Genomic DNA, 72,089 nt, shown 5'->3' with positions numbered 1-72,089 from the left:
ATACGTATCTTCCACTGATTGAAACAGTGCTGGAAGTCTTCTTGTTTGAGGGTCTTCAACAGGCTTGAAGAAAAATGTTGTTCCTTTCAGGTCGCTTATGATTTTTGTCAACAAGTAAAAATCACAGGGAGCTAAATCGGGCAAATAGGGAGGATGGAACAGGAATGTTTTTGTGAGTCAAAAACTGCTTTATGAAAAAAGCATTATACGGGATAGCATTGTCTTGGTGAAGCACCCCCCCCCACCTCTCGACCTGGACGTTGGACGTCTTCCACATTTTCTTGTCCTTCCTTGAAATGTTTGTGCCACTCAAAAACCTGTGTGCGAGACAAACTGTTTTTATCATTTCATAAGTTTTTTGGGCTGTTTGGTTCCATTTCACGAGAAATTTGATGTTGATTCGCTGAGCGACTTTTTCACCCGACATTATTACGGCAACTCGTGTAGCGATCGTTTTGCAAATACTGACTGGGTTCTTCACAGGATATACCTAGCCAGTCGGCAGTTTGAGAAGGTGTGTAAGAGGGGATATACAGTGGTGCTTGAAAGTTTGTGAACTCTTTAGAATTTTCTATATTTCTGCATAAATACGACCTCAAACATCATCAGATTTACACTCAAGTCCTAAAAGTAGATAAAGAGAAACCAGCTAAACAAATGAGACAAAATATTATACTTGGTCATTTATTTATTGAGGAAAAGGATCAAATATTACATATTTGGCAAAAGTATGTGAACCTCTAGGATTAGCAGTTAGTTTGAAGGTGAAATTAAAGTGAGCGCTCTATGCTCTAATAAATATTTATGTTTTCCTCACTTTAAGTTCCCAATAAAAGAAGACGTATTATGTCTTGTGATAAAGGTGCTATGTTGTGCCTGACCCGGCACAGACTGACGCAGAGACACGTGTAAAATCAACAGGCTTTTATTTCGCTCTTTAGTCATGGGACATGTCTTCCCCGTGTCACACAGCCCAACACAGTCCCAAGAGCACTTGAACAGTACACAAACATTTGTCCTCTCCACCTTGGCACCACCACTACCACCACCACCACCCTCCTCCTCCTCCTCCTCCTCCTCCTCCTCCTCTCAGGTAACCTCATCCTCTTCCTCCCGATTCTGGCTCCTGAGTATTGGCTGCAGGCTCTTTTTGTAGACCTCCAGGTCTCCAGTGCTCCAGGTGGTAATTGGCCTAATTAGGCTGCACTTCCGGGTGTGGCTGCATTCCAGCCCACAGAGGCTCGTTACGCCATGAAGCTCCTCCGGGTGGTGGCCATGGAGCCCAACAGGTCTGAGTCCTGAAGTCCCACACCTGTGGCCCCGATGTAACCCAGGAGGGCTGCCACCAAGCGTTCCTGGGGACTAGAGTGCATCCCATGGCTGCTACCCCGGATCTAGTGTTGAAGCAGCGCCCCGCCGGCATGGGACCCGCTGCCCGTCACCGCTATATCTTATTGAAGAATTTCATCCCGAAGGCCTATCAACAGAAGAAATGAGTACACGGGCAATCCTAGCACAGAGAAATGATGGCGTCAAGCAAATTGACGTGAAAATTGTCGATCGGTTACACAGCAAATTGATTAAATGCTCATCAATAGACTCTGCTGAAACAGTTGGTGGTGATGGTGCAGAAAATGAAAACGTCAACTTACAATATCCTGTAGAATATCTACAACCATTAACACCGTCTGGTCTTCCACGGGCTGAATTACTGCAGAAAGAAGAATGTATCATAATGATATTGCGTAATTTTTGCCTGAGTGATGGGCTAAGCAATAGGACAAGATTAGTTGTATTCAAAACTGGTTGAACAATTCTGACATGTAAAGTTTTAACAGACAACAAGATAAGGTAATGTAGTACATCTTCAGTGGATATCATTAGACACCAAAGGAGATCTTGATATGCCATTCGTATTAAAACGTTTACAGTTTCCTGTTAGATTAGCTATTGCTGTGACAATTAACAAATCACAGGGACAAACACTGGAAAAAGTGGGCTTATTTATTAGAGAGAAAGAAACGAAATTCACTCACGGGCAGTCATATATTGTGTTGTCACGATGAAAGTCCAAACACGGAATCAAAATTCAATGCAATATTGACGAAAAGTTAATTAAAAAAATTGTTTTTACAGTAAAACCATCCATCCATCCATCCTCTTCCGCTTATGCTTAAGCAGAGAGGCCCAGACTTCCCTCTCCCCGGCCACTTCTTCCAGCTCTTCCGGGAGAATCCCAAGGCGTTCCCAGGCCAGCCGGGAGACATAGTCCCTCCAGCGTGTCCTGGGTCTTCCCCGGGCCTCCTCCCGTTGATCGCACTCCAGAACACCTCACCAGGGAGGTGTCCAGGAGGCATCCTGATCAGATGCCCGAGCAACCTCATCTGACTCCTCTCGATATAGAGGAGCAGCGGCTCTACTCTGAGCCCCTCCCGGATGACTGAGCTTCTCACCCTATCTTTAAGGGAAAGCCCAGACACCCTGCGGAGGAAACTCATTTCAGCCGCTTGTATTCGCGATCTCGTTCTTTCAGTCACTACCCATAGCTCATGACCATAGGTGAGGGTAGGAGCGTAGATCGACTGGTAAATTGAGAGCTTTGCCTTACGGCTCAGCTCCTTTTTCACCACGACAGACCGATGCAGAGCCCGCATCACTGCGGACGCCGCACCGATCCGCCTGTCGATCTCACGCTCCATTCTTCCCTCACTCGTGAACAAGACAAGATACTTGAACTCCTCCACTTGGGGCAGGATCTCTCCCCAACCCTGAAAGGGCACTCCACCCTTTCCCGCTGAGGACCATGCTCTCGGATTTGGAGGTGCTGATTCTCATCCCAGCCGCTTCACACTCAGCTGCGAACCGATCCAGAGAGAGCTGAAGATTACGGCCTGATGAAGCAAACAGGACAACATCATCTGCAAAAAGCAGTGACCCAATCCTGAGTCCACCAAACCGGACCCCTTCAACGCCCTGGCTGCACCTAAAAATTCTGTCCATAAAAGTTATGAACAGAATCGGTGACAAAGGGCAGCCCTGGTGGAGTCAAACTCTCACTGGAAACGGGCTCGACTTACTGCCGGCAATGCGGACCAAGCTCTGACACCGGTTGTACAGAGACCGAACAGCTCTTATCAGGGGTCCGTACCCCATACTCCCGGCACCCCACAGGATTCCCCGAGGGACACGGTCAATGCCTTTCCAAGTCCACAAAACACATGTAGACCGGTCGGGCAAACTCCCATGCACCCTCCAGGACTCTGCTAAGAGTGAAGAGCTGGTCCATTGTTCTGCCACCAGGACGGAAACCACACTGTTTCTCCTGAATCCAAGGTTCGACTCTCCGACGGACCCTCCTCTCCAGAACCCCCGAATAAACTTTTCCAGGGAGGCTGAGGAGTGTGATCCCTTTATAGTTGGAACACACCCTCCGGTCCCCCTTTTTAAAGAGGGGGACCACCACCCCGGTCTGGGACTGGGACCCGCTCTGGGACTGAAGTCACCGAGGTGGTCAAAAACTCCTTGGTGGCAGGCCCCGGGGTGGATGAGATACCGAGTTCCTTAACACTAGAATTACCAGAGCCTACTTAAAAACTCGTAATTCCGTCCCACCTTAAACTGCTTCTTAAATCCCTTCACACCTCTCCGACAGCACCCTTTGTCTTCTAAATGTGCTGATAAAGAGAAGCTCGGAGCAGCCGGCTATTCCATCCCCCCACCAATTTAGAACGTGCACGAACTTCTCCCAGTTCATGCCTTGATTGAGTATCTGGGAGTGAAGTGGAGTTTTAGAGTGGAAATAATAGATCGTTGTTTGGAACACACGCATTTCATGTCTGTTCCGTTTCTACAGTAATCTGTGTCAACACATTGTTAAAACAGAAACGTTTTTTTATATTCTAGTAGTAGATGACAAAATGGAGGCATAAACTATATAATGTATGAAGCCTGAAGTCCAAATAGCAAAGAAACATTTTCACAAGAATAACACAGTTGCACTTTTATTCAAAAATATAACTGCAGAAACAAAAAGCCGCCTAAACATGTGACATTGACACCACTTTATTGTAACTGCCTCTGTGGCTCAATAGACTCAGCCCCTGCTTGGGAATCAAAAGGTCACGAGTTCGATCCTGCGCCCCTCCGTTTTGAGAAGTAAACTGCTCTTAGTCTTACTGTTTTAAAATAAAAGCATACATTTGATTTCAGTATGTAACAGCCGTGCAATTTATGATCCTTGTAAAGGCTAGCTTTTTTTTTTTTTTTATTCACTTTTCATTCTCTCAGTCGCGTTCAAATTCAATCCATACAACCCCATCTGACACGGCTGTTTTCACTAAAGACGCGCTATAGCTCTGCAGTGTACCACGATGCATACTAACGCCAAACACCCTCAACCTAAAGTCCCCGGGTTCTGACACACAAACGCTGGCGAAGCTGCCTTCTTCATATCTCACCGTCACTTGCTTTTCTTTTTATTCAGTTTTATTGAGTGTTCCTGCCAGTCCCCGCATGTTGCTGTATGCTTTTTCTTTTGTACTCCAGGACATGCAGAGGAAAGAATAGTAAAGACCAGTAACTTCGGCGCTATATGCAATCATCAGACACTCCCCATCTGCCCGTGTCGTTCAAACACAGGAACATATATTGGTGTAAAAGTATAACAAAAGTGCACTTTTTCCATCGCCTTTTCCTGTAAGAAGCAATGTACACACTTCTCTCTATGCTGTGGTTTCTATTACACACCTGAAAGAAAGAGACAATACATGTGAAAATATCCAGCATACAGCAACATGCGGGACTGGCAGGAACACTCAATAAAACTGAATAAAAAAATCAAGTGACGGTGAGATACGAAGAAGACAGCTTCGCCAGCGTCTGTGTGTCAGAACCGGTTGGGGTGGGGGGGGCGTTAGTATGCATCGTGGTACAACGCAGAGCTATAGCGCCTGTATTCTGTTTCTTTTGTACCCAGGGCACGCAGAGGAGAGAATAGTAAAGAGCAGTAAGTTCGGCGCTATATGCAATCATCAGACACTCCCCATCTGCCCGTTGTTTTGTTATACTTTTCAATACTTTTTATACTGCTCAAACGGGCATGCTCAAAAATACACGTAATGCCACGAAAAGTGCACGCAGACACTTCATTTCGCAAACAAAACAAGTGCACTTTTATTCAAAACTACCTGTATAACCGAAGAAAAAAGAAAGCAAGTTACAGTAGGCGATTGATACGACACCTTGCATGGTGCAATGCTAAGAAGTGCAGATTTTCATTCCGTGCTAGCCTTTACAAGGATCATAAATTGCACCGGCTGTTACATACTGAAATCAAATGTATGCTTTTATTTTAAAACAGTAAGACTAAGAGCAGTTTACTTCTCAAAACGGAGGGGCGCAGGATCAAACTCGTGACCTTTTGATTCCCAAGCGGGGGCTGAGTCTATTGAGCCACGGAGGCAGTTACAATAAAGTGGTATCAATGTCACATGTTTAGGCGGCTTTTTGTTTCTGCAGTTATATTTTGAATAAAAGCGCAATTGTGTTATTCTTGTGAAAATGTTTCTTTGCTATTTGGACTTCAGGCTTTATACATTATATAGTTTATGCCTCCATTTTGTCATCTACTACTAGAATATAAAAAAAGTTTCTGTTTTAACAATGTGTTGACACAGATTACTGTAGAAACGGAACAGACATGAAATGCGTGTGTTCCAAACAACGATCTATTATTTCCACTCTAAAACTCCACTTCACTCCCAGATACTCAATCAAGGCATGAACTGGGAGAAGTTCGTGCACGTTCTAAATTGGTGGGGGGATGGAATAGCCGGCTGCTCCGAGCTTCTCTTTATCAGCACATTTAGAAGACAAAGGGTGCTGTCGGAGAGGTGTGAAGGGATTTAAGAAGCAGTTTAAGGTGGGACGGAATTACGAGTTTTTTCGTAGGCTCTGGTAATTCTAGTGTTAAGGAACTCCGGGCGTATCTCATCCACCCCCGGGGCCCTGCCACCAAGGAGTTTTTTGACCACCTCGGTGACTTCAGTCCCAGAGATGGGAGAGCCCACCTCAGAGTCCCCAGGCTCTGCTTCCTCATTGGAAGGCATGTTAGTGGGATTGAGGAGGTCTTCGAAGTACTCCCCCCACCGACCCACAACGTCCCGAGTCGAGGTCAGCAGCGCACCATCCCCACCATATACGGTGTTGACACTGCACTGCTTCCCCCTCCTGAGACGCCGGATGGTGGACCAGAATCTCCTCGAAGCCGTCCGAAAGTCGTTCTCCATGGCCTCTCAAACTCCTCCCATGCCCGAGTTTTGCCTTAGCAACAACCGGCCGCGTTCGCTTGGCCTGCCGGTACCTATCAGCTGCCTCCAGAGACCCACAGGACAAAAAAGTCCTTTAGGACTCCTTCTTCAGCTTGACAGCATCCCTCACCGCCGGTGTCCACCAATGGGTTCGGGGATTGCCGCCACGACAGGCACCGACCACCTTGCGGCCACAGCTCCGGTCAGCCGCCTCAACATTAGAGGCACGGAACATGGCCCATTCGGACTCAATGTCCCCTACCTCCCTCGGGACGTGGTTGAAGTTCTGCCGGAGGTGGGAGTCGAAGCTACTTCTGACAGGGGATTCTGCCAGCCGTTCCCAGCAGACCCTCATAACACGTTTGGGCCTACCAGGTCTGACCGGCATCTTCCAACACCATCTAAGCCAACTCACCACCAGGTGGTGATCAGTTGACAGCTCCACCCCTCTCTTCACCCGAGTGTCCAAGACATATGGCCGCAAGTCCGACGACACAACCACAAAGTCGATCATCAAACTGAGGCCTAGGGTGTCCTGGTGCCAAGTGCACATATGAACACCCTTATGCTTGAACATGGTGTTCGTTATGGACAGTCCATGACGAGCACAGAAGTCCAATAACAAAACACCGCTCGGGTTCAGATCAGGGGGGGCCATTCCTCCCAATCACGCCCTTCCAGGTCTCACTGTCATTGCCCACGTGAGCATTGAAGTCTCCCAGCAAAACGAGGGAATCCCCAGAAGGTATGCCCTCTAGCAACCCCTCCAGAGACTCCAAAAACTGTAAGTTTTAAAAGTATTTACATGTTAATTTCAAAGCCAAACAGAAAGAAAACGTATAACGCGATGAATACCTCTAACGCAACATGAAACATAATTTTCTTTCAATTTATTTTACTATGGTTAATTACTCGCTGTAACGTAAAATGGTTAGTTCTGTTATGCATATGTAACAATTCTCATTAAAATAACAATCTGTTTAAATTTTACATACGCGAGCGGCAGATCCGCAATGTGGCAAGTGCGTAGCGTCCACCCTGGGGTTGGTGAGCGAAGTAAGCAGGGGGAAAGGCCCCAAGTAATATTACAAATTTGAATAGTGAATAAACGTCCATTAGTCACTTTATTACTAAAATTAGCTTATAAACATCTCAAGATCATTTGGCGTTTGGTTTTTGAGTCGTTGCTGATACAGTATCATTACTTATCTGAAGTGTGCATCAAAACCACAATTCCTTCCAATGTGGTTGAACAGCAGTTAGTGATCAGTGAATGGCGCAGGGTGATTGGGGCTCATGAAAGCAAAGACTAAAGCCCGAACTAGCAGTGAAAATGTAATTTGATTAGAAATAATAAAAATAAAAATTATGGTGAAAATGAATAAAAAAGGCAATAACGCCAAAGTAACTAAAACAAAATAGAATTAATGGTAAAATCCTAACAGTTTTAGTTTTTCTCTTCAGTTCATACTTTTGATTTCTTGAGAGACTCCGGCCTACTAAAAAGGGCCTTGAATTAAATACATCCTACTGTGTTTGAGATCCGACACTCTTTCATTGTATGTTTTCAGAAATACACATCAAGCCTTTCCTCGTAAACCTAATTAACACACAAACTAAACTGAAACTAGGTGGGCTCTTAGACCACTAGAGTGAGGAGAGACATTCAACTTTGGTGCAATCGTGAATAAGTTACATACAAGCTGTACTGTTTAAAAAATAAGGTGGAAATGTAAGAACATAAGCAATGGCTGCACTTTCACTTTATACTCCATCCGAGCCCTTGATGCAGCAAACTGTGTATGTCCGCCCTGTTGCCGTCACACTTTCATCTCCTAAAAGCACATCATGATGATTCATGTCAAGTGTATCAGGGAGGTATGGGGATGAGAAGGATGGAGATGGTCCATGACGATGCCACTCTCCAACGCTGGGTGTAATTTCTTCATCACATCCTGGCCATGAACCTTCATCTCCAGATTTTGAGGGACTATCCATAGGTGTCAGGATTGGGAGGGTCTGCTAAGTCACTACTGGAAGAGTCATACGGACAGATGTGATTGTTCTCAGGTGTGACTTTTGGGTGATCCTGTATTGCTGTCTCAGGCACATCTCTTAAACTACGGGTTATCTTCTTGAGATGATGTTTGAAAGGATCAGAACAAGATTTCTGATTGAGTCTGAGCAACTTCTCTACTGAAGACATTGTAAAAATGCATGCTGTTGCAGCAAAGACTATGCTTTTTATCTCCACCAAGTAAATGACAGCATCTGCTATTGATTGATTACACCTGACTGATTTGCACACCTCACTCCCCTCTGATTAATGCCAGGCAGAGCGCTGGAATTTATTAACCACATGAGCCCTTTTCACAGCAGCCATTTTGACATGAAATGGTATGGCAAGCACAGGTATCACTAATGGCATTAATAAAGCCCCCCGTTCAATTTCAGTGTAGCATAACTGGAACCTTAATTAATGTCATTACGTACACCAGGTGCTTGTAACACCATATCATGTCAACATGGCTGCTATGAAAAAAGGCCCATTAGTGATATGAAACCATGTGATGTTACATGTAAGTAATGGTAGCTCAGCAACAACTCAAAAACCAAAGTCAAACTTTTCTGGAGATGTTCTTGACATTTTCAGCTAATTTTAGTAAAAAAAAATGAGCAATTTAAAATATAGTTTTCTTTACTAATCTATTTTTGCTATTGTAATCCATCATAATACAGTAATCCCTCCTCGATCGCGGGGGTTGCGTTCCAGACCCCCCCACGATAGGTGAAAATCCGCAAAGTAGAAATTGTATGTTTGTATGGTTATTTTTATATATTTTAAGCCCTCATAAACTCTCCCATACTGTTTATAAATATCCCCCGCACAGTTATACAGCATAATCCCTTTGTATTCTCTTAGATATTAGGTAAGATTCATTGAAATTATGTATATAAACACACAGTTTATATACAGTAAAACCTAAATATTATTTTAAAGATATCGAGCATCTCCGATATCACATATGTTACATCCATTACGATAGACATGCCACCAGCAATAAATTCGTACAATGCAAGAAAAATAGTATACAGTAAATGTGTGTACAGTGACACTAAACGTACGTACATGTACTAAGTACTGTAAGTAGAAAATTAATTATGGTTACTCACCGACAATGACACGATGACTTGTCCGATAACAATGAGTTTAGTTTTACTGCACAACAAAGGAGAGCGTTACAGCCCTTAAAGGAGCCACTTCACGCGATTGTGTAGCACTGCCGTTGTTCTTCTTCTGGCAGTCTTCAATTCAAATCCCTAAAGCAGATTCCATCCACCCTACTGCTTTTTTACATCCACTTACAACTCGTTTTGCACCCTGGTTAAAAGGACACTGTGGCCATAGATCTTATATTCTTTTCCTACTTTTTAAATAAAAAGAATTGTAGCCTCATTGATGCCGTAATGGCATCCTACAGCAGTGTAGTGTTTCCCTTCCTTCAACATATCCAAAACTTTTACCTTTTCGGTAATCGTTAACATCTTCCATTGGTGCTTGGGCACGGCCCCTGAAGCAGTAGCAGTAGCAGATCGTTTTGGAGCCATAATGAAGGGCTTGACTACGCACAAAGATGAACACAAAAGAGCACAAAAGTTAACTCTTTACACAGCAAAATACGTTGATGCTGAATGAGCGAGATGAGCCTTCCTGGTTAACGCAGCGCAATCGAATTCGGTGCTCAGTCGCTGAATTAGTCAGCACACAGGAACTTAACTGTGTGCTCTGATTGGTTAGCTTCTTATCCATCCACCAATAGCGTCCCTTGTATGAAATCAACCGGGCAAACCAACTGAAGAAGCATGTACAGGAAGTAAAAAGACCCATTGTCCGCAGAACCTGCAAAGCAGCGAAAAATCTGCGTTATATATTTAGATATGCTTACATATAAAATCCGCAATAGAGTGAAGCCGCGATATAGCGAGGGATTACTGTATATGTTGTTTTTTTTTTGACTATTCTTGATCTAATCACCATATACTTTTAGCCATGTTCCTGAGTGATATGTTTATTCATCTTGCCTGAAGAAGAGGCCTGTGTTGCCTATATTGTAATCTTTTTCGTTAGCCAATAAAATGGGTCATTTTGCTTGACTTCTCACTACAAATGATAGGAGAATGCTGATTATGACTTACATATAAAATCCGTGATAGAGTGAAGCCACAAAATTTGAAGTGCGATATAGCGAGGGATTACTGTACAGTAATTTTTCATTTTGGGGATAGAAAACTATTTCCACAAAATATAGAGCTGGAAAAGAGCTTTAAAATAACACAAGAACTATTTCTGTGCAACTTATATTTAGGGAGTGTGATCGATAGGGGGCGCCCTCGCTCCCTTGAACCCCTGTCCACTACTCCAGACACCAGGTAAAAGTCCTCAAATCGACTTTATTTTTCTTCCACAGTGTACAAAGCACACTCTCCTCCACAATACTCATATAAATCACTAATACTAATCACAAATACACAAATAACCAATCCTCCAGCTCCCAGACGCGTTGCCACCCTTCCACCCAGCTCAGCTCATTGTCTGTGAGTTCCCACAGTCCTTTTATACCTCCTGACCCGAAAGTGTTTCTGCCCAATAGTCCACAAGTCCTTAGTCCTTCCGGGTCAGGGTAAATAGTCCCTTTCTTCAACCCGGAAGTCCGTCGCTCTTCCTGTGACGAACCTCCGGGTCACAGGGCACGAAGAAGCCCTCGGTCCTCCCTGCAGCTCCCTCCTGTAGCCCCCACGGCATCCAGCAGGGCTTTGCATAAAAACTCCAATGTCCATGATGCCCTGCTGGTCTTCTGGGGACCTCCACGCTGCTAGGAGGGCTCCTCCTGGCGGTTTGGGGGTATTGGCAGGGATAAATGGCCGGCCATCCATCACAGGAGATATAACCAAAGTTGTAATATCCACTTTCGCCGAATAGAGTCAAACATTGATAGCTAAAATCTTCCTTATTATTGATTCAAATCACATGGGATTTCAGTTCCATGGACTACTCATAAGACCAAATCCGCAGGCCAAGTTTCATTAAAATCTGTGGCGATGAGGTCTGATTTGACCTGCGTTTACCCATAAGTGAATATTTAACAAAATAAAATAAATTCAATAAAGGCAAAACATCAAATAAACAATTGTAGTGTTTTCAATAAACTTAACAGAGTAAAGAGAATTTACAGATCACTCCTTTTTGTTTTTATTAGCTTTGGTCGTGAGACATGGAGGCTATCCAGTGACCTGAGATGAAGACTGGACTCCTTCATGTGTGTCTCTTCAGAGAATCCTTGTGTCCTGCTGGTTTCACTTTGTGTTGCTCAGGGAGCCCCGAATGAGGCACATGCCCTGCATTGTGAGAGAGTGTCATTTAGGGCACTATGGCCATGTAGCATGATTCCCTGAGGGTGATCCAGCTCATTGTTTAGGACTTAAGTGACTGGACCAGGCCAAGGGGACCCCCACATCCACACCTGGCTGTGACAGATAGAAGGTAATTTCCAGAGGGTGGTAGTGGTCCATGCATCTTGCCTGGGGGGTTGCCAACTGGGATATCTAAGCTGTTTCGTCATGTGGTGGGTGTACCAGTGCACGCTCCCCAACCTGACCTGACCTGACCTGTCCCAACTCATGTGAATTTTCTGCAGGATGCAGCAGACATGCATTTCTTAGCAATTCATTTTTTGCCAGGTAGGACAGACAGGCATCCTGACTAGGTGGGTGACAGAGTTCAGGATGCCATAAAGGAAAGACCTCTGGACTGGAGACCCAACCCGGCTAGAACACCCAGCAATCTTCATTCCAGCTGGAATCACTCTGGCTGACACATTTCGAGGAAGAACCTCTTCTTCTGGGTAAAGAAAACTTAAAAATGAAAGAGAATATGAATATATACATCAAATACCACAAACCAGAGGCACTGAACTACCTATTAAAGTAGATCTATCATCACTCAACTGACCAAAAATGAAAGCCGGATGAACATTAAGAACAGTGATTATAAATTGACTATAACCAAATGTATAAGCACTTAAGGAGAAACTACTTAACAAGAGGTGAAGCTTCCCTCACCAGTATATAAAAAATCCATCCATCCATCTATTTTCCAACCCGCTGAATCCGAACACAGGGTCACGGGGTATATAAAAAATAAACACTGAAAAAATCTCGACGGAGGGGCTTGTAACTATCTGAAAGGAAAACCAAACACAATCCAATTTAAAAGCCAGCATTTGATTCAGAGTGAAATTAATGAAAATCCAGTTTACCTTACACAATCCGTACACTTAGGAGAATATCACAGAAAACACGCCCAGTCAGGTGACTCATTCAGACCAATGGGATGTCAAGACTTTAATTGAAAAATCCAATGTGCTTCCCTGTGTAACAGTAAGTTATCAAAGTTCCCCTGTGTGGTGTTCCTGCTGTGTGCAGTAGAGGGCAGTAGGCATGGAGGAGTGGGGGAGAAGGGTGGAGAGGATCGTAGAGTGTTGGGTTGGAGTTGAGCATTAAAAAGAGGATTGTGATAAAGAAGACTACGTGCTGTTTTTACTGTCATAATACACAACATATTGGCGACGAGGATGTCTTTACTATCCCTGCAGCAGCCAGCACCTTTCCTTCCACACCCGGGTGAGCCTACAGTTACTTTCACTGCTTGGCTACGCATTTTTGAGAATTACATGCTTGCCGCTAATCAGGTCGATCTACCCGACGCGAGAAAACGTGCTTTGCTTATTCGTTGTCTCGGAGCAGAAGGACAATGTATTTTTTACACATTACCATCTGAAGACAATACATACAACACTGCGGTAGCGGTTCTAAAAAAGTTTTTTGTGCCGAAAGTTAATGCTGTCGCTGAGCGTTACAAGTTCCGCCAGCGCAGCCAAAGGGCTGGCGAGTCAATCGAGCAATATGTTGCAGCTTTACGAGAACTGGTGGTTACTTGTGGGTTTGGAGAACTGACGGATGAAATGATACGGGATCAGGTTGTGGAAAAGACTAGTTCTTCTCGTATCAGAGAAAGGCTACTTCTGGAGTCGGATTTAACTTTGTCGAAAACAATTACAATTGCAAGTCAGATTGAATACGCCATGGCTGAGGCCAAAACACTTAGCCAAGGGCTGCTGCTAGTGTGCACGCTGTTCTTACAACGCAAAAAGTGGACAAAACGCCGCTGCACAAAAGCAGTATAGTAAGACGTAGAGCGCCAGCACAACTGACCAGACAGTTAACTGACATGCAGAAAAAGACGTGTTTTAGGTGTGGATCAGCGCAACACACAGCGAATCATGCAGGGTGTTCTGCTAAAGAGTGCCGTAAATGTAAAAAGCATGGTCATTTTGCGAAGGTTTGTCGCAGTGCAAGATATACAGATGTCCATGAAGTAACAACTCCTGAAGTTACGGTGCTGCATGTAGAAAACAATATTAATACCTCAGATAAGATCCTGTGCACTGTCTCCATCACTACTGTATCAAATAGAGAAGTGATTCCAATTAGCTTGATGCCTGATACTGGTTCAGCTGTTTCGATTTTACCTGAAGCAGTTTATGCTACTTATTTCGCAAAGGAATCACTTACAGCTCCTAAACTGCGACTGGTTAGTTACCTTAAAGAACAAATTCCTGTTCTGGGATGCCTGCCTGTGACTGTAACATATCAGTCCAACAGTGTGGATGCAGAGTTTTATATAGTACAGGCAGGAACATCTATACTGGGTAGAGATCTATTTGCTGCACTTAAATTGCAATTACTGGATGGCTATATTACTACATTGCCCTTTACCACAGTGCAACCAGTGTCAGCACTCACACCATCAGTCAACAACAGTGATCTGGGTTGTGCAAAAGACTTTGTGCATAAAATAAAAATACGATCAGAGGTGAAGCCTGTCCAACAGAAATTGTGACGATTACCTTTCTCAATAAGAGATGCTGTTTCAGAGGAGTTAAAAAAGCTAGTTGAACAAGATGTTATTGAAAAAGTGGAGTCATCTGAATGGGTTTCACCATTTGTAGTAACCTTAAAGAAAACAGGAGGGATTCGTTTGTGTGTTGATCTGCGTGAACCTAATAAAGCAGTTGTAATTGATAGTTATCCATTACCAATTATGGAAGAAATATTTGCAGAACTAAGAGATGCAAAGGTATTTTCAACACTGGACCTTCAAAGTGCCTATCATCAAGTACTTCTTCATGAGGACAGCCGAGATATCACTACATTTATCACCCATGACGGTTTATTCCGCTTCAAACGTGTTCCTTATGGACTTGCTTTGGCACCTGCTTGTTTTCAGAGGATGATGGCATCAATTTTAAGAAATCAGCAAGGTGTACAGTGTTATTTGGATGATATTATTGTGTATGGGTCAACTCCTGACCTTCATGAAAAACACCTTAAAGCTGTCTTGCACCACATTAATGCAGCAGGATTAAAACTGAATTTTTCAAAATGTCAGTTTAGACAGAACAAATTGTCATTCTTAGGTCATATAATTTCTCAAGAAGGCTTAAAACCAGATCCAGAACATGTCAAAGCAGTTACGCAAGCCCCTGCACCCTCTGACCTACAGGCATTACGTTCCTTTTTGGGTCTCACTTCTTGGTATGCTAAATTTATACCTAATTACGCATCAGTGGTTGAACCATTGAGAGCATTACTGCGTGGAACTTCAGTGCTTACGTGGTCTGATGCAGCTCAACACAGTTTTGATATTGTCAAACAATTAATTGTAAATAGCCCAGCACTAACCCTGTTTGACCCTATATTACCTACTGTGGTCACTACAGATGCTTCAGACTATTGCTTAGGTGCAGTCCTTTCACAGATTCACTCAGATAATAAGGAGAGAACTGTATCATTTGCATCCAGAACACTCAGCGAAACAGAACGGAAATACTCAACAGTAGAGAAAGAGGCTCTGGCATGCGTATGGGCTACAGAAAAGTGGAGAACGTATCTGTGGGGACGTCACTTTACTTTACGGACAGATCATAGCCCACTGACGACATTACTGACAAGTAAAGGACTAGGAAGAGCGGAATGCGTATAGCTAGATGGTCAGCCAGACTTCTAAATTTCAATTACACCATTCAGTACAAACCAGGTTCAGAGAATATTACAGCTGATTGCTTGTTGCGACTACCTTTACCTAGCACAGATAAAATACTTGATGAGGACGTTGAGGTGGTTGCACTTATAAAGGCATTGCCTTCTATTATTACTCCCGAAGAATTTAAAAATGCCTGTCTTAAATGTCCAGTACATATTAAGCTGAAAGAGCTTTTACAAAAGAAATGGCCAAAATCGGAAAAAAATCTAGATCCAAATATTCGAGCGTATTACAGAGTGAGGCATGAATTGTCTTTAATGGATGGCTATATCATCCGCGGATCTCACCGCTTGTTGGTGCCTTTGAACTTACAGGATAAACTGGTACATATTGCACATGAGAGTCATCAAGGTATCGTCAGAACCAAACAAAGATTGAGAGATCTGTTTTGGTGGCCTGGAATGGATGCCCTGGTGGAAGTGGCAATTCGTTCATGTGTAACCTGTCAACTCCATGACAAAACAGCAATTGTACACACTCCTCCACTTCAGCCAGTACCTTTTCCTAACTTTGCATGGGAGAAACTTGCAATAGATATTGTAGGGCCATTTGCAGATGGAGCACTGGACTGTCGTTTTGCAATTACTCTGATAGATTATTACAGCAAATGGCCAGAAGTGGCTTTTACTTCTCAAGTAACCTCTGCTACTGTCATTACGTTCCTCACATCAGTTTTCAGCAGAGAAGGTTATCCAAGGGAACTGATTTCAGATAATGGCCTCAGTTTGTCTCTGCGGAATTTGAAACCTTCCTGAGAGAGAGGAATATAACCCACAGAAAATCATCATTATACTATCCCCAGGCAAATGGTGAAATTGAGAGATTCAACAGAAGTCTCAAAGAAACGATACTAACCGCAAGCCTTGAAGGAAAACCTTGGAAAGCATTTGTTTCTGAGTATTTACTTAACTATCGAGCAACTCGCCATGCAACAACCAAGATGTCTCCTTCAGAGCTACTTCATGGTAGACAGATGCATACAAAGTTACATATTACAGTGTTGAAAGAAAATATAAAGCCAGAGACACAGATGAAAGGTATTATGGATGCAGTACGACAAAAACAGGACAAAAGTAAAATTTACACAGATCTAAAGCGAGGGGCCAGGAAGTTGATTTTCAGCCTGGAGCATTTGTGCGTGTAAAAAAACCTGGAATACAGAAGAAAGGAAGATCTAAGTTTACTAAACCACTTCAAGTATTGAGAAAGAAAGGACAGTATACCTATGAGTTGTCGGATGGAGGTATATGGAATGCGTTTCATCTTGCTTCTGTTCGTTCAGACCACGAAGAGGAAAATGATGAAAGGCATCTATCTGTTTCTGTTATGCCACACAGACGTACCCAGTCTGAAACTGTTAGACGGAGTGAAAGAGTTAGAACACCACCTGTATGGGCAAATGATTGCCAGATGTAAATGACAATAATAGTTGGTTTCAGAGGAATGCAGAATGTATTTTTATATGTTTTCTCAATGTAAAAATCTTGTGTGCTGATTGGGATGATTTAGTTCAAGTTCTGTTAGTTTACAAAATGTAATTTGTTACAAGCTTTACTTTCTAAAGGGGGAATATGTGGTGTTCCTGCTGTGTGCAGTAGAGGGCAGTAGGCATGGAGGAGTGGGGGAGAAGGGTGGAGAGGATCGTAGAGTGTTGGGTTGGAGTTGAGCATTAAAAAGAGGATTGTGATAAAGAAGACTACGTGCTGTTTTTACTGTGATAATACACAACACCCTGATGGGGATGTGCTTTTACTGATCCAGCTCATTGTTTAGGACTTGAGTGATTGGACCAGGCCACGGGGACCCCCACATCCACACCTGGCTGCGACAGATAGAACGTCATTTCCGGAGGGTGGGACTGGACCGTGCGTCTTTCCTGGGGGGTTACCAACTGGGATATCTAAGCTGTTTCATCATGTGATGGGTGTACCCGTGTACACTCCCACCCTGACCTGACCTGACCTGTCCCAACTCTTTTTCAGTTGGTGTCGTATTTGGACATTTTCCTTTTCTGAGAACCTCATGAATTTTCTGCAGGATGCAGCAGACATGCATTTCTTAGCAATTCTTTTTTTTTTTTCTTGTTAGATATTTTATTTTCCGCCAGAGTTCTGTTGGATGGTTGACTGATGGTTTCCTTATTGGTAAGAGGTAATGAAAATGGAGCAGTTAGAACTTATTGTATAAATCCAATAATAAAGACAACAGAAGTAAACAGGTCTAATGAATTTGCTTTGACTTGAGGAACTGTCCAAGATAAAATGCTGCAGCCACTCCGGCCCTCCTTTAGCTCAGTTTGACACTTCTCTGGCATAAAGGAGCGACTGACTGATGTGTTTCTTCCATTCGGGTATTTTAAATTCTCTTCATCTGTCTCAGTGCTCTGCCTTGTTTTTCACTCATGTCTGCGAATGTGTTTGTCGAATGGGCAGTTTACTCTGAATAAAGCCTTCTGCTCAAACAAAGCATGTAAATGACAAACGTAGCTGGGAATCATTTTGAGCCTGACCTGCAGGTGCATTTGTTATTTAAAACGATGAGAACATCTCGGGTGCCAAGGCAAATCCTGCCCACTTTCCTGAAGGGCAGGTGCTACCGATAAAAGCAATTTGCTCTTTTATTGGGTTTCCAGTTTTCATCCTCGAGGTGCTTTAGGTTTACTGTGCTGCACACCTGAACAGATGATTCATCTCCTAGTGACATCTGATATTGGCCCTTTATTGATTTTCCTAGGATATTCCTGCAGATGTTTTACACAGTTTACTTCTTTCTAAAGCACCTTTAAAGAAATCAGGCTGATGATGGTTTGGAAACAGTGCAGTACTTCTCGGGTCTTTAAACAGGATACTTGTGAGATTAAAGAGCTCATGTCTGGACAGGGAACGGTGGGCTGCTGCGTGTCCAAAACAGAGGAGTTGGCCATTATTAGACACCCCGTGTAGAAATATGAAGGACATCGGTGGGCAGTGTCCACCCCCTCAGCCAAGAGAGGGACCCCTTGGAGGACTTCAGAGACACCAGTATTCATCTCTGTCCATTACCTTTACGTAGGAAAGGCTACCAAGTTTAAAGGGAGAGGAAACATAAATGAGCAGAAAGTCAAAATCAAAGATCAGTCCAATGGAATCCCAAAAAATTGTAGTAAGAGAAACCAAAGCAAATGTCAGAAGTGGGAAATCTTAAAAGGAATGACTCTACCCACAAATATATTAATATTTTACTTACCCCATGTACTTGTGGTGATGGCTATGACATTTTTTTTATCTCATGTTTTCATGGAGATCAAAAACTTTATTATGCATGACAGATGGCGGCCAGAGCCATTATCTAACCGTGACGTCTTTGTAATGGAAAGATGGGGGAGATGACTTTTTTGTTCTTTATTTCCCCTTGTACAATTTCTTGTATTAGGAATTTGTTAGTTTTCGCATACCCCTGGGGGGTCAGAGTGCAGGGTCAGCCATTGCACAGCACTTCTGGAGCAACTGCAGGTTAAAGGCCTAGCAGAGAAGGATCTCTTTTGGCAGTGACGGGGGATTCGAACCAGCAACCTTCTGGATACCAGCGCAGATCCTTAACCTCAGAGCCACCATTCCACACCCTTTATAAAGGGCACTATCTCCCCCAAACTGCTATTTGGAAGTCCCCCTGTAGTGTAACGGCCCCTCTGAGTCCCACAGGGCTATTGTTAATGGTTCGACTCAGCCCTGTTGGGTTCCTGGGATGCCACCAGAGGGAGCTGCACAGACCTACTTTGAGAGTAATTCCAGACCTTCCTAATGACCACCTGGAGTTCTCCCAGGTGCAGCTTTAAAGGAGCCAGCTGAATCTGGTGGAGGTGGATGGAGCTCACCAGTAAGGTATGGAGAAGGAAGGGGGCTGCAAGGCTCTGGAAGAAAGGGATAGTGTTATTATAGTACTTGTGACTGGGGGTATCAATCCTTGGAGACTGCTCTGGATTCCTTTCCCTAAATAAAGGAGCTTTTGTTGGGTGGAACTGGTGTTAGTGCACCCCTGGTTACCACATCTGTAACGCAAGCCAATGGTGACCAATACTGAATGATGGAAAATGGAATGAAACATGAAAATTAAATATCTCTCACCACTCATGTTGCATAATCCATACGTCAGTTATAAAGCAAATGCGCTTTTTCATAAAATGTTGTTAGATATTCTTGAAAAGTCAGCACACATCATAAACTCAAGTCCCATGGGATTTCATTTTTGAATTGAAGATCCACCTCTTCCCCTCATTCATTGGTCAAGAGTCATGTCTTCAATTCAAAAATACAATCCTGTCCATGTACCATCAGATTTTGTTTCTCTTTTCCATGATAGTCTTTTATATCATTTACCGTTATACACCGCTGGTCACCATTAGTTTTTATTGTTTTTATCGCTGTTATTCATGAAAACATGAGATTTTAAATTTCCCTTTACCCATCACTACAAACTCCATGGGATATGTATCATTTATACAGTGAAACCCATGCATCCACAGATTCGGTTTCTGCGGTGTCAGTTATTTGTGGTTTAACGTGGCCTGGAAAGATTACGTAGAAAATTCTAGAAATAAACAATTCATAACTGTCAAATTGTGCACCAGTCTGAGCAAATGTTTTCACCACTTTGTAACTTGGCACACCAAGCTGCAAAAACAAACTTCGGGGCATGCTTCTGTGTCTGACATCGTTTTCGTCACACTGACACGTTCATTTGAGTGAGCAAGAGAAAGAAATCACAAGTATAATAATGTACACTTATTATTTAATGTTGGTAATGTCTCATTATTCATAATTTATCAATTAAACTGTACCATAGGTATTGTAAGTGGCAGGTAGGACAGAAAGGCATCCCGACTAGTTGGGTGACAGAGTTCAGGACGCCATAAAGGAAAGACTCTGGACTGGAGACCCAACCCGGCTAGAACACCCAGCAATCTTCATTCCAGCTGGAATCACTCTGGCTGACACATTTCGAGGAAGAACCTCTTCTTCTGGGCATAAGAAACTTAAAAATTAAAGAGAATATGAATATATACATCAAATACCACAAACCAGAGGCACTGAACTACCTATTAGATCTATCATCACTCAACTGACCAAAAACGAAAGCCGTATGAACATAAAGAACAGTGATTATAAATTGATTATAACCAGATGTATAAGCACTTAAGGAAGAAACTACTTAACAAGAGGTGAAGCTTCCCTCACTAGTATATAAAAATAGACACTGAAAAAATCTCGACTGAGGGGCTTGTAACTATCTAAACGGAAAACCAAACACAATCCAATCAAAAAGCCAGCATTTGATGCAGAGTGAAAATAATGACAATCCAGTTTACCTCACTCAATCCGTACACTTAGGGGAATATCACAGAAAACACGCCCAGTCAGGTGACTCATTCAGACCAATGGTCCCCTGAGGCAGAGCAGGCACTGATAGACTGCTTTGGAACTACGGACTGGGATATCCTGCAGTGGTCACATAGTGAGAACATTGAGGAGGTTGTTGACTGCACTACTGACTACATCAACTTCTGTATGGACATTGTAGTTCCAGTAAGAACAGTATGCTGCTATGCTAACAACAAGCCATGGATTACAACTGACATCAAGGGCCTTTTGAACCAGAAGAAAAGGGCTTTTAAAGGTGGTGATCAGCATGAGAGCTCAAGCACGTGCAGAAAGAACTCCAAGTCTAACTCAGGGCAGCATAGGAGCAGTACAGGAGAAAACTGGAGTAGAAGTTACAGAAAAACAGCATGAAGGAAGTGTGGGATGGGTTGAAGATCATCACTGGCTGCAGCTCGAAGCGGGGTGCCACCATTGAGAGAGACGTGGAGAGAGCAAACCAAATGAACAACTTCTTTAACAGGTTTGACCACCCTAACCCACTCTCACCTCAAAGTACTGCACCCTCCACCCATCCTTCTGCTGATACTAGCATAGGAGAGAGTTTCCCCCCACCCACAATTACAGCAGCGCAGGTGAGCAGACAGCTGAGGAGACTTGGTGCGAGCAATGCAGTGGGTCCAGATGGAGTATCACCATAACTGCTGAAGGCCTGTGCATTGGAGCTGGGGATTCCTCTACAGTGCATCTTCAACCTCAGCCTGGAACAGGGGAGAGTCCCGAGGCTTTGGAAAACATCTTGTATCACCCCAGTCCTAAAGGTAAAGGTAGTGAGCTGAATGACTTCTGGTCTGTCACTCTGATGTCACATGTGATGAAGACCATGGAGCGGCTGTTGCTTCACCACATGAGGCCACAGGTCCGCCACGCCCTCGACCCTCTGCAGTTCGCATACCAGGAGAAGGTGGGAGTGAATGATGCCATCATCTATATGCTACACCGATCCCTCTCCCACTTGGACAGAGGCAGTGGTGCTGTAAGAATTATGTTTCTGGACTTCTCTAGCGTCTTTAACACCATCCAACCTCTGCTCCTTAGGGACAAGCTGACAGAGATGGGAGTAGATTCACACCTGGTGCCATGGATCATGGACTGCCTTACAGACAGACCTCAGTATGTGCGTCTTGGGAATTGCAGGTCTGACATTGTGGTCAGCAACACAGTAGCTCCGCAGGGGACTGAACTTTCTCCAGTTCTGTTCAGCCAACATACATCAGACTTCCAATACAACTCGGAGTCCTGCCACGTGTAAAAGTTCGCTGATGACACTGCTATCGTGGGCTGCATCAGGAGTGGGCATGAGGAGGAGTATAGGAACCTAATCAAGGATTATGTTAAATGGTGTGACTCAAACCACCTACATCTGAACACCAGCAAAACAAAGGAGCTGGTGGTCGATTTTAGGAGGCCCAGACCCCTCATGTACCCCGTGATCATCAGAGGAGACTGTGCAGAGGGTACAGACCTATAAATACCTGGGAGTGCAGCTGGATGATAAACTGGACTGGACTGCCAATACTGATGCTCTGTGTAAGAAATTACAGACCCGACTATACTTCTTTAGAAGGCTGGCGTCCTTCAACATCTGCAATAAGATGCTGCAGATGTTCTATCAGACGGTTGAGGCGAGTGCCTTCTTCTACGCGGTGGTGTGCTGGGGAGGCAGCATAAAGATGAAGGACGCCTCACGCCTGGACAAACTGGTGAGGAAGGCAGGCTCTATTGTAGGCATGGAGCTGGACAGTTTGACATCCGTGGCAGAGCGATGGGCACTGAGCAGACTCCTGTCAGTCATGGAGAATCCACTGCATCCACTGAACAGGATCATCTCCAGACAGAGGAGCAGCTTCAGAGACAGACTGCTGTCACCGTCCTGCTCCACTGACAGACTGAGGAGACCCCACACTATGTGACTCTTCAATTCCACCCGGGGGGTAAACGTTAACATTATACAAAGTTATTGTCTGTTATACCTGCATTGTTATCACTCTTTAATTTAATATTGTTATTATTAATATGCTGCTGCTGGAGTATGAGAATTAATAAAGTATCTATCTATCTATCTATCTATCTATCTATCTATCTATCTATCTATCTATCTATCTATCTATCTGTCTATCTATCTATCTATCTATCTATCTATCTATCTATCTATCTATCTATCTATCTTATATAGTGCCTTTCACATCTATCTATCTATCTATCTATCTATCTATCTATCTATCTATCTATCTATCTATCTGAGAACTAAAAGCATGTAGTAAAGCATTATGATCAGTAGGATTGTGATATAAAGAAAACTGAAAAGAGTTATTCTGCATGTATATATTTATATCTAAAATTAAAACAGAATTAACACTTAGGATTACAATTATTGATATATCTAATATAAATACTGTAATTCATCTAAAGTCCCCATTCAAATCAGAAAAATATCAATGTAATGGAGCCAGATTACTAAATGATCAATGAAATGATTCTTCAAAGAAAAAAATAAATTGATGTTCAAAAGCTAACCTGTATAAATTAGCTATACTAGCGCTGAAGGTTGCTCCCATCGCAACTCCTTAATGCTGATGGTAAAAATTAATGCAAAAAAAAAAACAATTCCAGCCTAAATCAAAATGCGAAAGTTGTACATTAAAATCAATCAGAAAGTGGTAATTAGGAAGTATGAATTACTGTATGTGCAGTGCAGCATCCAGAGAGATGTTGGTACATAGTGAAATAATATCAATGGTGCCATAGGAAGGCTGTCCTCATACAAAGTACCCTGTAGAAGGCGTATGAAGTATGCAGAATCTCTGACATAGAAACGTGACTGTAACACAAACAGTGAAATATGAAAGTCGGTGAATTGAGTTCACAATTGTAAAACTGAGTGCACAACAGAAACTCAAGATTTTTATGTAGTTTGGATAACAGACAGAGACAGGGATACAAGGATGTAAGCTATGTAGAAATTTTCCATTTTTTTCTGAAATCATATCGGATTTGTTTTCCGTAATCTCTGTTTGTGGCATTATTCCTAGTAAGCAGATTAGGGTATTTCTTTTGTTCTGTTAAATTTTATCTGCCACAAATCTGCCCAAGCATTTAAGCTGTCCAAGTCCCTCTGTAATGATTTAACAGATTCCATATTATCTGCCAATTCATCTATCTTGGTACCATCTGCAAATTTAATCAGCTTATTACATATATTTCTAAATCATTTATATATACTGTATTAAAAATAGCAGCGGTTCAGCACTGCCCCCTGCTGGTCACCACTCTTAACATCAGCCAGATCTGATGAGGTTCCTCACACCATCACCCTCTGCTTCCTGTGTCCGAGCCAATTCTGCACCCACCTAAAAACATCACCCTGAACTGCCACTTCTTTTAGTTTGATGCCCAACCTCTCATGTGGCACCTTATCAAATGCTTTCTGAAAGCCAAGATTAATAATATCATAAGCACCACTCTGGTCAGATCCCTTTTGTTGTCTCCTCATAGAATTCCAGCATGTTAGTCAAACATGACCTCCCTCTTCTGACCCCATGCTGACCGTTCATAATAACTCCTGCCCTTGTCATGTGCTTCTCAATCTTATCCTTAATAATTCCTTCCATTAACATTCCTGTGATGCTTGTTAAGCTTACTGGCCTGTAGTTGCTTGTTTCTGCCTGATTATCATTTTTATATAATGTGATGATATTTGCCTTTTTCCAGTCCTTCGGAATTTCCCCAGTGTGCAGTCACTCCCTACAAATATGTGTCAGGGGTTTGCATCTGTACTTACTAGCCTCCCTAATAACATGAGGGTAAATACTATCTGGTCCTGGTGATTTCAGCCTATTTAATCTGAGCAGCTCTTCTCCCTCTATAATTTCCAAATCCCTCAGTACCTCATTAGTAGCTTCTGTTACCTCTGGGAGGTTATCCACTTCCTCACTTGTGAAGACCTCAGACCGCCACAAACAGAGTCGCTTGTTGTATGCCAATGCTCATTTAGACAAGCCAGATTCATTTTGGAACAAAGTGCTTTGGACTGATGAGACACAAAGTTATTTGAGTTATTTGGTCAGAACAAAAAGCGCTTTGCATGGCAGAAGAAGAACACCACATTCCAAGAAAAACACCTGCCACCTCCTGTCAGATTTGTTGGAGGTCCCATCATGCTGTGGGGCTGTGTGGCTAGTTCAGGGACTGTAGCTCTTGTTAAAGTCGAAGGTCAGATGAATTCAACCCAATATCAACAATTTCTTCATGTTCAAGCATCAGTCACAAAGTTGAAGTTACGCAGGGGTTGGATATTCCAACAAAACAATGACACAAAACACAGTTGGAAATCTACAAAGGCATTCATGCAGAGGAGAAGTACAATGTTCTGGAATGGCCGTCACAGTCCCCTGACTTGAATATCATCGAAAATCTATGGGATGATTTGAAGCAGGCTGTCCATCAAATTGAACTGAACTGGAGAGATTTTGTATGAAGAATGGTCAGAAATACCTCCATCCAGAATCCAGACACTCATCACAGGCTACAGGAGGACAGCGTCTGGAGGCTCAAAGGAGCAAAAGGAGGCTCAACTAAGTATTGATGTCATATCTCTGTTGGGGTGCCCACATTTATGCACGTGTCTAATTTTGTTATGATGCATATTGCATATTTTCTGTTAATCCAATAAACTTAATGTCACAGCTGAAATCCTACTGTGTCCATAAGGCATGTCAGCTATTTAAAGGAAGTTGCTACTTTGAAAGCTCAGCCAATGAGAAACAAAAATCCAAAGAATTAAGAGGGGTTCCCAAACTTTTTCATTTGACTATATAACAAGAAAATGTGGAGAGGGTGAATATTTGCCATAGGTTCTATATGGCTTTTTAATTAAATATATCAGAGGTAATAAAAATGTTAGTGTGCAGTTTTTCATACCTTTTTTATATGATCCCTTTTAAGTTAGGGACGAGATTACATATTCAAGGTTTACCAAGGCTCTGTTTCTAACTTGTGTACATCATGTAAATATTTCAAACCTGTTTGTCATGCTGTGTTTTGTTTTTGTCTCTTTTTAATGCAAATAAGTCAAAAATGTGTCTCTTCTTGTGTAAATATGAAACCTTAATCTTAAACAGGGCAGAGTGGTGACTCTGAGGCTAAGGATCTGCGCTGGCATCCCATAGGTTGCCCGTTTGAATCCCCGTCACTGCCTAAAGAGATCCTACTCTGCTGGGCCCTTTAGGAAGACCCTTAACCTTCAATTGCTCCAGGGGCGCTGTACAATGGCTGACCCTGTGCTCTGAGCCCAAGAGGTATGCGAAAAAGCTGCATTTCACTGCGGGTTGTCCTGTATAAACTATGCATTTGACAAATAAATAAAGAATGATCTTAATACAATGCGTGTGTGCGTGTTTTTGTAGTGGAGGATAATTAGTATCATAAGATCAAATCAGACAAAATAAAAATAACAGTCTCATGCAGAAATGAAAAGATAATTATAGTGTGGTGCAACTCCAGCGTACAAGAAAAACATGTAATTAAGTTAAAAATAGTTATGCATTATCCACATTATAAACCCTTCCTGTTTACGTTCAGCTACACTAATGCTTGTTTTTCTTTAAAGTTTTTAAAGGAGTTTTGATTTTAGATTTGTATTCCAACCTTAAAGTCATGTCTGGTTTTTTTTTGTGTCTAGATTGTGGTTTTCTGTCTACTGCTCAACTGTGTTAACAGCAAAAACTGAAGTTAACAGAAAAGCTAGAAGATGTGAAATATGCCACAACAGAGATAAAAATGAGAGCTGGTCTCGGTACGACAGGCTGGTGTAAGAAATGCAGGTGAGATAAAGTCCAAACGACTGTAGACACGATCAGATGTCTGGCCACGGGAGGTGCTGCTATTGACTCCACGGTGATACAACTTTGTTTGTAAACTCCACCCACCCCACCCATTTTCAAACCCGCTGAATCCGAATAGGGTCACGGGGGTCTGCTGGAGCCAATCCCAGCCAACACAGGGCACAAGGCAGGAACCAATCCTGGGCAGGGTGCCAACCCACCGAAGGACACACACACACACACCCCAAGCACACACTAGGGCCAATTTAGAATCGCCAATCCACCTAACCTGCATGTCTTTGGACTGTGGGAGGAAACCGAGCGCCCGGAGGAAACCCACGCAGACACGGGGAGAACATGCAAACTCCACGCAGGGAGGACCCGGGAAGTGATCCCAGGTCTCCTAACTGCGAGGCAGCAGCGCTACCACTGCGCCACCGTGCCGCCCTGTTTGTAAACTCCCCTTTCCAATATCGAGATAAGGATTAATCTCAAACACAATCTGAACTCTGAAAGTACTTTAATTCCTGTTGCTGTGGTCTGTAAACAAATTAAATACATACACTAAGTTACAATGTTACGTACAAGTACACACTTTAAATACTCTGAACGTGTAAGATTAACAAACATTTGAACCTCTTTATATAAATTATCTATGATAAACTTACATTTCCGCAAGGACGCACAGCATTAATGGCTCAAATGATAAGAGAAAAGGACAAACTATTCTCACAACGTGCAGCAAGTAAACAAAGGAACAAAAGACGTTCGAAGCCTGAACTTTCACCCGGAAATATGTAAGAAAAGTTTTACAAGTGTTTCTAATATATTGCCATTAGAGGTCGCAATTCAACCTGACAATGGACTTTCTGACAAGAGAGGTGGAAAAAATGTTTGATCTTTATCGGCATCAAACAAATCTTAGCTCATGCGGTCCAGAGCCTATCTGGGCAACACATGGGACAAGGCCAGAGACTATCCTATCCTACTTAGGACACCTTTCCTTCATAAGGACCACTCACCAGTACAATGACACAGTGCCAGTTTAGAGTCACCAATTAACGTACATTTTGCATCTATGGAGACCTCATGCAGAACTCTATATACATGGGTAGTCGACACTGGCCCATTTGTGATTTGAACGTCAGGACAACAGTGGCCCAATGTGGGCAAACAGATGGAAAATATTCTAAACCCTATTGGTCTAATTCTACTGGTCGCAAGATCCCGGTGATTCACACCATCCGAAGATGATGATTTGTTTATTTAATTGTGGGGACCCCTGGAACATACCCAGGCTTGACCCAGGAGGGACATACTCCCAACACATGGAGACATTGATAAGCGGCTCCATGAATCAATAAATAAACAATACATTAATCAACTAATGAAGGAAAAACTAATATCATACAAAAGCGTGTATGCCAATGTCCTGTCCAGTTCTCCCAGTGGTGATAATTATTTACATACATTCATTAACACTACATACAAAGTCCAGCACTGTCCAGTATAGCAGGAGATGATGGACTGTGGAATGAGAACCCCTGTGACTAGCACCTTTGAAGGAAATATAAAGTTTTGTCCTACCAGGTTCCCATTGCAGTGTGAAGATTTGATGTAATTGGGAGCTCCCACCAGATGAAGATGAATCCATATGGATTAGCAGGCACAAGACAACACATATATTCGGACTAAACTGTAATCCACGATAGCTGAAGTTATAATCCAATAGCATGTGTGATGCATTGAAAAAATTGCAGACAAATTATCACAATCCCCTGTGACAGATAGGGGGCACTATCACTCCCTTGAACCCCTGTCCAAGACTCCAGACACCAAGTAAAACTCCAAAAGTTATTTCTACACAACAGTGCACAAAGCACCCTCTCTTCCACAATACTCATTAAACAAATCAATAATCACTACAATAATCAATCCACCATTCCCAGACACGTTGCTCTCCTACCACCCAGCTCAGCTCGCTGTCTGGGAGCTCACACAATCCTTTTATATTCCCTGACCCGGAAGTGTTCCAATCCCCAGTCCATGTGATTCTTTAGATAGATAGATAGATAGATAGATAGATAGATAGATAGATAGATAGATAGATAGATAGATAGATAGATAGATACTTTATTAATCCCAAGGGGAAATTCACCTAATCCAGCACTTCCACTTCCGTCCTTTTCTTCATCCCAGAAGCACATCATTCCCATTGTCCATGTGACTCGGGCGTACTTCCGGGGAGTAAGGAAAATAGTCACTGCTCCTCCCTGCAGCACCTTCTATCGGCCCCCATGGTATCCAGCTGGGATGTAAAGAAAAACTCCCAACGTCCATAATTCCCTGCTGGCATTCGGGGCACCTCCATGCTGCAGGGAGGGCTCCACCTGGCGGCGTGGGGGTATTGGCCAGGATGAACGGCCGGCCATCTATCACACCCCTCAATGTCTCTTTGGCTCCTTTTTGAAAAGCTTGCTTGGCTAATCTTCTTCCCAGCAAGCCAAGTGCCCTCTGAGTCTGCCCAAAAGTATAATAATTCTAGGGCTGCTGGGAGATGTAGGCTATTTTATGTAGTACTGCTGCACATCTATTTGCTTTCCATACTTGCTTGTCCAAGGAAGGGTTGTATGACAGCTGGACCTTATCCCAGTGAGCTATGGGCAAAGGCAGGAGAAACACCCGGATGTGATGCCAGTCTATCACAGGGTGAACACATACTAGGGTCAGTTATACAAAATTGATAAAAAATTCAACTAGACACTAAAAAAGTTCCATTGGAAGTGCCAGTAAAGGTAGAACAGCATAGTTCACATCCCATGACCTCCCTGTCTGGCGCTCTATCCTGGGACTGTTTCTGCTTTGCACCCTGTGCTAGTTGGCATAGGTTCCATCTCCCTTCTTGCATCCTGGTCTGGATTATCGCGTTAGGACATAACCCTTTTATTTTACATACCTTTACTGAGAGTCTATAAAATCTGACTGAAGTTATAACTTCTTAAAACAGAAGATGTTTAACTGGTATGTGTTAAGCTACAGGCATGCTGACAGCCATCATGTAAAACACAATGAGTTCAATTCTAATACCCTGAAAACAACCTTAACCACTTTAGTACAACTTCCGTCCATCCATCCATTATCCAACCCGCTATATCCTAGCTACAGGGTCACGGGTAGTACAACTTTAATAAATATAAAAAATAAACAAGTATGACATAACTTTGATCAAGAGGGCAAAACACTTCCTAGAAGAAACGTTCTGTTTTCTGTGATTGGCCATGTCCCAGATAGAAACTTGCTCATTGGTCCTTTTGTCTCCATATTTTCCAATCAAATCTATGTATTGCTTGAGTCACACACTCAAAACTGGCAAACAGTTTACTCATCCATTTATTCTCTGTATTTTTTACAAATTCATTACTGAATATTAACAATTATACACACAGCCGTGTTTGTCCTAAAATAGTTTTGTAAAGTGTTTTGCCTTGGTACAGTAATATATTACTCTACTTTTCCCTTTTGTATTATTAATATGTAGCCTTTGTCAGAATGCCTCAAATCTCACAGACTTACCACTGTTTATAATGTATTGTACTTTATAACTTCTCCTCGCCTTCCCTTCTACATGTATAACCTCAGGCAATTATGTAATAAAAGAAAGCAGGAGTTAAGTTACAATTTAAACAGTGTATTACTGATAACAAGGTTGCTGAACAGCTAGTTAAAATAATAATATTTTATGCAATACAATTTTCTTGGATATGTGTATGTGTGTGTATATATATTGTGGTAGATAGGGGGCGCTCTCGCTCCCTTGAACCCCTGTCCACGACTCCACACAACAGGTAAAAGTCCTCAAATTGACTTTATTAAATCTCCACAATGTACAAAACACCCTCTCCTCCACTATACTCATTAAATCACAAATACTAATCACAATAAACCAATCCTCCACTCCCAGACGCGTTGCCACCCTTCCATCCAGCTCAGCTTGCCGTCTGGGAGCTCCCACAGTCCTTATATATCTCCTGACCCGGAAGTGTTCCTAATCCCCAGTCCATGTGACTCTCAATCACTTCCGGGTCAGGTACATTCTTTTCTTCACCCCAGAAGCACGTCATTCCGCTTGTCCACGTGTGCTTCCGGGACGTAGGGAAAATAGCCATTATTCCTCCCTGCAGCATTCCCTAGTGGCCCCCACGGCATCCAGCAGGGCTGTGTATAAAAACTACAAAGTCCGTGATGCCCTACTTCTGGGGACCTCCATACTGCAAGGAGGGCTCCACCTGGTGGCTTGGAGGTATTGGCCGGGATAAAGGGCCGGCCATTCACCACAATATATATATATATATATATATATATATATATATATATATATATATATATATATATATATACACTGAATTCACAAAAATTAAAGGAACACTTTAAAGAAACACATTAGATACATCAGATCTCAATATGAAGTTGGATATCTATACAAATAACGACAGGGCAATGTCTTAGGAACAAAAGGATGCCAAGTCTTTTAATGGAAATAAAAGTTTTCTGCCTACAGAGGGCTCAATTGTGTAGACACCCTAAAATCAGAGTGAAATGAAGATGTGGCAGGCTAGTCCATTTTTTTAAAAACTTAATTTTTGCTACTCAAAATGCTTTTCAGTATCTTGTGTGGCCCCACGAGCTTGTATGCATGCTTGACAACGCCGGGCATGCTCCTAATGAGACAACGGATGGTGTCTTGTGGCATTTCCTCCCAGATCTGTATGAGGGCATCCCTGAGCTGTTGTACAGTCTGAGGAGCAACCTGGCGGCGCCTAATGGACTGAAACATAATGTCCCACAGATGTTCTATTGGGTTTAAGTCAGGGGATCGTGAAGGCCATTCAATTGTTTCAATTCCTTCATCCTCCAGGTACTGCCTGCATACTCTTGCCACATGAGGCTCGGCATTGTCGTGCATTAGGAGGAAACCAGGACCTACTGCACCAGCGTAGGGTCTGACAATGGGTCCAAGGATTTCATCCTGATACCTAATGGCAGTCAAGATGCCGTTGTCTAGCCTGTAGAGGTCTGTGAGTCGCTCCATGGATATGCCTCCAAGATCATCACTGACCCACCACCAAACCAGTCATGCTAAACGATGTTACAGGCAGCATAATATTCTCCACGGCTTCTCCTGACCCTTTCACGTCTTTCACATATACTCAGGGTGAACCTGCTCTCATCTGTGAAAAGCACAATTCTGCCCTGCCAATTCTGGTATTCTATGGCAAATGCCAATTGAGCTCCCCGGTGCTGTGCAGTGAGCACAGGGCGCAGTAGACATTTGGGCCCTCAGGCAACCCTCATGAAGTCTGTTTCTGATTGTTTGGTCAGAGACATTCACACCAGTGGCCTGCTGGAGGTCATTTTGTAGGGCTCTGGCAGTGCTCATCCTGTTCCTCCTTGCCCAAAGGAGCAGATACTGGTCCTGCTGATGGGTTATGGACCTTCTATGGCCCTCTCCAGCTCTCCTAGAGTAACTGCTTGTCTCCTAGAATCTTCTCCATGCCCTTGAGACTGTGCAGGGAGACACAGCAAACCTTCTGGCAATGACACGTATTGATGTGCCATCCTGGAGAAGTTGGACTACCTGTGCCACCAACCTCTGTAGGGTCCAGGTGTCACCTCATGCTACCAGTAGTGACACTGACTGTAGCCAAATGCAAAACTAGTGAAGAAACAGTCAGAAAAGATGAGGAGGGAAAAATGTCAGTGGCCTCCACCTGTTAAACCATTCCTGTTTTGGGGGTCATCTCATTGTTGCCCCTCTAGTGCATCTGTTGGTAATTTCATTAACACCACAGCAGCTGAAACTGATTAACAATCCCCTCTGCTACTTAACTGACCAGATTAATATCCCATAAGTTTCATTGACTTTATGCTATACTCTGATTAAAAAGTGTTCCTTTAATTCTTTTGAGCAGTATATATATATATATATTGTTGGAGATGGTTGGGGTGGCGACCCGGCTGGGACACTCAGGAGGACCAGAGGAGGGCTCATGCCTTCCCCAGACCATGTGGGGGCGACTGCCCTGGTTCCTTTGGGGGCCATGGGTACAAAGCTTTGAAGCTCAACCCTGTAGGGGCCCATGGTCATCATCAGGGGGCACCCCAATGCCTGCAGAGCCCTGGACCTCAGCACTTCCGCCACACCCGGAAGTGCCGGGGGGAAGAGGAGCAGGGACACCAGGAGTGCTTCCGGGGATGCAGCCGGCACTTCCGCCACACAGGGACGTGTCGGTGGAAGATTGACGGGACACACCTGGAGCACATCCGGGGGAGCATAAAAGGGGCTGCCTCCCTTCATACGTAGACTAGAGTCGGAGAGAGGACAAGGTCTGGAGGAGAGACAAGGAGGCGGCCTGAAGGAAAAGGCACTGTGTTGTGGCCAGGTCTTTGGGGTGTTGTGCACTTACTTGTAAATATTAGTATGCGTATTAAACGTGTATATATATATACAGGTAGTCCCCGAGTTACAGACATCCGACATACGACTTACAAATGGGGCCTCAGCTGCTCCTTCATCTGTCTGGGGGACGCGACGCATGCTCTTCAGTAACTGCTGCTCCGTCATCTCCAGTCTGGGGACTCTGCAAGTGGTGGCTGGAGGGAGGCGGTTTCGCTGATTGCACCGTGTAGTGTCCCTCGGGCAGCTCTGGTTGATGAATGGGGCGGTGGGGTCGCACCCCATTCATTTTCATTGGGCTGCTGGGTGCGCGGAAAGCGCTTGTGTGCAGGATGGAGGCTTGATGGGGCGGTTCACTGCCCACCCACCACACCGCCACAGCTACAGCTGACTGAACGAAGGCAGGATGGGACAGAGGGGGGTGTTTCACTGCACTGCCCACTACACAGTTTTGCAGTGTCCCTCAAACGGCTGCACCGTTCGTTCTCGGTGGGTGGTTGGTGATGCTGCAAACGGTGACCCGGTTGTGGCTGAATGGAGGCCATTGAGGGTGAATGGGTCAGTGGGGGGCAGCATTGTAGTGTGCCTCGGGTGGCTGCCTGTTGAATGGGGGCATTGGTGGGAGATTCACTACACACCTTTGGCTGCACCGTGTTCGCTCTCGGTGGGTTTACGCTGCAGGCAGCATACTGTATGCAAGTGGAGGTGACTGTGTGGTGGGTGGGTGGTGAGTCGCCCCTCGCCGCCCCCATTCATTCTTAATAGTAAGCCTCCTTGTACTGTTACATCCACAGGAGGAAGTTGTCTCTCGTCAGTACATCAGACATGTTGACGACAGGTGCCTTCCTGCTGTGATAGTGTGTACAGTGCTGTGCAGAAGAGCTCATCTTAACCTTTTGTTTTCACCCTTCAAGAATGTCTCTGAAACTCAAACCTGTTGCAAGGGCTGTTGATACAGTAAAGAAGAGAAAAACCATCACCATGGAAAATAAAGTAGAAGTAATAAAAAGGTCAGAGAGAGAAGAAACTCCATCATTCATTGGCAGAGCACTTGGTTACAGTAGGCCAACAAGAGAGTTTATTAAAATAATGGACCTGTTCCGACTTACATACAAATTCAACTTAAGTACAAACCTACAGTCTCTGTCTCGTACGTAACCCGGGAACTGTCTGTATACCAGTAATGGCGTACTGCACAATAACATGCAGTGAATACACTTGACATATAGTTTTGATCCTCTTTCTCTGTACGTTTATCATTCATTTGCTCAGAGGTTGATGTGTTTGCTGCTTCCTGAGCAGCTCGTTTTCTCCACCCTAGCGGCCCGCTTCTTCTCTTCTTCTGTCGGCATCTTTTTACATTTAAACTGATTAAGTCAGTGTTTGTGTTGCAAATACTTTTTCTGGCACTTAAGTCTTAAATCTGCCTCAGGAATGATTTAAGTTATGAAGAGGTAAGGGAAGTGACGACGAAGGTGGTAGGGATGAGAACGGCGCCCATACTCATGTGCCACACAGCCGTCCCGCTGCCTGCAGCTGAGAGCTGATTCTACAATAAAATAAAATAAAAATAAAAAGAGGAATACCGTGGAGGTCAATCCTCACCCTGAAAGCGGATAGTAGACGTCACGTAGTACATATGTACCAAATTTCAGGTCAATTGGTCAAACGGTTTGTGAGCTACAGGTGATTTAAAATCCTGGACAGACAAACGAACAGCCACGGTAGCATTTTATATAAGAAGATGTTCATAAATTAGAAAAATAAGCAAAGTGCATTTGAATACAGTGATCCCTCGCTGTATCGCGCTTCGACTTTCGCAGCTTCACTCCATCGCGGATTTTAAATGTAAGCATATCTAAATATATATCACAGATTTTTCGCTGGTTCATGGATTTCTGTGGACAATGGGTCTTTTAATTTATGCTACATGCTTCCTCAGTTTGTTTGCCCAGTTGATTTCATACAAGGGACGCTATTGGCGGATGGCTTTGAAGCTACCCAATCAGAGCATGTATTACATATTAAGTAAAACTCCTCAATGATATGCTTCCCATGCGGTGCTTGATTGTTTGCTTTTCTCTCTATCTTTCTCACTCTCTCTGACATTCTAACGGAGGGGGTGTGAGCAGAGGGGCTGTTTGCACAGAGGATACGGATGCTCCTCTAAAAAATGTCGCTTTATCGCGGTGCTTCGGCATACTTAAAAGCCCAAAAGCACGTATTGATTTTTTGATTGTCTCGCGCTCTCTCTCTCTGACATCCTCTGCTCCTGACACGCATTCTTTGAAGAGGAAGATATGTTTGCATTCTTTTAATTGTGAGAAAGAACTGTCATCTCTGTCTTGTCATGCAGCACAGTTTAAACTTTTGACTAAAGGGTGTTATTTCATGTCTAGAGGGCTCTAATAATGTTAACAGTGTGGGAGAGTTTATAAGGGCTTAAAATATATAAAAATAACCATACAAACATATGGTTTCTACTTCGCTGATTTTCATCTATCGCGGGGGGTTCTGGAACGCAACCCCCGCGATCGAGGAGGGATTACTGTATTGGCAACCATACAACCTGATAAATGCTGATATTTAGTTTAGTGGTCAAGGCATCATTTTGGTCAGCTTTCTTCAGAATAGGCCGCATGCCTGTCTTAATATGGCTGCCAAGCTGTGCTCTCCATTGTGTTGTCCTTTACAGTTCATGGTGTGTGAGATGCTCCTTCATCAATTGGTAAGAGAGAGAGGGTGAGGTAAAGCAAGCAAATGTATAGATTCTCTGTCCAAACCCTACAGCCAATAGGGCGTCATGCTACTTAAAGGCTTCTGATACAATCCAATTCCAAACAGCCATACTTTAGGCCAGTGGGGCACATAATACCTTCATACCTGCCCCCAAAACCCTCTGTTAAGGTGAAGCTTGCCAAGTTGGTAAAAACTTGCAAGTGCAGCTCTTCAGATTTCACTGTGTGGGGGAATTTGGATCAGAATTTCCTAATGTATGACAGGTGCAGGTATTCATCTTGCATTTTTAGAAGCTGATCAATACAGAGTATCACACCAAGGAGCTGGTGGGGTGGTTGAGTGATGAAACAGCGATTTGAGCTATTATGAATTAGTTTTATTTTGCAAAAGAATTATGAAACTATTCCATTTTGTGATTTGCGCCATTGACCCAGGAAGAATGGTGTTAAGTATCCTTGTCCTCCACTTATATTTTCATGTCATCTGAAACCTCATGTCAGAGTCAATGTAAGGACTACAAGTCTCACCAGGCTGCAGGCGTGTGCTTAACCTGATAGGAGGACACCTTGATCAGCATGCAAAAAAGATTATAAAGGATGACTGGCAAAAAACTGGATCTCATCTACAGTGACAACTGCAAATATAAATCACAAAGCAAAGGCAATTTAAAAATTACACGGTATACACAACAGAGAGAAGCTGACGCAATACAACACATTCACAACGACTTATGGGGTAGTTGAATCATGCACAGTGTATCTCTCTGCCATTAGTGTAGTTGATACCAAAGTCAATGAACATGGATGCTTGTGTCCAGCGCTCCCTGGGAATGAGTTCTTTCATAATTGCGGTGTGTTACATAACCCCAATCTGAACTGCTCCAGCACATCAGATCTCAATGGGAAATCAAATCCTGCTGTCTTTCTCTACTGGTAATATGTTAGGAACTAAAGGATGGCACATCGTTTGATGGAAATGAAAATGATTAACCTATGGAGGGGTTTATTCTACAGAGGTCTGAATTCAAAGGGAAAAAATGAGGTGGCAGGCAGGCGAGTCCATTAGGCCGAAATTTCATTCAGCAACTCCAAATCATACTCAGTAGTTTGTATGCCAATGTCTGACAACGTCCTAATGAGACGACAGATGGTGTCCTGGGGGATCTTCTCCCAGATCTGGACCAGGGCATCACTGAGCTCCTGGACAGGCTGAGGCGTCAGATGGACCGAAACATAATGTCCCACCTAGAGGTGGTCTATTGAATTTTGGTCAGGTGAGTGAGTGTGGAGGGGGAGCAGTCAATGGTATCAATTCCTTCATCCTCTCGCCACATGAGACCGCATAGGGTCTGACAATGAGTCCAAGGATTTCATCCCGATACCTAATGGCAGTCAAGGTGCCGTTGTCTAGCCTGTAGAGGTCAGGTACCGGTGGGTCCTGCTGATGGGTTAAGGACCTTCTTCAAGGTGCACTGTCCAGATCTCCTAGAGGAACTGCCTGTCTGTCTCCTGGAATCTCCTCCATGCCCTTGAGACTGTGCTGGGAGACACAGCAAACCTTCTGGCATTGGCACGTATCGATGTGCCATCCTGGAGAAGTTGGACTACCTGTGCCACCTCTGTAGGGTAAAGGTATGGCCTCATACTACCAGTAGTGACACTGAGCGTAGCCAAATGCAAAACAAGAGACAAAACAGATGAGGAGGGAAAAGTGTCAGTGGCCTCCCTCTACCTGTTAACCCATTCATTCTTGTTTTGGGGGTTGTCCCTCTCAGTGTTGCCCCTCTAGTGCACCAAACCAGGTGAAACTGATGAACAAGCCCCTCTGCTACTGAACTGAGCAGATCAATAACCCACAAGTTTCAGTGACTTGATGCTATACTCTCATTCAAAAGGGGTCCTTTCATTTTTTTGAGCAGTGTATATAGATATGACATTAAAGCCGATAACCCTCCCTTAGTGACACGGCTGTAAGAAATCACATAGGAGAGATAACTTAGCTTTGTTTAATGTCATCTTACACTGCATAACAAAGGAAGGAAGCCAATGGCAAAACCCAGTCCGGGAGTGGAGACTCAAGGCGTCGTTGGTGCAGCGGAAGACATTTTTGGGACCGGATGACGTTATCTCCCATCTGTTCGTTGCCTTCAAATGAGTGCTTGGCCGTTTTCCAAGGCTTTATACTGTTTACTCAACATGCAGGCGCCCACTTAGGTGAACATGCAATTCCAAACAATGAGGATACGATTCCATACTAACTTAACAGAATAGAAACAACACACTGCATCTCTCAGTCTGACTGCTCATTTCCCAGTTGTCCCTAACCGTATTGTCTTAAAATTCTTGCCTAGCAGTTCTATATGGTGAACCCCTGTGCTAAATCTGGCTCTGTGTCAGCTGTGCATGTGAGCTGAAAAAGCAGATTTATAAGATACACTATATTTGCACAGAGCACAGTGACATACAGTTGTGCTTGAAAGTTTGTGAACCTTTTAGAATTTTCTATATTTCTGCATAAATATGACCTAAAACATCATCAGTTTTTCACTCAAGTCCTAAAAGTAGATAAAGAGAAACCAGTTAAACAAATGAGACAAAAATAATATACTTTGTCATTTATTTATTAAGGAAAGTGATCGAATATTACATATTTGTGAGTGTCTAAAGTATGTGAACCTTTGCTTTCAGTATCTGGCGTGACCCCCCAATAACTGCAACTAAACATTTCCGGTAACTTTTGCTCATTCCTGCACATCGGCTTGGAGGAATTTTAGCCCATTCCTCCGTACAAAACAGCTTCAACTCTGGGATGTTGGTGGGTTTCCTCACATGAACTTCTCGCTTCAGGTCCTTCCACAACATTTCGCTTGGATTAAGGTCAGGACTTTGACTTGGCCATTCCAAAACATTCACTTTATTCTTCTTTAACACTAGAATTACCAGAGCCTACAAAAAAACTCGTAGCTCCTGCCCTCCTTAAATCCATTCACACCTCTCCGCCAGCGTCCTTTGTCCTGTAAATGTACCAATAAAGACAAGCAGCCAGCTATTCCATCCCCCTACCGACTTAGAACGTGCACGAATTTCTCCCAGCTCATGCCTTGATTGATTATCTGAGAGTGAAGTGGAGTTTTAGAGTGGAAATAATAGATCGCTATTTGGAACACACACATTTCATGTGTGTTCCGTTTCTACAATTATCTGTGCAAACACATTTTTAAAACAGAAACGTTTTTCATATTTTATTAGTAAATGACAACATGTAGGCATAAACTGCATAATCTATGAAGCCTGAAGTCCAAAGATCAAATTAACACTTTCACAAAAGGTTCAAGGAAAAGACAACAGCTTCCGTGGCGTAGCAGTAAGATTTGCTGACTTGTACTCAAGGGGGCACAGGTTTGATTCCGACTGTCTCCTGTGTTTGCTGTTTTCAGTAGTGAGCTGCTCTTATTGTTAATATTATACAGTGCACACATACACTTGGTTTGCATCTGTAACACACAATGTACATTTGTAGGACTTTTAAAAGTCACCTTTTTTCATTTTTATTCTCTCCAAATCACGATCACGATACATACTACTGAGGGATCTGATGCTGTTAGTTTTTATTTGAAACTAGGAATAACAGGAGATGTGAGTGGTGTTTTGAGACAATGGAACTGGACATTCTCTCATCTGGAGGGATAAAAGCTGACACACAGATGCTGGCGAATCTGCCTTCTTCGTATCTCACCATCACTTGATTATCCAGTTTTATTGAGTGTTCCTGCTCATGCTGAATTAGTATGCACCTTATGGTCTATGATGTCAAAAAAAAACCAAAAAAAACAGAAACACAGGTATATATGATATATGGAATTATTCGTTTTATGACCTGTATAGTACTTTTCAGAAAACTGTGTGGCACGGATGCAACATTATTCATATTCATTTGCATAACATCTTGCAGTTTGTAATCAGTGACCAAAATTTTCCCGATTTTGCCAGTCCCCACATGTTGCTGTATGCTGTTTCTTTTGTACTCCAGGACATGCAGAGGAAAGAATAGTACAAAGCAGTAAGTTCAGCGCTATATGCAATCATCAGATTCAAATGTTAACAGTTCACACACACGCAAGGATCGTCCTTCCTACATTTACAACGTGTGTACCTGTTACAATGTACACATTTCTCTCTATGCTGTGTTTCTGTTACACACCTCAAAAAAAAAAGAGGCAATATATGTGAAAACATCATTGCACTAATACAATATTATTTGAAAACGAACAGCATCAGATCGGGCGAAGATTTATGCTGGCGCTGTTACTTTGATTCAGATCAGGAGGGGCGGGGTGGGGTGACACTGACTCAGTTTACTTTCCTGTGCGTACATGTGCGTTGATCACCACCAGCAAATTGAATAAGCTCCTGATCTGACGCTCACACTGATTACAAACCTCCAGATGTTATGCGAATGAATATGACTAATGTTGCATCTGTGCCACAAAGTTTACGAAATGTACTATACAGGTCATAAAATGAATAATTCCAAATATCATATATACCTATGTCTCTGTTTTTTTGTGTTTTTTTTTGACATCATAGACCATAAGGTGCATACTAATTTAGCGTGAGCAGGGACACTCAATAAAGCTGAATAAAAAAAAAAAATCAAGTGACGGTGAGATACGAAGAAGGCAGATTCGCCAGCGTCTGTGTGTTAGCTTTTATCCCTCCAGATAAGAGAATGTCCAGTTCCATTGTCTCAAAGAACCACTCACATCTCCTATTATTCCCAGTTTCAAATAAAAACTAACAGCGTCAAATCCCTGGGTGTGTTTTGGCAGTAGTATGTATCATGATTGTGATTTACTAAGAATAAAAGTAAAAAAAAAAAAAAGTAACTTTAACATAGTTCTATAAATGTACATTGTGTGTTACAGACGCAAACCAAGTGTATGTGTGTACTGTATAATATTAACAATAAGAGCAGCTCACTACTAAAAATGGCAAATATAGGAGACAATGGGGTTCGAACCGGTGGACTCTTGATTATAAGTCAGCAAATCTTACACCACTACGCCACAAAAGCTGTTGTCTTTTCCTTGAGCCTTTTGTGAAAGTGTTTATTTGATCTTTGGACATCAGGCTTTATACATTATACAGTTTATGCCTACATTTTGTCATTTACTACTAAAATATGAAAACGTTTCTGTTTTAAAAATGTGTTTACAAAGAATATTGTAGAAACGGAACACACATCAAATGCATGTGTTCCAAATAATGATCTATTATTTCCACTCTAAAACTCCACTTCACTCCCAGATAATCAATCAAGGTATGAGCTGGGAGAAGTTCGTGCACGTTCTAAGTCGGTGGGGGGATGGAATAGCCGGCTGCTTGCTGCTTGTCTGTATCGGCACATTTACAGGACAAAGGTCGCTAATGGAGAGGTGCAAACGGAGTTGGGCCGGATCTATGAGTTTTTTTGTAGGCTCTGGTAATTCTAGTGTTAATCACTGGGGGAAATTCAAAACAGAAGCAGACATGTTCCGCTTTTACGGTCATGGTTGAGACCTTTAACATTCCAACTGACTAAATTAAATGAACAGTCAACATTCTTGTTATGAATTTGGATTTTGTTATTAATTTTTACCATGTTTTCATTTAATATACCATTATGTTTTTGCGCTCATTATGGTTGTTTATCTAATCTTAGAATCTAATTGCAGTGTCAGTTTTTTTTTAAATTATGCAGACCTTTGTTCCTATAAATAATTCTGGAACATTCTGGACCATTTTGCCATAATTATATTTCTCTTGAGCACCACCATTATGCGAATCCCCTTATTATGATGCATTCTTTGGTCGATGGGAGAGTGTCCAAAGACATCGTGACCTTGATTAAGTCATTCATTAAGTCAACTCATTAAGTCAAGGATTTAAGGGTCAGATTTAGCGGCCAAGTTTTATCAAACTCATGGATACAAAACCCTTTCTGACTTTCATCCTTTTTAAATGATTTTATTTTTCAGGTCTTTCTGATTCTGAAATTTAGCTTTGAACATTTTTAACTATGATTTTTGATTTTGGTTTTAGTTTGGTCAAAGAGCCATCCCTTTGTCAACTGTAATATTCAGCTAACTGAACAATTATGTTTCCAGTATGGGCATTGAAGGCACTACATACAACTTATTGTCTCTCCCTTCCCCTTCCTACACCCCACACACACCCCAGTCTTGCCCCGCCAGGCAAAACTAAGATTCCCTCCAATCTTGCCTCCCCAAATGAAGCAAAGCTTAAACTCTTCATAGTACCTGTCCTCTGAAATCCTAAGAAAACATGACCAAAACAATAGCGATCATTAATTGGTATAAGGAATAGTTACATTAATTATTGTGAAATTGCCTAATATAAAACAGTCATTACATTTAATTACTTAAGTAAATAATAATACTGTGAATAACAGTTATTTTAATAATAATGCTAACAATGTGAATTCCAATAGTGAATAATATAATAGTACTAAATAGTATTCATGGTAGTTATATTAATAATAATGACAACAACAAAAAATCACAGGTGTTAACAATGTTAAATCACTAAGAATGAAGATAGACAAAAACAGCAAAGAAAAAGAATTTGTTCTTTTGATGTTTTTTATGTATTATTTTAAAGCTAAGAGACAGGGATAATAATATTAATAAAAAAAGAAAAAAGAGACCCACAAGAAATCAACACAACTGGATAAAAGGAAGGCTATGAGTTCAAATCCTTATAGGATCTGCAGATACCAAAACTCAAAGTGTGTTCTTTTTTGTCATGTGTACTTTCGGTTTTGACCCTGTTTGTCTCTAGACCATGATTATTGATTCCTATAATTGGCTTCGGTTTTGTTTCATTTGTACCTGTTGTTTTTTTTTTTTTACATGCATCTCACAATTATGCCAAAATGTTTATATGCCAGTTTGCTGCCAGAACACTGAATCAGAGAAACAACTTGGACTAGACTACAGACCTTATGCAGGGGTGCACATAACACTGTGTTTCATACCATTAAGATTAAGGTCCCACGGATTTACACTAGCAGAGCATGAAAAGAGATTTGGTCATTTTATGCAGGAAACTGCAGAGCAGGGATATTCAAAAGGGGTGGAACTTCATTCAGTTCCCTTTTGTTTTCTGTTATGATGTCTGGACAGAGGATGTTACCAACGTTGGTGAAAAAATATAATTTTTTGAAGAAGTAACAACGTGACAACAAAGGAGTGCAACCATACCAAAGTGTTAATCAAGGTTTGCTTCCTAGACAAGTCTTATGGGGGTTTATCAGAAATCACGCTAAAAAAAGAAACCTACTGCTCAGATTTAAGTAAACATTCTGCTTTTATCATATGGTATGAGCAATATCCATCCATCCATCCATCCATTGTCTAACCCGCTGAATCCGAATAGGGTCACGGGGGTCTGCTGGAGCCAATCCCAGCCAACAAGGCAGGAACCAATCCCGGGCAGGATGCCAACCCACCGCAGTATGAGTTACCCAATGTAAACCTGGATTTTCTGCTTAAAACTGTGTTAAATTCACAAAGACTTACAGCCTAGAAGAATATCATCACAAACTGTACTAATTATTTTAATTATTTAATCTAGAGCCATTTGTAAAGTGCTGGATTTCTTCAATCAAAAAAAAAAGAAAAGACCAAAATAGAGAAACAGTGACCAATTGATGGCTTACGACATTAGCTCAGATATATATCAAATAAGCAAGCACTGTACTGTATAAAGTTAGTCTTTAATTTTTCATTTTGTTAAAAAGACTAAGGATAATAAAACAGCAAAGTTAATTTACAAACAATTCACAAAGCAGAAGTGTTTTCCAAGTACAGTGCCTAAGAAGGAATTTGGGAATATAGCAAAATGAAGTGCCACAATTAATTTATTTGCATAAACTTTTTGAATGCATGTTGTGGACTTATTTTGTGATTAAAGTATTTGCTTTAGGAGTGTTTTTTTTTTTTAAATAAGTTATATATGGAGCCCTGCCATCTATTTGAAATAATGAGTACTGGTAATGCACAAATTACCAGTATAAACATAATAAAGCAAATAATATATATGTTAATTATGCCTGTCACAAATACTCAAAACAGCTTGGATAGAGTGCAGCACAAACTTGCTCAGCTTGCTTTTCTTTTTCTGTTGTTTACTGGCATAGCCACCTCAAAGATGTTAAAAACAGACTACGAGATGGTGTGTTGAGAAATCAGAGCAAAAATAGGTTTCTAAAACAATGAAGTTGTAGTCAAAATCAAAATCTAAAGGGAAAAGGCTAAACCATAAGAAATGTGAAAGCAATAATTGCCAGGTATCCTTACCAAAATTATGAGGTATCACTAGAAATAAAACACTAAGGCTATGCGCTGAATCAAGAGGTGGGAAGCTATGGGTCATTAACAGTAATACTTAAAACTATGAGCTCATGACTAACAATGTTTATTATTTAAATTTGCAGTTTCAGACAGACAGTTGAAGAGTTACTCTTTTATATTAGAGCCTTTGTGAGATTACATGTAGTGTCTTCTTGGGAGACTTTATCAGCAAAGGTGCAGTATATCCCAGCTAAATAAATTCACCAATTTCGAGACTCGAAAATGGCGGTTTGATACACAAAATCCATCCATCCATTCATCATCCTACCTGCTAAATCCTAACTACAGGGTCACGGGGGTCTGCTGGAGCCAATCCCAGCCAACACAGGGCGCTAGGCAGGAAACAAACCCTGGGCAGGGCACACACACACACTAAGCATTGCCAATGCACCTAACATGCATGTCTTTGGACTGTGAGAGGAAACCCATGCAGACACGGGGAGAACATGCAAACTTCACACAGGGAGGACCCGGGAAGCGAACCCAGGTCTCCTTACTGCGAGGCAGCAGCGCTACCACTGCGCCACCTTACACTTAAAATTAAATAATGAAAATGACATATTTATCAAAGTAAAGAACTAATTCATAACACACACACATGGTTATGTTCCTTAAAAAAAGGTTAATAGTATTCACAGGAAATAAACAGAAAACATTTATCTAGACAAATTTTTTTCTGTGAGATGTCTAAGGTTTACTGATTCTTAACAATGATGGTATTTCTCACAGAAGAACGGTTACCTATAAAGACATAAAAATAAGGCTCACCTGCAATAATATCATCCATTTGTTCCAAGGCAGCCTCCAGCATATGGCTAGCGTCTGATGACATTTTAAAACTTGAATTCATTAAGTATGCTACAAGATGTTCCAGGATGCTCAGCCTGCAAAAAAAAAACAGAGTGAAACTTTTTATATTTTATATAATCTTATAGAAATGTATTTAAAAAACCAACAACAACTTAGGTGCATCCTTGAAAAGAACATACACCAAGTTATGTTATATTTTATAAACTTTATTAGACACAACTGTAATACAAAAATATAGGTTAACTGAAGAATATGTCCGGTTCTTAGCAGCTCGTTTCTACTATTACATCCAAAAGGTAGGAAATGTCTCTGAACAGAATGCTAGTTTTAATATGTCTATAGAATTTAGACACGTTAAATCATGCTGTCAAGTCAGGAAGTCATTCGTAGGACCTGAATTATAAATTTCCTCAAAAGACACTGCACTTATCATTTCTTTAGGGGAATTATTTTTTTCTTTACATAAAGTGCACATTTATGTTGGTTTTTTTTTTTTTTTATTTTGTTTTAGATATCAATAAACACTATAATCTTATAAAGGAGAAAAAAAGATGGCAAAAAATAATCTAGTTGATGAATAAAATCAAGGCTGACTACATTTAAGAGGGCTCCATAAGCGAGACTGCTTGGAATAAACTTTATAACAAACTGTAATTCTGAACATAGGGCCATGTTAACAAATGATTGTCTACATATTCTTTATTTTTAGATAGATAGATAGATAGATAGATAGATAGATAGATAGATAGATAGATAGATAGATAGATAGATAGATACTTTATTAATCCCAAGGGGAAATTTACAATTTTTTCCCCATGTTTAACCAAACAATGTTATTCACATAGCAGAAGTACATCACCTATAAGTTCTATAGTCTACAGTCATTGCTTCCTAGACATTTCATAGGTTTGTAGGGTCATTATTGTCACACGAGTACAGCTAAATTCTTACTTGCATTTGCTAATCAACATGCAACACTGACCAATGATTTGTGAGCATAGCTACCTTACCTCAAAACATCTGTGTTCCTTACCTGAAAAAATCTCAAAAATACTTTACTAAAAGAAAAAACATTAATGGATGCTGCTTATTATGTGCATTTAACACATTTCTTCATATACACTTTTAACTTTCTTATTTATATAGGCTGTAAACAAATATTCCACTGTTTTATTCTCATCTTTTTTTCAGTTTTCTCTATCTTTTTAAATGTGCCAAATATTCTTCACTGGAGGTCATGTGCAATTTCAGCATAGGCAGTTACCAATAGTACTGCTTGTTGGCGGAATTTTATTTGAAAATCTTATCCTAATACTTAAATGTGTTTATGACACCAGGATAGACTGCATCTCTCTACAATGATTAAATAGATTGGAGAGACAAGTAGATGAATGGATTGATGTGTATAACAGATATTACAGCTGACTTTGTGGTAAAAAAAGATGAATGGGAGCTTGTATCAGAATACACCTAACATTATTAAAAAGCAGGCAACAAAAAATATGGGTAGCATTTATTAAAAATAAAGACTCACAAACTAAAGAAAGAATTATGAGAAGCCTTGCAGAAAATAAACAGAACCATTCAAAATACAAAATAAACACATTAATACTACAGTTGCTTCCTTCTCATACTATCCATGATGAATGATCATTCTATCAAACATGTCCTTACCTATGATGAAGATCTATGCTTGGGTATTGGAACAGAAAGTCTGCCCTATAGATGAATCTTAGGTCCACAAGGAACCATACAGATTTTATCCTGGCCATTGAACAGTGTATCCACTTTTGATTTTTCTTTAGGGATCAAGGGAATTTGTTTTGTGAATTTGGGAAATGCTCACCATTGTGTATCCTGGGCTATTTTGTAGTATGTGCTGTAGTGCTACTGCCCTGTTCCATTCAGTCCCTCTATTTGTTGAATGAAAGTAAAATTTGTATACTTGTCATTAAGTCAAGTCCATTTATTGTGGGTGCCTCACTTTCTCTGTTCTTTATGTTTTTCATTAAGACTGTGAACACTTAAGCAGATGAGTATTATGCACCTCCATATTTGAGCTCAAGAAGTCAGTGTCTTTAAGTGATGATGAGACAGACCAAGAAGTCAGTGCAATGGCAGTAGTTTTGCGGACAATGTCAGTGATTTACAATAAGTTCTTGGCCATAGCTTTCACTTACTAGTCTGTCGCTATTGCTGCATATGTTCATGAACAATTGGGTAGTAACCAATGAATGAGATCACAACTAGAATCGGCCATGAAATTTGTTTTTTGTGCTAAGGTTGTTCGGCTAACTGTCTGTGACAGAGTAAGGAGCTCAGAAATACGAAAAGACCTTAGAACTGTTGTTTTTCTTATGTGAGAAGAACCAGATGAGCCGATATTGGCATGCAGTTTAAGTGGCTCATTAATGCCTTCCACAGCAGATGCAAAGACACAACCCCCCGGAGAAGGTCCAGATCTGCTAGAGAAATTCATTACATTTGTCGGCTGCCTTGGATCATCTCAGAATTCCCAGGATGTTATAGAATTATTCAGTTGGCTTAAGGAGGTCTAGTCGGTCCAGTTCAGCACTTTCCAACTACATCAGCATAAGCGGAACAAAAATAATGGCGATGATAATGTTAAATTAGACAAACTTAGTCTTTCAAGTTCCTTAATAGTATTTTGTTCTATATTTATAGTGTGGAATGGAATTTAAAATATATTGCTAGCTTCTGTATGAAAATCTGCATGTTCTCTGTGTGGCTAGGTATTATTATTAACAGAAGTGTGCTTCCAGCTGTGGACTGCAGCTCTCAGCCACTCCCCGGCTCGTCTCAAGCAGTGTCTGGTTATTGTCCAAGTAAGATGCCAAACATATGACAAGTTTTCTGATAAGCTTCTTTCCAAATATAAGACTAGAATTTACGCTTTCCTCTGTAATCAGCAAATTTTGTAAAGAATGTCCTAATGGCCTTGAATGGTACTGCTCTATTTTTTTTAATCATTCTCTTTGAAGATTTTGTTATAAATGCAGCTGAACCCCCCTTGTCGGGGGCCTTACTTGCATTTTCTCTCTGTAAGGAAAAGCCACTCTGCTCACCAAGAAGTCAGAAATAAAAGATTTTGCTTATTAGAATTGGTGTCTGCCTGCTATTTGTTTGAACCTTCGTCCACAATAGTTCCTGGTTTCAACTTGTGTTTTTCTCAATACTGTATAGTTACTGCTTCAAGGTTTGGCCTTTGCTTAGAACTAGAACTTGATTTAAGTTTAACATCCTCCTATTTTACATCTTTTTATAGCCTGTTATGTCTACCTCTTTGAATTGTTTCACTACCACCTTAGTTCCATGTTTTGTAGCAATCAGCCTGTCTAGCTCCTTCAGCTGCTGTTGTTTGCTATCAAAGGGGAACACTCCATATGCAGATGAAATGGAAAACATCAGCAGGGAGCAGAAAGTTAGCAGCAGTGTGCAAGAAAAATGCTTGTAACTTTTTGTTTTGCATTTGAAATTAAAACAACATTCAGGAAAATCGAGCACGCAATACAACATCTCATAAAGTCTGGTTTTAAAAGCAACAGGAGTGAGGAAATGACACAGCATTAATACAGAGCTGAGTTCAAACCACATGTTTCAGTTCAGGTTATATTGTTACTGGCATGTGTTGCAAATCATAGCAGTAATTCAGGGCACCTGTACAATGCACCAATTAACTTGATCTACTGTACCTCTCTTTAGGCTGTGCAAGAAAAACCCAATGAAGGTATCATGTAGAGAATGTATAAACTTCACACAGGCAGTGACTACACCTTGATTCAAACTCAACCTCCTGAGGCCGTGCAGCAGAAGTACCAACCACTTTGCCATTAACAAAACAATAAACAACAAACTAGTCTCATCTCATCTTCTCAAATGTTTTTCCCGGTGAAGGTATGAGGGCAGCACATCAAGCAGGACAGCCACAGACTCCAGTTCTGTTCCAGCTCAGATTTCCATGAAATTCTTAAGTGTTCTCAAATCAATCAAGAGATATAATCCCTCCAGAGTGTCGTAGATCTGTTGCAGGGTCTCCACCCAGTGAGATGTGCCCGAGACAGCTCAAGCCAAGAGGGCATCCTTAAAACATGCCCAAACCACCTCAACTGGCTCCTCTCGATCAGGAGGAGCAGCATCTCTACTATGAAGCCTTCTGTATTTGCTGAGCTTTTCACCTTATCACAGAGCATCAGCCTAGCCATCATATGAAAATCCTTATTTACCTTACCCACAGCTCATGACCAGAGGTGTGGACAGTTTGAGAGTTTAGGGGTAGCATCCTTTCTTTATGCAGATGATGTTGCCTTCTTTGCTTCATCCGAATGTGATCTTTGGCATGAACTTGTGTGAATCACTGCCAAATGAGAAGCAGCTAGGATGAAGATCAGCACCTCCAAGTCTGAGGTCATGGTTTTCTCTTGTAAAAGAGTACATAACACAATACATTATTTTTCAACACTGACACTGCAACTTGCTACTGTTTGTAATGGAAGTGGGTCGAGGTGGGTCAAGTATTGGTTTGTGGCGTGTCACAACTCCAATGAGCGCACTTAATAACCATCCACCACTTTGACAATCACCCTCCATTTATCAAGGGGAACCCCCCTCCTGGGTAGTCTGAGAAGACACTTACTTGGGGAAAAGTGGGTCACATCACCAAAATGTTTGAGAAACACTGCACTAGTATATATAAACCGATCAGCCACGGCTTTAAAACCACTGACAGGTAAAGTGAATAACATTGATTATCTTGTTAAAGATAAAGATCTGCCTAAGAGATATATTAGGCAGCAAATGAATAGTGAATAACATTGATTATCTTGTTAAAGATAAAGATCTGCCTAAGAGATATATTAGGCAGCAAATGAATAGTCAGTTCTTGAAGATGATGTGTTAAAAGCAGGAAAAATGGACAAACATAAGGATCTGAGGAACTTTGACTAGGGCCAAATTGTGATGGTCAACTGAGTCAGAGCCTTTTCAAAATGAAAGATGTGGGGTGTTCCCAGTATGTAATGGTTAGTTCTTACCAAAAGTGGTTCAAGAAAGGACAACCAGTGACTCACTGATGTGCATGGTGAGTGAAGGCTAACCCATCTTGTCTCTTCCCATGAAGCACAAATTGCTGAAAAGCTTAATCTTGGCCATGACAGAAAGGTGTCAGAGCACAGTGCTTCACAGCTTTCTGCATATGGAGCTGTGCATCCAGAAAACAGCGCCAGTGCTGACCTCAGTCCACCACCAAAAGCTCCTTCAATGGGCATGTGAACATCAGAACTGGAACATGTAGCAATGGAAGAATCTGACCTGTTCTGATTTTTTATTTTAGATCATGTGGAAAGCTGGTTGTATGTATGTTATCATCCAGACAAAGCGATAGCAACAGGATGCACTATGGAAAGAAGGCAAGCTAGTGGAAGTGGTGTGATACTCTGGAGAATGTGATGAGGGGAAACCTTGAGTCCTGGCATACCCCGGTGGCAGTGGCCTCATTCAGCAGGATAATACGTCCTGCCACACTTCATAAATGGTTTAAGAATGATTTGAGAAAGATTACAAAGAATTCAACGAGTTGACTTGGCCTTCAAATTCCCCATATCTCAATCTGATCAAGCATGATCAAACCAGTCTGTGGATGAGGCAGTGGATTTAGGTCTGAGCTTTATTTACAAGCACCTTTATAAGCCAGTGGCATATGTAAGGATCTTGTTTGTGAACTTTAGCTCTGCTTTCAATATAATTATCCCAGAGCTCTTGATAAGAAACTCACCCACTTCAACCTGCATAGTTCAATCTGCCACTGGATCACAGACTTTCTTACAGAACAGTATGTGCATTAGGCCTTACACGCCTGAGCCATTAACCCTTAGTACTGGTGCACCCAGGCACGTGTCCTTTCTGAACTACTCTTCTCACTTTATACAAATGACTGTATCTCTGGTGAATCCCACGTCAAACGTCTTAAAGTTGTAGATGACATAACACAAATAGGCCTCATTTCAAACAATAATCAGCCCACACACAGGCAAGAGGTGGAAAATCTGACATCGTGGTGTAGCCATAATAATTTGTACCTTAACATTCAAAAGACTCAGGAGATGGTCATTGATTTCAGGAAACAGTCACCTGCTCACCTATCACTTGGTTTAAATGGCTCAGTCATTGGGATAAAAGAATCATTTACGTTTATGGGCACTGTGCTGTCACAAAACGTTAAGTGGGACAATAACATCACATGAATTATTAAAAGAAAGCCCATTAGAGAATATTCTTTTTGTGTCAACTGAGGAAATTCAATCCCCTTCAAGTAATATTGGTCCAATTCTACACAGCCATCTTTGAGTCCATTCTGACCACATCTATAACTGTCTAGTTGGGTAATGCCTCTGTTAAATCTAAGGCCAACTTCCAATGCATCATCAAAGCCTGTGAAAGGGTCATAGGATGTAACTTACTACACACTGACATCCTAAATGAATCCCGGGTAAGGATGAGGGCTGCAAAGATTTTTGCTCATCTGACTCACCCAAGGCATCACCTGTTCCAAAGACTTCCCTCTGGCAACGTCTTTGTGTGGTAAAAGCTAAAACAACCTGCCACCTAAACAATTTTTATTCCATATGCAATTATTCTTACTAATCAGGTCTGAGCTTCTCCTTAGTATAAATGTATACCTGCACACTAGGCTGCCTGGATATTTTAATGTCTTTATTTTTGTATTTCCCTTATATGCTGCATTATATGTTTATCATTTAATATTTTATCTTCTTATATATATCTTTTGTATTCTGTGTTATTCTTCTATGCTTCACCAACACTATCCAGACAATTTCTAGTACATATTAGTATACCTGTCTAATAAAGTGAATTCTGATTGCGATTCTGATTTTCCTAGCACACTACTGTAAATGAAGCAAAATTATGTTATTCTATGAAGGAACTGGGCAGAGCTGAGTCACATAAATCTATGCATACATTAATAAATCCCACTGGCTGGCAGTTTCCACAGGTACATCACTAAACACAAACACTTTACTAGACTATGTGAAGTTATTGCCATTAACATTTCGGCACTTACCAATATAAACAGGATGACACACACAGTTTAGCCAAATCCTCTAATCAACAATGCTGCCAACTCAATATCTCTTTGAAAAGCCTACCTGAATGTATGACTTCATGAGCACACAACTAGTAATAATGAACATAATGATTTCTAATGGTATCTCCTATAAGAACTCTTCATTAAATACACTTTTATTTAAAGAGTGTATCTTAACCACTATCAGAAAATGTAAATCAATTCATTTATACAGTAAATGATACACACTCAGAAACATACAAATGCACAGGCAACATCCATAATTCACACACTCAGACACACACAACTGTCATCCTCTTTCTAGCAGTTTAATAGTTTCAGACAGGTTCATTATAAGTTGTGAAATGGCTTTTCAGTCCCAGATATGCACATTATGTGTGAATATCTGATCAGTCCCACTGAACATTTGAATTCTGTGCCATATTACATACATTGTGGACGGCCATGAGATTATCTTACTTGTTTTACTGAAGTCTTCATGCAAGAAATATAGTACAAGATATCACAATAGATTGTTCATAGCACAAAGTTATCCCATCTAGCAATATTCCTAAAATATTGCTCTTAAAACATTATAAATGATTTTTCAAGGCTATTCATGAGCTATACAAATGGGCAATTTTTTATTTGAGATATTTGAAAGATGAATAATCTGTGGGTCAATTATGGAAAGCTTTGCATATATTAAACTATGTTGTACAATGTACTGTATTTTAAGAATGTCTGAATTCCAACCCTTTTCTTAAATTTGAATTTCCAATTGTTCCCTAACATCAATAGGTGGTAAATTCCTTAAAAGCAGTATAAGTAATATAATATGTAAGCCATTATTTAAATCAAGCGGGCTGTTTAGTAAACAGTCTTACTCTGAAAGTCAAAAAGACCCAAGAAATATTTGACTTTAAAAGACAGAAATCTGTATGCTCACTCATCATTGATCTGGAAGAGGAGGCAGAATTAGTAAGTACCCTGCACAATTGGAAGTACAAAAGACATATGCTCTAAATTAAATCAGTTCTTATTTCATCCATCCATCCATTTTCTAACCCACTGAATCCAAATACAGGGTCACGGGGGTCTGCTGGAGCCAATCCCAGCCAACACAGGGCACAAGGCAGGAGCCAATCCTGGGCAGGGTGCCAACCCACAGCAGGACACACACAAACACACCCATACACCAAGCACACACTAGGGCCAATTTAGAATCACCAAGTCACCTAACCTGCATGTCTTTGGACTGTGGGAGGAAACCGGAGCGCCCGGAGGAAACCCACGCAGACACGGGGAGAACATGCAAACTCCACGCAGGGAGGACCCGGGAAGCGAACCCTGGTCTCCTAACTGCGAGGCAGCAGTGCTACCACTGCGCCACCGCGCCGCCCCGTTCTTATTTCTCCACTGTCAAATAAGACATTTTCAAGTGGACAAGGACCTCATGTTGTCCTTCTACTTCAGTGTGACTCAATCTGTCACCACATTCAGTTTCATTGCCTAGTTTAGTAGTCTAACAAACCAATATTTAAAACAGCTTCAGCAGGTTACCAAACATGCAGCCCAGCAATATAACTGAAAGTTACGGAGTGCATACCACCTTCAACTTTAAATCTAGTAGAGTTGCTTTTTAATGTGTGGCTGTTTCAAATACCAGATAAACGAGGCTACAATTGAGTCTAACTTCTTAAAGCAAAATTATATTATATATGCATATACATATATACAGTATATATATATATATATATATATATATATACACATATACATTTATATACACATTATACATACACCTAGCAGTCACTGGCAATATTGTGTCTTTCCATTTGGGTTACATGGGGCACGGTCGACTTTCCAGTGTATGGTGAATAAAGTGCTCCAGCCTCATACCTCATATAGTGCCTACCTGGATGATGTGGTCATCTATTCTGGACCATGAGAGGAACACCTACAGAAGGTCCAAGCGGTATTACAGGCACTTGGCAAGGCCAGACTTCAGATTAACCCAAAGAAATGTTTCTCCGATTCTAATGTTATTCCTTCTGCATCCATTTTCCAGAGCAGCAAGTCTGTGTCCGTGTTTTTGGCATTCGGAAGTCGCAGCTGTTGCTTTTCCATCAGCGGTAGATGCTAAATGTTCGGCTGTTTCAATTTGAGTCTTGAAAGTCTGCTTAACATCTGGTTTATAAAGCCTTAAATAATCTCGCTCCCTCTTATATATTAGAATGCCTGACACCTTATATTCCAAATCATAACCTTAGATCCTGAAATGAGTGTCTGCTTAGAATTCCCAGAGCAAAAAGAAGTGGTGAGGCGGCCTTCTGCTGATATGCACCTAAAATCTGGAATAGCCTGCCAATAGGAATTCACACTTCACACCGGATAAAAAACTTTAAAAAACTTTCTGAAAAAACATTACTTTAACATGGCTTTCTGATAACTTCACCTTCATTTAATCCTGATATTCTGTATATTCAATTCATTATAATAACTATTCATGGTGGCTCTAAAATCCGTACTAACCTCTACTCTCTCTTCTGTTTCTTTTCCCGGTTTTCTGTGGTGGCGAAATGTGCCACCACCACCTAATCAAAGCACCGTGATGTTCCTACATTGATGGATTAAAAGCCAGAATTTTACATGACCATCATCATCAAGTCCTTCCACAAGAACCCTAAATACAAAGAGGACTGTTTCATCTATGTTAGGTGGAATGCCCAGAGGGGGCTGGGTGGTCTCATGGCCTGGAACCCCTTCAGAATTCATTTTTTTCTTTCCAGCTGTCTGGAGTTTGTTTTTGTTTTTTCCTGTCCTCCCTGGCCATTGGACCTTACTCTTATTCTATGTTAATTAGTGTTGTCTTATTCTAATTCTTACTGTGTCTTTTATTTCTCTTTTACTTCATCATGTAAAGCACTTTGAGCTACATTATTGGTATGAATATGTGCTATACAAATAAAGATTGTCATTGTTGTTGTATCTTCCAGTTGATTGGCAAATGCTCTCAGTTTAGACGTATTTTCCTGAGTGTGTTCCTCAATTGTTTTCCAGCATACCTTTAACACTAGAATTACCAGAGCCTACGAAAAAACTCGTAGATCCAGCATACCTTAAATCCCATCACACCTCTCTGCCAGCATGTCCTGTAAATAAATAAAGACAAGCTGCAAGCAGCTGGCTATTCCATCCCTCCACTGACTTATAAGATGCACAAACTTCTTCCAGCTCATGTCTTGATTGATTATGTGGGAGTGAAGTGGAGTTTTAGAGCAGAAATAATAGATCGTTATTTGGAACACACGCATTTCATGTGTATTCCGTTTCTACAGTAATCCGTGTAAACACATTGTTAAAACAGAAACTTTTTCATATTTTAGTAATAAATGTTACAAAATGTAGGCATAAACTATAGAATGTGTGAAGCATGAAGTCCAAACATCAAATAAACACTTTTACAAAAGGTTCAAGAACACTACAACAGCTTCTGTGGCTTAGTGGTAAGATTTGCTGACTCAGAGGGCAGTAGGCTTGCCGTTCCTCAGAGATACCAGTTCAATTTCCCGTTGGGGAGAAAGGGTTATTTTTTTCTTTTTAACCTCAAACAGACATAAAATGTATAAATTGGTATGCACTGTCAGTTAATGAGATTGTTATATTTTCATGTGGGATGCTCCTTTTAAAATATTTTTTAACAATTTAGACTGCAATTAACATGAACAAGTTTCCTTATAACTGTTATTTTTAAGATCCATAACACACAGACAGAGTACTGCGTAAGAGAGAGACAGACAGGCAGAGAAGTCACTAGATATATAAATAAACAGAGAAGGCACATGTACTGAAAGAAAAAAAAGATCAATATGTGCGTTGATCCTGCTTCACAATGCACATGTAAGATCTGACTCTAAGTAACAGCGCAAGTACAGACGCAAACCAAGTGTATGTGTGTACTGTATAATATTAATAAAAAGAGCAGCTTACTACTGAAAATGGCAAATATAGGAGTGAGTGGGGATTGAACCAGGGACTTTAGATTACACTTGGTTTGTGTCTGTACTTGTGCTGTTACAAGCGTCGGAATATATAAACTCATTTTTGAATATATAAAGTTAGCATTGGAATATATAAAAATATAGCAGAATACCCGCGCTTCACAGTGGAGAAGTAGTGTGTTAAAGAAGTTATGAAAAAGAAAAGGAAACATTTTAAAAATAACGTAAGATGATTGTTAATGTAATTGTTTTGTCATTGATATGAGTGTTGTTGTCATATCTATCTATCTATATATATATATATATATATATATATATATATATATATATATATATATATATATATATATATATATATATATATCAAAATACCCGCTTGACAGCAGAGAAGTAAAAGAAAAGGAAACATTTTAATAATAACGTAACATGATTGACAATGTAATTGTTTTGTCATTGTCATGAGTGTTGCTGGCATATATATATATATATATAACAACAACAACAACATTTATTTCTATAGCACATTTTCATACAAACAGTAGCTCAAAGTGCTTTACATATTAAAGAATAGAAAAATGAAAGACATAATTATAAAACAAAATAAATCAACATTAACATCGAATAAGAGTAAGGTTCAATGGCCAGGGGACAGAAAAACAAAAAACTCCAGGCGGCTGGAGAAAAAATAAAATCTGTAGGGATTCCAGACCATGATACCGCCCAGTCCCTCTGGGCATTCTACCTAACATAAATGAAACAGTCCTCTTTGGATTTAGGGTTCTCACGGAAGGGCTTGATGATGATGATGGTCACGTAGACTTCTTCCTTTTAATCCGTCCATCATTGTTGGAGCATCATGAAGCTTTGAGTAGGTGGAGGTGGCGCAGGCCACCACCACAAAGAAACCGGAAAAAGAAACAGAAAAGAGAGTAGGGGTCAGTACGGACTTTAGAGCCACCATGAATAGTTATTATGATGAATTGAACATACAGAGTATCAGGATTAAGTTAAATTACGATTAAAATGAAGTTATAAAAAGGCCATGTTAAAGTAATGTGTTTTCAGCAGTGTTTTAAAGTGCTCTACTGTATCAGCCTGGCGAATTCCTATTGGCAGGCTATTCCAGATTTTAGGTGCATATATATATATATACGCACAGACACACACACATATATAAACATATTTATACACATCATATATATATATATACACATATACATATACACATATACAAATATAGACATATATATATACATATATATACATAGTTATATATATATATATACATATATATACACACATATATATACATATATATACACATATACATATCTACATATATACTGTATATACACATATATATATACAAATCTACATATATATATCTACATATATATATTAGGTGGACTTGATTAAAAAATTAATCCAATTAATTAGAGGCTGTGTAATAATTAATCTTGATTAATCGTATGTAATCACAAGTAAATTTGCCCCAAATCGCAAATGTTTTTTTTAATTTAAAAGGGTTTTAGTGGGCTTACAGAATCAAATAATAGACATGGACATGAATATTGTAAACTCAAGCTCTTTTAATTTCTAAAAAAATGCTTTTAAACTGCATTTGAATTCAAAACAGAAACAAAAATATCATCCCTGGTTAAAATTGGGCAGACTTAAAAATAAAGTGGTAGTTTAAGTACTTTAAGTACATTTTCAGAATAGTATTGTCTTTAAATAATAATAACCAAAATTTCAACATAAAGTGCAGTTTTTCTTCTTAAAAAATAAGTCAGAAACATAAAAGGTAATTTGACCAACTTAATCTTTAAACTCTGAGTAATATTAGCCAAAATTATTTTGTACATTAGGCTAAAACAGTGTGATCATTGAACATTTTGTAATTAGATGTAATTAGAATTACTAACGGTCACGGAAGTCCAATGATCCCCAGTAAGAGCCACAAAGTCCGCTTTCTGTAATGCATCTAATTTTGCTTGCTTTTCAGTGTGCACAAAACCATGCTTTTATCAAGGCTTCTCGGGTAGTCTTTTGAAATGAATTTTCCTCCGATCAGTCGTAGGAACGCTTTATTCCGACTCTAACATTTTTGTAGCTGTGATGTGTGCATCAGTGTAATGATGTACCAGGAAATCATGCATTGACAAAAGTTCCCCTTTGCTTGGAATTGAAAGTGTGATTAAATGCGTTATTTTTTGTTATGGAGTACATGCATCGAAGCTTCTCAGCTGTGCTTGTGCTAAGAAAAGGAAACATTTTAAAATTAACGTAACATGATTCTGCGTTAACCGCATTTTTTCATACGTCCCAAACCAAGGAGATGCGAGGTAAAATGAATCGGAAGCGCGCGACATACTCAGTGCATCCTCTCGAATCAAACCTCGATGTCGGCGCTAGAGGCGAAGCTCTACAATTAGCCACGCGTGTGGCTTGTCTATTTGAGAGTATGTAGATCGGGGTATATATATATATTGCAGCGGAGAAGTAGTGTGTTAAAGAAGTTATGAAAAAGAAAAGGGAACATTTTAAAAATAACGTAACATGATTGTCAATATACAGTAATTGTTTTGTGAGTGTTATTGAGTGTTGCTGTCATCAAGGATTTGATTATCATTATTTCTTTCAATCAGGGTCGATTTGTACGATGTGTTGTGTTCAAGTTACATTCCGTGTTTGTCAATCGTTGTAAAGATAAGAGGTTTCATTCATCGATTCGTTTCTTACTGCATCAATAAACAGCTCGTCTTCCTCTTTATCTGAGATGTGACAAACTGCATGCACGGGTTTTTTTACACTGTCTTCCTTTAGCTGGACATTGACTTTTTCCACCGTGTGCTTTGTTTCCGCAGTAGCTGCACTTATGAATATGCTTGTATGTATCAGACGCTTCATATTTTTTGCTGCCTCTCAATTGTGTAATTCGGTTTTGTTCAGCACTCTTTGGAACTGTTGCTTTTTGTCTGTGCACTGCGTCAGTTCACGTGAGCCGCTTGGTGTTCTTGCATCGAAGGTTCCCAGCTGTGCTGGTGCCATCTCGTGTGATGTCCACGGCTGTATGTAATGTCAGCTAAGACCCGGCACTTAAAAGTTTCTCTCGCAGTTTCGCTGAGTTTGTGCCAAACACCACCCTGACCATCTCATCTTCCTCTGCATAAGCACAGTCCTTCACCCGTGAATATTTAGCGGCAGTGTTTCTATTGGATTGCCGCTGACGGACGGCCTTATATGGGCAGGCACTAAATTACAAACGCCGGCGGAAGCCTGTCTATCAACTTAATTTAAACTTTAGGTTTACATCGTGCTTTGTTTCCGAAGTAGCAGCACTCATGAATATGGTTGTATATGTCAGTCGCTCGCTTCTTATTGTTTCGCTGCCTTCTCAATTATATAATGAATGTTTTCTTCAGCGCTTTTTTGAGCTCCTCCTGGTTTTCTATGCACTGCGTTGATAGTCAGTTCACGTGATTACGTGGGAGGCGTGATGATGTCACACGAAACTCCGCCCCCCACGGCCATCCAGCTCAACTCCATTACAGTATATGGAGAAAAATAGCTTCCAGTTATGACCATTACACGTAGAATTTAGAAATGAAACCTGCCGAACTTTTTTAAGTAAGCTGTAAGGAATGAGCCTGCCAAATTTCAGCCTTTACCTACACGGGAAGTTGGAGAATTAGGGATGAGTCAGTCAGTAAGTGAGTGAGGGCTTTACCTTTTATTAGTATAGATTCCCGAATAAATAAAGTTTCCATGCTTGTAATTTCACTCGTACTAGTGAAAGGTAAACTTCGACAGTAGCCACTCAGAGTCGATTGGGCTTGTGAGGTTCGTCCAAAAATGCGCCTATACAAAAAGAATAAATAAATATAGTGTTCAAAATGCCGGGCACATACATCATTTTGAATGAATTAACTGAACAGTGGGTTTTTCTTATATTTTTCTGAAGATATTTTTGTTAACTTAGTTCATTACATTGTATTAGGAACTCATTGAGTTTACTAAAAATATGCCTGAGTCGTTTCAATCAATATCAATATAATCTGATTTTAAATTTATATATTCCGGAATGAGATTATATATTCCGACGCTGACTGTATATATTCCGTAATGACTTCATATATTTGGTAATAACTTTATATATTCTAACTCTGACTTTATATATTCAGGAATGACTTTATATATTCCAACACTGACTTTATAAATTCGGTAATGACTTTATATACAGTAATCCCTCCTCGATCGAGGGGGTTGCATTCCAGACTCCCCCACAATAGGTGAAAATCCACGAAGTAGAAACCATATGTTTGTATGGTTATTTTTATATATTTTAAGCCCTTATAAACTCTCCCACACTGTTAACATTATTAGAGCCCTCTAGACATGAAATAACACCCTTTAGCCAAACGTTTAAACTGTGTTCCATTACAAGACAGAGATGACAGTTCTTTCTCACAATTAAAAGAAAGCAAATATATTATATCTTCAAAGGAGCGCCGTCAGGGGCAGATAATGTCAGAGAGAGCGCTCGCAAAGAAAAGCAAACAATCAAAAAATCAATACGTGCTTTTAAGTATACAGAAGCACCGCAATAAAGCAGCATTTTGTAGAGGGGCGTCCATATCTTCTGTGCAAACAGCCCCTCTGCTCACACCCCCTCCGTCAGGCAGAGAGAGTGAGAAAGATAGAGAGAAGCAAACAAGCACCGCGTGGGAAGCATATCTTATAGCATTGAGGAGTTTTAGTTAATATGTAATACATGCTCTGATTGGGTAGCTTCTAAGCCAACCGCCAATAGCATCCCTTGTATGAAATCAACTGGGCAAACAAACTGAGGAAGCATGTAACCTAAATTAAAAGACCCATTGTCCGCAGAAAGCGGCGAACCAGCAAAAAATCTGTGATGTATATTTAGATGGGCTTACATTTAAAATCCGCGATAGAGTGAAGCCGCGAAAGTCGAAGCGCGATATAGCGAGGGATTACTGTATTCTGACGCTGACTTTATATATTCAAGTTTTGACTTTATATATTCAGGAATGACTTTATATATTCCGAAAATCATTATAATTGCCTGTTTGGCACCCCATAGGCACTGTATAATAGATATATAAAAAAACAGCTAAGGGGATAGATATATACATAGACAGGAAGGAAAGGCACTATATGATAGGCAGACAGGGAAGCTGCTATATAATAATAAAATTACTATATAGATAGACAGGGAGTTCAGGCAGGCAGGCAGAGCGGCGAAGGATTAAAAGAAAAAAAAAAAATTCTCTCCAGCAGGGAATCGAACTCGGGTGTCTGAGGCATAGCAAGGCTGCTGCTCTCTGAGTCACCAGATCTTAATAGTACGCCAAGGAAGCTATTGTATTGTTCTTGAACCTTTTGCGAAAGTGTTTATTTGATGTTTGGACTTCAGGATTCACACATTTTATAGTTTCTGTTTTAACAATGTGTTTACACAGATTACTGTAGAAATGGAGCACACATGAAATATGTGTGTTCCAAATCACAATTTATTATTTCCACTCTAAAACTTCACTTCACTTCCAGATAATCAATCAAGGCATGAGCTGGAAGAAGTTCGTGCACATTCTAAGCCGGTGGGGGGATGGAATAGCCGGCTGCTTGCAGCTTGTCGTTATCAGCACATTTAGATGACAAAAGACGCTGGCGGAGAGATGTGAACAGATTTAAGAAGCGATTTAAGGGGAGACGGATCTATGAGTTTTTTCGTAGGCTCTGGTAATTCTAGTGTTAACCATTCTTTGGTAGAACAACTTGTGTGCTTAGGGTCGTTGTCTTGCTGCATGACCCACCTTCTCTTGAGATTCAGTTCATGGACAGATGTCCCGACATTTTCCTTTAGAATTCTCTGATACAATTCAGAATTCATTGTTCCATCAATGAAGGCAAGCCGTCCTGGCCCAGATGCAGCAAAACAGACCCAAACCATGATACTACCACCACCATGTTTCACAGATGGGATAAGGTTCTTACGCTGGAATGCAGTGTTTTCCTTTCTCCAAACATAACGCTTTTCATTTAAACCAAAAAGTTCTATTTTGGTCTCATCCGTCCACAAAACATTCTTCCAGTAGCCTTCTGGTTTGTCCACGTGATCTTCAGCAAACTGCAGACGAGCAGCAATGTGTTTTTTTGAGAGCAGTGGCTTTCGCCTTGCAACCCTGCCATGCACACCATTGTTGTTCGGTGTTCTCCTGATGGTGGACTCATGAACAAGAACATTAGCCGATGTGAGAGAGGCCTTCAGTTGCTTCGAAGTTACCCTGGGGTCCTTTGTGACCTCGTCGACTATTACATGCCTTGCTCTTGGAGTGATCTTTGTTGGTCGACCACTCCTGGGGAGGGTAACAATGGTCTTGAATTTCCTCCATTTGTGCACAATCTGAATGACTGTGGATTGGTGGAGTCCAAACTTTTTAGAGATGGTTTTGTAACCTTTACCAGCCTGATGAGCATCAACAACAGTTTTTGTGAGGTCCTCAGAAATCTTATTTTTTGGTGCCATGATACACTTCCACAAACATGTGTTGTGAGGAGCAGACTTTGATAGATCCTGTTCTTTAAATAACACAGGGTGCCCACTCACACCTGATTGGCATCCCGACTCGAATTTTACCTTTAAACTAACTGATCATCCTAGAGGTTCACATACTTTTGCCACTCACAAATATGTAATATTCGATCATTTTCCTCAATGAATAAATGACAAAGTATAATATTTTTGTCTCATTTGTTTAACTGGTTTCTCTTTATCTACTTTTAGGACTTAAGTGAAAAACTTATGATGTTTAAATCATATTTATGCAGAAATATAGAAAAGTCTAAAGGTTTCACAAACTTTCAAGCACAACTGTATTAAACGTATGTGTATTACAATGCTCCACACTTTTATTGAACAATACCCTGTAGTGAGATTTCTTTCGTCAGAGGGAGTGAAACCTGCTGAAATTAATCAAAGGATGTTGGCTCAGTTTGGAAGTGAAAACAGCAACGAAACGTTTAGGAAAGGGCAGAAAATGGAAAGGACAGTTGTTACTGACGAAACTTCATCTGCTCAACCATTAATATCAGGCACTCAAGCCAACATTGACATGGCTAACGTCTTCCTCAGAGCAGACTGATGGATTCCGCTGTCTGTTGTCCACTCTTGCTGCTCATTTTGATATCAGCTATGGATCTGCATATGCCATAGTGCTGGATGGGGTCCTGTAAAGTTTGCCCAGGATGGTGTTTATCTCTAGGGGGTGCTAAGCTCCTTGTTTGGAATAAGTTCTTTTGCAATTGTAGCGTCTTAAGTAACCCGAAACTATATACGGTAGATATAATATATAAAGGCGATATCCCTCCCTTAGAGATACAGCGGTAAGAAATCACATAAGAGAAAATAACTTTCTTTATTGACGATTTACACTGCATAACAGATGAGGAAGCCATAGCAAGACTATTATTGAAGTGGGATCTCGATGTATACAATCTGCCATTTTCATTGCTGCGCTGGAAGGATTTTCAGGATCGGATGACATTATCTCCCATTTGTTTGTCGCCTTCAAAGGTGTGCTGGGCATTGTTCCAAGGCTTTGTACCCTTTCTTCATGTGTAGGTAAATCATGCCATTCCAAACTAACATAAGAAGATCCAATGTCATGCTGACTCTGACACACAGAAATAGTGCACGTTGCCCATTTGTCTTTGTCTAACTTGTCCTATGGTGGGCCTAGCAGTTCTAAATGCTGAGCCCTTTTGTACTAAACCTGACTCAGCTGTGCCTGTAGAAAGAAAAGTAAAACATATTTAAAATATTTGCAAAGAGTACAGTGACATTAAACTTATATTCTGATCACAGATAGCTACCCAAACACTGATCTGCACAAGCCAACACTCTCTTGGTGAATTTCAGCAGGTTTCACTCCCTCTGCCTAAAGAAATCTCCCTACGGCGCGTTGTTCAACAGCGGTGTGATCCGGCAGTGAAGCATCCATGTTCATTTGACCTTCAGCTAGACTCACGGCGGAGCACTGCGCTGTGTTAGTTTGAACTACCCATAAGCCATCTCAAATGTGTTGTAGTCTGTCAACTTCCATCCATTGTGGTTACCGTGTGTTTTTCAATTTCCCTTTAGTTTCTGATTTACCCCCATAACTCTGATAAAAATTGGATTGTTTGGTGGATTACAGTGTCCCTGTACAAAATTCCCTGCTTTATGCTGAACCTCGGCGAGACACGTCCCACAAGACTATTGAACGTGCGCAGCGTTTTGTTCCTGAACTGTAACGCGCTCACAGTCTCTACCTGCTTGTTTGCGTTTTTCCAAGTTACAGTTTGCTGTTACCTTTTGTAACTGTGTGTTGTGCGTTACTGACTAAGTAAGTCCTTTCCTTTTTTGCAGCGTTCACTGTAACTTAATATCTTAGTTAAAGTTGCAGCTTATGTTGACGGTCAGTGCAAGTATACAAAAGCGCTGTTATGGCTACGTTTGCTGTTTGCAAATGACCATATTGCTAAGTCTGTGCACTGTTGACCTTTGGGGAGAGATGCGCTGTACTTTACTTCGCTCCAGGATGTTAAAATGTGTTGGTTCCTGCAGTATTAAACGTTAAAGTTTTTTTCGTAAACGAATGCCGTCTTGGGCGTTACGCTGTACCTTTTATTCTGGTTAATAGTGCCACCTACTGGTTTGATTAAACAATACATATAGTTGAGTGATGTTTGACATTGATCTTGCTGAATACTATGTAACTTTGATATTTAATTAGTTATATGCATATGTGTATTCCATTTGTATTTGTGCACTTATTGTATTCATTTATTTTTGTTTAGATACCACACATACACTTACGTATACAAATCTATTAAAGTACTTGAAGCAAGCTGGAAAAGGGTGTTATCTACTCTCTGGTGTAACTGCGGTTATTTCTAACTGAAGAATTAGGCCAGCAAGTGTACATTCAGCACAGTAACGTACATCATGAGTTGTGTTTAGCCCCTTCCCTATTTACTTTCATTTGAACATCCATCAATCCATTATCCAACCCGCTATATCCTAACCACAGGTTTTAAGCTAAACTTAAAAGAAGTGGTGAGGCGGGCGGCCTTCTGCTGCTATGCACCTAAAATCTGGAATAGCCTGCCAATAGGAATTCGCCAGGCTAATACAGTAGAGCACTTTAATACACTGCTGAAAACACATTACTTTAACATGGCCTTCTCATAACTTCACTTTAACTTAATACTGATACTCTGTATGTTCAATTCTTCATAATAACTATAAATAGTGGCTCTAAAATCCATACTGACCCCTACTCTCTCTTCTGTTTCTTTTTCCGGTTTCTTTGTGGTGGCGCCTGCCACCACCACCTACTCAAAGCATTATGATGCACCAACATTGATGGACTGAAAGCCAGAAGTCTACGTGACCATCATCATCAGGTCCTTCCATGAGAACCCTAAATACAAAGAGGACTGTTTGACTTATGTTAGGTAGATTGCCCAGAGGGGACTGGGCGGTCTCTTGGTCTGGAACCCCTACAGATTTTATTTTTCTCCAGCCTTTGGAGTTTTTTTTTTTGTTTTTTCTGTCCACCCTGGCCATCGGACCTTACTCTTATTCTATGTTAATTAATGTTGACTTATGTTTATTTTTTATTGTGTCTTCTATTTTTCTATTCATTTTGTAAAGCTTTTTTGTATGAAAATGTGCTATATAAATAAATGTTGATTGATTGAGCCAATCCCAGCGTGCCAGCCTGCCGCAGGGCACACACACCCACACACTAGGGGGAATTTAGGATCTCCAATGCACCTAACCTGCATGTCTGTGGGAGGAAACTCACGCAGGAGAACATGCAAACTCCATGCAGAGAGGACCCGGGAATCGTACCCAGGTCTCCTAAACTGCCAAGCAGCAGTGCTACCACTGCGCCACCGTGCTGCCCATCATTTGAACACTTTTCAGAAAAATTGTTAAAGGTACAAAATGTTTGTCGGACCCTTAAGGAGGAGGGTGACTTTCTCCTGAAATTGCTCCACAAAAACAACAAAAAAAAAAATTGCAGTGAGTTTCACCCTAACCCTAACTTTCCAAAATTGTGAAAGTAAACTCTGCGCTTTCACTAATTACTATATTGAGAAAAATTAGTATTATTTTGTGATGTTATATTTTACACACCCTTTGGTCCATGACTGAAGCTGCTGGAGTGTGGCAGTGTGGAGCACATTGTGTGTGAAAAATTCTAAATATCATTGTTTTAAACAAAAATGTGAAAGCTAACAATATGTGTAAAGCTTTGTACTGTAAATCCATCCATCCATCCATCCATCCATCCATCCTCTTCCACTTATCCGAGGTCAGGTCGCGGGGGCAGCAGCTTAAGCAGAGAGGCCCAGACTTCTTTGTACTGTAAATAACAGGAAAAATCTGCTTCCTTGTTTTGTCTGAAAACAGGATATGTGGACCATGCATAAGCCATCCTGTTTTGCCCATCCATCTGTAAACCTACAAGAAACGGCTTATAGATTTAATATTTAATTAACTTTTATAGTCACATTTTATAAAATGCAATGAGTCAGTCTCCAACCCACTATATCCTAACACAGGGTCATGAAGGTCTGTTGGAGCCAATTCCAGCCAACACAGGAACAATCTCCAGGCAGGCTGCCAGCCCACCACAGGGCACACACACAGCACAATTTAAGATCACCAATGCACCTAACCTGCATGTCTTTGGACTGTGGGAGGAAACACGCAGACTCCACACAGGGAGGACCCGGGAAGCGAACCCAGGTCTCCTTACTGAGGAGGCAGCAACACTACCCACTGTGCCACCTCTGTTAAACATTATTGTGGTTTACTTTTTAATTTACAAATACAAGTAAAGAGAGAACTCTCTAAGAGGGTTGGTCTAATAACTTAACAGTCTGTATACAATACAATACAATACAATACAGTTTATTTCTGTATAGCCTAAAATCACACAGGAAGTGCCGCAATGGGCTTTAACAGGCCCTGCCTCTTGACAGCCCCCCAGCCTTGACTCTCTAAGAAGACGAGGAAAAACTCCCAAAAAAAACCTTTGTAGGGAAAAAATGGAAAAAACCTCAGGAAAGGCAGTTCAAAAAGAGACCCCTTTCCAGCTAGGTTGGGCGTGCAGTGGGTGTCAAAAGAAGGGGTTCAATACAAGTATACAGAACAGAACAAATCCTTAATACAGCATAAAAATAAAAAATGTAAAAGTATGGAGCAGAATTTAACAGTAGATGATATCCCATAATATGAATTTGTTTAGATTTCTATTCCACAGCTAAAACAGCACTAGGCCAGCCAATCCGATGAACGGACCCCTCTTTCCCACGATTCCTGCAATCCTCCATCAGAGATGACTTTACCTTAGGCAGGTAAAACAACTTGGCAGGTGGGCCGTGGCACCAAGTGCCACATTTGAGTACCGAGAAGAGAAACAGAATAGGTGAGCGAAAGTATCAAATTATAACGATCATGTTACTTATGTTTTAGTGCTAATGACTAACAACAGAGATGCAGTCTGTACAGTTAATCAGCAGCTCTAGTCAGGGTGTGCTAAACTGAAGTAGTGAGTCTTCAGCCGGGTGTGGACGCTTTTTCTATGTTGTCATTTCTTGTGACTGAAGACAGAGGAGCAGAATTAAAAATTAGTAAAATCTTTTATTCATACACACCAGGCAAAGGTTAAATGACAGAGAAGCGCAGTCCTAGGACACCCCCCTTCATCTGCCCAGAGGGGTCGGTGTTCCAGATTTTTATAGGGTTTTCTCTTATGACTTTAGTTATGCAAGTATTTCAAAACATTAGCCTGAATTAGCGCTACAAAAACCTAAAGGTGGAGTACATCTGTTAGTTCCTTAGTTTTGGGGCTCGATGAGTCCACACCCGTGGCCTTCCATGTAGAAGCCCAGAAACAAGAAGTAGCACTTGTCACGTACACTATAAGCATGCAGGGTCTGCATGACTCCTGCCACATACACCATAGAACATGCTTTCTGTCACGTACACCAGATTTGTCAAGCACAAGTTATTGACCTGTATTTTTATTTTTCCACACGGGATTTAAAAGCTGAGACTGAATGGGCATCTCTTATAGTAGCAGGAAGACCAGTCCACAGTTTAGGGGCCCTGTAACTAAAAGCTCAACCTCCCACTGTTATTTTATTTACTGTATTATATCCAACAGGGGGCACATGCTCACTTGGAATACATTTTAAGTATTGCAGCCTTACTGACAAATCCCTTCACTGAGTCAGCGCCTTAACGTGGCAGAGTGGCTTACCTGATCAATGATCCCCTGACTGATGCCATCTGGTAGGGCCACCTATGGGGGCAAGGTCAGATGTGATGTCGTGACTCAACCACCCACACCCTATCCCACCAAGGGTGCCATCCAAAGTGGGGCAACTTCCTGCCGTACCTCATTGTCTTGCACTTGGCTTGCCACGTGGATTCCCCACAGGAAAGTGAAGCATTGCGATTGAGAATTGCACACCCTCACTGCCACTGAAATCAGCAAATCTTTTGCTCAGGCTCTTCCTTCCATTTATAAAATATCCTATCAGTCTCTGTGGTGGAAATGTCAAAACAAGCAAAAATAACACTAATGTTTTTCTTCACAGTAGATATGATTAAGAAGCTTTGTTGGAATGAATGGTCTGTCCCAGTCAAAATGTGTCAAATCTTCTAAAGAAAGGATAAAATAATTTTGGCTTACACTCCCAAAAATAGCTGAAGGATGATCTTGGAAGAAAACTGTGCAGTAGTGGTGGTCCTGTCTACTTCAGACGTGTTGGAGGCATGCTCTAAGACGCTGGCAGCAGGGTGTGGCTTCTGTCCCATCCATAAGTTGAGCTTAAATGCCATTTGATCCGATTGACCAATCACATAAGAACGACATTGCTTCATCTTTTTAATGCTTCATCTGGTTGGGGTTCAAAGCCTTGTTTCATATCTTTTTGGTTCATTTTTGCAACATTGATTTATGTTAATGTTGTCTTTGTTGATTATGTGCATTAATCTTTGATTCTGATTGTGTTTAAAAGCTGTGGGTTATCCCCCCAAGAGTGGGGGTCACCTGCCAATCACTGCCATGGAGTTTACTTGTACGTTTTTTTGTGGTTTTTGTGAATTACTGGATTTTTTATATTTTTACTTAAAAGTGCCTTTCAAGATATTAAATTGATGATATGTATTAATTAATACATATCATTATACAATCCAATATATAACTGCTCAAAAAAATTAAAGGACCACTTTTGAATGAGAGTATAGGATCAAGTCAATGAAACTTGTGGGCTACTGATCTGGTCAGTGAATTAGCAGAGGGGCTTGTTCATCAGTTTCAGCTGCTTTACTGCACTAGAGGGGCAACACGTAGAGAGACGACCCCCAAAACAAGAATGAATGGGTTAACAGCTGGAGGGAGGCCACTGACATTTTTCCCTCATCATCTGTTTTGTCACTCGTTTTGCATTTGGCTACGATCAGAGTCACTACTGGTAGCACAAGACCATACCTGGACCCTACAGAGGTGGCGCAGGTAGTCCAACTTCTACAGGATGGCAGGCACATCAATATGTGCCTGTAATTGCCAGAAGGTTTGCTGTATCTCCTAGTACAGTCTCAAGGGCATGAAGGAGATTCCAGGAGACAGACAGGCAGTTACTCTAGGGAAGCTGGACAGGGCCAGAGAAGGTCCTTAACCCATCAGCAGGACCCAATGGTATCTGCTCCTTTGGGTGAGGAAGAACAAGATGAGCACTGGCAGAGCCTACAAAATGACCTCCAGCAGACAGGCTACTGGTGTGAATGTATCTGAGCAAACAATCAGAAACAGACTTCATGAGGGTGGCCTGATAGCCCGATGTCATCTAGTGGGCATTGTGGAGATCAAGTGGCATTTCCCATAGAATACTAGAATTGGCAGTTACACCACTGGTGGGCACCCTGTGCTTTACATCAATGAGAACAGGTTCATCCTGAGCACATATGACAGACATGAAAGGGTCTGGAGAAGCTGTGGAGAACGTTATGCTGTCTGTAAAATCATTCAGCATGAGCGGTTTGGTGGTGGGTCAGTGATGATATATCTGGGGAGGCATATCCATGGAGGGACACATAGACCTCAACAGGCTAGACAATGGCACCTTAAAGGCTGATGCAGTGAGTCCTGGGTTCCTCCTGGTGCACGACAATGTCAGGCCTCATGTGGCGAGAGTATACAGACAGTTCCTGAAGGATTAAGAAATTGATCCCTTTGACTGTCCCTCACACTCACCTGACCTCACTCCAATAGAACGCCTCTGTGACATTATGTTTGGGTCCATCCGACTTTACCAGGTTGCACCTCAACCTGTCCAGGAGCTCAGTGATGTCCTTGTCCAGATCTGGGAGGATATTCCCCAGGACACCATCTGTCGTCTCATTAGGACATTGTCAGGCATGCATACAAGCACATTTGGGTCATACAAGCTACTGAGTATGATTTGCTGCAATGAAATTTTGGCAAAATGGATTCCCGCCTGCATGCCTGCTTGCCTGCCGCTGTATCATTTTTTCCCTTAGATATTTGAGGTGTATTTGAGTTCAGCCCTCTCTCTGTCGGTTGATCATTTTCATTTCAATCCTTTTGTTCCTCACACATCAGCATATCAGTCCATGTCAGTAGAGATACCCAGCAGGATTTTTTTTCCCCATTGAGATATGATGTGTTTTCAAAATGTTCCTTAAATTTTTTTGAGCAGTTTATAAATACAGTTAGGTCCATAAATATTTGGACAAAGACAACTGTTTTCTCATTTTGGTTCTGTACATTACCACAATGAATTTTAAATGAAACAACTCAGATGCAGTTGAAGTGCAGACTTTCAGCTTTAATTCAGTGGGTTGAACAAAACGATTGCATAAAAATGTGAGGCGACTAAAGCATTTTTTGAACACAATCCCTTTTCACAAACAGGGTCACAGGGTTCTGCTGGAGCTAATCCCAGCCAACACAGGGTGCAAAGAAGGAAACAAACCCCAGACAGGGCGCCAGCCCACCGCAAGGCACACACACACACCAAGGACAATTTAGGATTGCCAATCCACCTAACCAAAGCGAACATTGGTCTCCTAACTGCGAGGCAGCAGCGCTACCACTGCGCCTCCGTGCCGCCCACTCTCTCCCCCAGTCTTTCCACAATAAACGTGTCCCGGCCAGATATGGGTCTTGGCTGTCCACGACAATATACAATGTGAGCATATACATACAAGGTGCAAGGCATAAATTCTGAAATATATATCTGTTGTCACACATGTGCGATTAGGAGGCAGTCAAAGAGCCTAAAGGTGAGTGAAACATCGCGAGATAGAGGGTTGTCACGTGGTACTTACCTAAAACTCTTTTGCTCAACAGAAAATCTGAAGAAAAATAAGTTCCTCCAATTCCGGCTTCCAAAATGGCCGCAATGACATCACTTCCGCCAACCATGATGACGTCACTTCCGCTCCATCAAACCACCTCACTTCCGTCTCATCATTATGATGTTAATTCCGGTTCCTGTTTTCATGCCAACCATTTCCTGTCCCATAATCCTTTTCCCTATAAATTCACCATTTTGTTGGAACTAAACTGTTCATTGTTTTGATTTAAGACTTTGAATCATTTATTCTTTATTGACTGGACGACAATATATGGGGACGGTCCCCAAACCTTTGTTTGTGTATTGTGGAAAATTATTTGGACCAGAACATTTCACCACACTGTCAATTATATAAAAAACCTGTGACAAGACAAGACTTTTTTGAAGTC

This window comes from Polypterus senegalus, chromosome 1 (genome assembly GCF_016835505.1).
Source record: "Polypterus senegalus isolate Bchr_013 chromosome 1, ASM1683550v1, whole genome shotgun sequence".
NCBI classification, from domain to species: Eukaryota; Metazoa; Chordata; class Cladistia; order Polypteriformes; family Polypteridae; genus Polypterus; species Polypterus senegalus.
The sequence above is the reverse complement of the archived record's forward strand: the minus strand, read 5'-3'. Positions refer to the sequence as shown.